Below are 58,218 nucleotides of genomic sequence, written 5' to 3'. Positions count from 1 at the left end.
CCAGGTGAATGACCTTACTCACTCTTACTCTTCAGTTCTCTTGCTCTCAAGTGACCTCATCTGAGTTTTCACCACGAACCTCATTCAAACCCTCCAACATACTTGACTAACTTGATCGTTGGAGTTTCCGCCCTTTGGATAACTCTTGGGGCCTTTGATGTGTGATCTCTTGCCTTAAGGATTGGACACATCAACCTCAGCTAAGGAAGTGAATTTACCTTTATGACCTTAGCCAATCATTGGCTGCAACAATTGGCGTTGTTTGTGTGAAGACGTTGCTGAGACTTTCCCAAAGTTAACACTTAATTCAAAACAACTAACCTTCCAACAATGGTTGATAAATAAGATAATAATTCGAATGCTCAAAACCTGGTCACCATGGACCAATTTAGAATGGTCCTTGATAGACTAGACAATATCACCCAGGGATTGGACGAGGTGGAGCGCCCAACAGGAGGCTGCCCACGAGGTAGCCGCCTTGTTGGGAGCCAGGGGCAGTACAACGGATGCTCTACTCACGCTCTACTGGTCCAATGCCTCCTTGACCATCGCAAAGATGACTTCTTAGCGTCCAACAGTAGTAGTCGACATGCTAGCAATCCGTCGAAGACATCTTGCCACCCCGGCCGATGAGGAGATGATCCAGCAGGGTCCCATGACAATCGTTGGGACCATGAACATTACCACCAAGCAAAGAGTCATCGAGATGAAGGCGGGCGCTTGGGTCACTACAACCCTCCTCTGAGGGCTGGAGGCCGACATCACGCATCTCCCTCGCTAGTGTCAGACCTCCACGATCTCCTCAATGATCATCGAGCTTGAAGAAACCGGGATGTACCAACATCCAAGATCTCCGGGAACCAGGCGGACCCGTTCCACATCCGAGAGGACCAAGACGAAGCCCAGGCCCCCATTGACAGACAAATTAGCAACCTGCAGGGGCAAATCGACGCAAAGAAAGATGAGTTACAACAAGTGAAGGAAGGTTGAGGTGATGCCTCCACCAGCCAGAACCCCTCGTCCACTAGGATGGACGCCTTCACTGACTCCATCACCTCAGAGCTACTCCCACCTCACTTTAAGTCTCCCACATTGGAGACGTATGATGGAACCACCGACCCAGATGACCATTTGGAGAGCTTCCGGGCGCTCATGCTTCTCTATGGGTACTCCAAAGACCTAATGTTCCGAGCTTTCCAAGCAACATTCAAGGGAGCGGCATGTAGATGTTTTTTCGCGCTCCCCCCTCAGTCCAATGGGAGCAGTTGGCCAATCTCATCCTCTTCCACTTCGTCAGTAACCGATAGTGCTAGAAGATCATCGTCCCCCTAATGTCAATCAAGCAGAAGCATGGGGAAAGCCTCTGATCTTACATTAACTGTTTCAAAAAGGAAGAACTTGAGGTCCAAGACCTCAACCCCTCGGTTTCCATGCACGCCGCCACCAAACGGCCTTCAACCTGGACCCCTCAAGTGGTTCGTTGTTAAGACACCACCTAAGAACAAGGTGGAATTTCTCAAGATGGCGCAAAAGTACATCACCATCGAGGGGCCTTGGAGAAGAAGAGAAAGGGTAGAGACAGCCACGACCACCACCACAACAACAAAGGCACTGACAAGAAGCCACCGACCCCATCCTTCAACAAGTACACGCCACTCAAATCCACATGAACACACATCCTTATGCAAGTAGGGAAGGAGGATTACATGAAGTGGCTGGCCAAGATGAAGAGGAATCCCAAGAGGTGGAACCCGAAGAAATACTACAAGTACCTTCACGATACCAACCATGACACCAAAGACTGGTACGAACTCAAGAATGAGATCGAGTCCCTCATCTGCCATGGTCACTTTAAGGAATACATGGAGGGCGATGTCGATACCTCGTTCTCACAGCAACAACATCATCACACCTTGGTTGGGGTCATTGATGTCATCGTAGGGGGCATGGCCTCGAGTGGAGTCGTGGCCTCAACTCGAAAGGACTACATCAAGCAGCTTAACATCCAAAGCTTGGAGCCCAAGAAGCTGAAGATGGACGATGCCATATCTTTTTGAGACGATGACCTGAAGGGGGTTTCAATGCCCCATGGTGATGCATTGGTGGTGTCGATGACCATCACCAATTATATGGTGAAGAGGATACTCGTAGATAGTGGATAATCAGTAGACATCCTCTTCTATGGAACCTTCGAAAAGATGAAGCTGACATCAAATCAGTTGCAGCCAGTCGACGTGCCACTAGTTGCCTTCTATGGAGCTGTTATTCAAGCCCGAATGAAGAACAACCCTACTAGTCATAGTGGGGACAGAACCTCAGCATGTGATAAAGATGACCGAGTTTTTGGTCATGAAGATAGGCTCCCCATATAACACCATCATTGGGAGGCCGACCCTTCATGCACTCAAGGTGGCCATCTCCTCCTACCACCTCGCCATGAAGTTCCTGATCGAGCACGGCATTGGAGTCGTTCGGGGGAATCAGCAAACCACCAAATAGTGCTATGTGGCAGCACTAAGAGGCAAGAATAAAGAAGCCCTGTCGTTAAAGGGGCCCAATCTCGGGGATGAAATAGCGAGACGAGGCCAGCCAGCCAGCCGAGGACCTTGTCTCGATTCCCCTAGACGAGGTCGAGCACAAGAAGATGATGCGCATTGGGTCCAGCCTTCCTTTAGACACCCTTTCCAAACCGACAAGCTTCCTCAAATCTAACGCCGACGTCTTTGCTTTGTCTGTCGCTGACATGCCCGGAATTGACCCCTCGGTCATTACTCACAGGCTAAGAGTTGACTCGAGCTGTAAGCCAGTTCTGCAAAAGAATATGAACTCTGCACCGGAGCGTTGGAAAGCCATCGAAGATGAGGTAGACAAGCTACTTGATGCTAGCTTCATCCGAGAGGAAAATTTCCCTAACTGGTTGTCCAATGTGGTCATGGTTAAGAAAACTAACGGGAATTGGTGAATCTATATTGACTTCACAAACCTCAACTGAGTCTGTCCCAAAGACAATTTTCCTCTACTAAGGATCGACCACCTCGTCGATGCCGCCACATTGTACAAGTTACTGAAATTCATGGATGCCTTCTCCGGATACAATCAGATCAAAATGCAAGCCGAGGACGAGGAGAAGACCTCGTTCATCACCAAGCATGGCACCTATTGCTACAAGGTTATGCCCTTTGGCCTGAAAAACGCTGGAGTGACCTACCAATGACTTGTGAACAAACTCTTCAAGGATTATATGGGAAGAAACGTTAAAGCTTATGTGGACGACATGGTGGTGAAGAGCCTAAAAGCCAAACAACACACCTCTGAGCCGCTCCCCTCTTACTTCAAAGCTCCCACTCTGGAGATCTACGATGGGAGCACAGATCTGGATGACCACTTGGAGAGCTTTAGGGCACTCATGCTCCTCTATGGGTACTCCGATACTTTGATGTGTCAAGCTTTCCCAGCCACTTTCAAGGGAATAGGATGCAAATGATTTCTATGCTCCCTCCTCGGTCCATCAACTATTGGGACTAATTTTCCGACCTCTTCCTCTCCCACTTCATCAGCAGCCCATGGTGCCAAAAGACTGTCGTATCTCTCATGTTGATCAAGTGAAGGCAGCCTCCGAGCATACATCGACCGATTCAAAAGGGAAGAGCTCGAAGTAAGAGACATCGACCCCTTAGTATCCATGTATCTAGTAAAAGCCTCCATGAACTAGAGGCCAACCTTAGCTGATGGGTCACTCATTGATAATAAGAGGAAGGAAAAGGAAGGTCGCGATCACAACCATACAAACAAAGACAAGTCAACAGCTCTTGGTAAAGATTCCGCATATAATGTTATCAGGATCCATGCATCAACAACCTTTTATGTTTTAAAATAATTTTGTCAAGAATGGGATTCGAACCCATGCCCTTTCGGACTAGTACCTGAAACTAGCGCCTTAGACCAACTCGGCCATCTTGACAACCACACTTTTGTGATTCCTCGTTACATTTCTTTTCTTTTGTAAAACTATCAATTATTAAAAAAATAATGCAAATCTTGCTTTAGTTATATTTTATGTTTTTTTATCATAAAAAATAAAAAATAGAACCATTCAAGCAAGAGGAAATCTTAGGTTCACATGGATCAATATCAAATATACTTCCATTTATAATTGGTTCTTTAATATTTGAATTTTAATCTTATTCGTCAGAATTAGAGAAAACTTGTATTGGAAACGAAAATGAATGCCATTAACAAGTTATACTAAATCTAATCAGAATATTTTATATTATTTTTAAAATGAACCCAAAAACTTAATATTAAACGTTATAAATAAAATTAATTGAAAATAACTTTTGAGACTTGAACTTTAAATTCTTTAATAAGTATACAACATAGAAAGTGGATTTACCGATAGATGGATGGATGGATGAAAAAAACAATTGTAAATGTTAAAATATTATTGGTGAGTTTAACAGCTTTTCAGTTAATATACAACATTCAAACTAACATAAGAAACAAAATTTAGAGTAGAGGAGTTAAGAATAGCTGTTTCGTTAAAGAAACGTTGGAAATACCATTTTGTCATTTTCTTTTTCAAACATAAGAGAACAAAATGATCAAATCCTGAACTGACTATGCACGGAAGAGTAATCATTGTTAACTGAATAATAGAAGAGAATCCCTCTTCCCTTTTCTTTAAAATACTGGTGGGGGTGCACGTGTATGTTTCAGTTGCCAAAATTAGAGTGTTCACGGTCCAGTTCAGTGCAATTTAGAGAAAATTTCAGACCAAATTGGTAAATTACGGTTTGAGAATTTTTTAAATCAAACCAAACTGTTTTGGTATGGAAACCAAACTAAACCGTTTTATTACAGTTTAGTGTGGTTTCTAATACGGTTTGAAGATTTTGGATTATTCTATGTTCTTTTGAGCTTAACCCAATTGGAAAGCCCAAATAGCTCCCCTAAAAAGTAAAGCTTAAAAACCTTTATTTATTATTTTATTATAAAATAAAGCATTCATTATATATTTATAATTTTATGTATTCCATTTAGATATATTATATATAATATTTATATATCATATATTCATATTATATTATATATATATATATATATATAATTTTGGTTTACAGTTTACGGTTTGGTTCAGTTTATAAAATTAAATAAACCAAACCAAAACTGTAAATCGTAATTTAAAAAATTCTCAAACTGAACCAAACCATTTATATGTATAAAGCAAACCAAACCACAAACTCAGTTTGGTTCGGTTCAGTTTTGCGATTTGAACTGTATAATGAACACCCCTAGCTAGTCAAATAACATATTTGAATTGAAGTGATTTAAAAAAAAGTGATTTTCAAGTACCAAAAAAATAATACACAAAAACAACCCGACAATGATAATAATGACTAAATTCACTATGAATTTATAATCCAACTTTAGCGTTACAATCATTATTTGAACAGTAATCAATCAAAGCAACTAAGCTAGCAAGTGAATAATATAACGAAAATGACTCAGCAGCACCACCTAACAATTGAGCATGAAAAAAAAAACACAAATGGAAACATAAGTTCAAATATTTTCGGTCATTCTCTAATTTAAACTCCTCTTCATTACAAAAAATAATTAAACTCCTCTTCTTGTTTTCTTGTTTGATCTATAAATTTAATAACTGCGTTTCTTCCATCCGAAAGCATTCCATAAAGAATGGCCCAAAACGACCATGTCAAAACAGAAATAGTAGTCCTTCCAAAGCTATTTAAAAGTGAAGAGTCGAACCACTATCTCAGTTGCAAGTTATAGGGTTGTATAATCACCTTTCTCTTCACATAAACCGCTATACACCCAAAACAAATTAACCAAAAAAATAAGCATAAAAGAGAAACCAAAAGATAGTGCAAGTTAAATCAAAATTTAGAATTTTAGACAAAATAAAAAAATAATAAACTAACTACTTTGTTGAGTGAACTCTTATTTTGGATTCTAAATTGATTGTGTATCCAAATAAAACGAAATAACATTCAAATCCTATAACATACTACACCCCTATTTAGGTTCAAATTTGGAGGATTTTTATAAATATTATCACATTTTTATTAAAAATGGGGAGATACATCCATTCAACTTATTAAGTTTATCAGATTCCATTTAATATCATGAAAACAATCCAGAGTCATGTGAGAGTTGTTCAGCCCAAGGTTTTTAAAACCGACTCGGACAACGGACCGGTCAAGGGTCTGGTTCCCAGGTCGAACGATCTGACCTTCGAAATGAACGAATGACCCATTCTGACAAAAATAATAAAGAAAATTTATGAAAATAAAAATTAGCCAAACCATTGAACGGTTCGAGCAATTCAACCGCCTGGGTTAGCAGCCAAATCTATGGTTTTGGGGGAAATAACGGTTCTAGGGTAAAACAGAGCCGGTCACTTGACTGATTCTTGGTTTTTTCGGTCCGGTAACCATGGTTCAGCCATATTTAATTGGTAAAAATTTAACCAACATTATGACTACCTTAATAAGGCAACCATTATGTGGAGAATTTGGATGTCCATGTATTCATCTTTTTAAGGCACTTGTTTCTCTTGTATATAAGGGTAAAATAGAAACCTTGAGTTTGCTAAATTGGTTGTCAACCCATTCAAAGTTGTATTATTAATAGGGGCAGATTTGTAAATACAAATCAGGGTATTCTACAAAAAAAATGATCATTTTCTTATTTTTAAAATTTTTAAATAATGGGGTATATGTTAGTTTAGCTATTTTGTATTATTAATAAGGGTAAATTTGAAAATAAAAATCAGGGTGTTCAACGAAGATCCATTGATCATTCTCATTTTTAATAATGAAATAATGAGATAATGAGATGAGATAATAAATTTGTATTATTAATATGGGTAAATTTGGAAATAAAAATAAGGGTATTCAACAATTAGCCATTAATCATTATCATTTTTAATAGTGGTAATAGAAAATACGCAGAAAACTAAGAGAGAAGCTAAAAATTAAACTATTAGAGTTAAATATCACTCCAATTGGACCCGTTTGACCTATTTAAACAAATGGACCAATGGTTCAACCACTTCTGAAGAATGAGTTTTAACCAATGTTTTAAAAAATGACCTAGAATCGGAACCGTTCTGGCCATTGGTTTCCGGGTTGACGGTTCAACCATTCGGTCTAAATGGACGGCCTGTTCTAACAAAATAAATTAAAAAACTAAAAATTTTAAAAATGATAAAAAACCGTTGAATGGGTCGACAGTTCAACTGCCTAGGTCAATGGTTCGTTGACCAATTCAACTTTTTTTGGCCAAGGACCGGGTTTGAGGTAAAATGGAACCTATTGCTTGAACGGTTGTTAGGCCGAATGGTCCAACTGTCTGGGTCAACAGTTGTTTGAAAACCATGTTGATGTCATGAACTTAATAGACACTGATTTATATGTTTCATATTTCCATCAAGGTAGAAAACTACCAAGTGTACAAGCCAATAAGCCCAAAACTAAAACTCTAGCAAAAACTTGTGTATTTAAGAAAAAAAACACAGGAATGCAACATAAACAACCAAAGGGTTATCACCAAGCATAGACTGAATCAATGTTTTAAAAACCAATCTATAGGCTAGACCAATGTTTTTGAACTGTCGTTGATCCAAACGGTCAGACCGTTCGGCTTAGAAACTGTCCGGACAATTGGTTCCGTTTCACCCTAACCTTTTATTGGGTCAAAACCCGTTGACTTCATCAGAAACCGCTGACCTGGGCGGTCAAACTGTTGACTTGTTCGACCCGGCCAACAGTTCACAATATAAAGTTGTAGAGAGAACTGAGATGATTCAAATTTGAGATCTAGTCTGAGACACGAACTTAGATTTGGGATCTTGCACAAAGAGAAGAAGAAGAAGAAGAAGAAGAAGAAGAAGAAGAAGAAGAAGAAGAAGAAGAAGAAGACTTTCTTCTATAGGTGTTTTAGAGAAATCAATCTCAGATCTGAGATCCAAGAACTCATATATCAGATCTATATTTGTTGTCGCCGCCGTCGCCACTATTGTCGCTGGTGAGCATCCAATCATCCTCATCTTCTTACTTCTTCTTCCCTCCTCTCCTTCCTTCTTCTTCTTTCTTTTTTTCTTTCTCAGAGAACAGTCTCCTTTCTCCTTCTGCTTTTTGGCTTTCTCAACCGACATCTCTTATGAGGTTTTCATATTAGGGCAAGCCTCATATAAACATTTGCCCTAATATGCAAACCGTCCGAACCGTTCGACCTGGAGGTTGAACCACTGACCTGGAAATCGGTAGCTTGAACGGTTTCGTTTCCTGGTTAGTTTTTAAAACCTTGGGCTAGACTATTTTTGTCTCTTGGTCACGGGTTACTGGTTCAATCATTGGGCTTGGACAAGCCAGACCATGTATATCTATAGTTTATATGTATGTGTGTGTATAAACATGGATTATATCAATTAAAAAATGTATAATCATATTCTACATGATATGAGTATATATCATTTTTTTTTTAATTTTATCTATACTACCTATAAAAGAGCGAATACCTCTTCTTTTTGGAATTTTTATTGGACGTTTTTTACCCCATTTGTCTAAGCATACAATGGGTACAAAGAGGGTATATACGTTTTTTACTCTCGTTTTAGAAATTGCTCACTTATAACCTTTTAGAAACTACCTCGGTGTTGGAACTAGATATGGTAAGTTGAATAGTTTTGTCTTAGAGAATTCTATCCATGAATTTTCAAAATACCTTAATTAATTTTTGGATAAATGAATTAAAAAAAGTGGCCATGAATTATACATAGTTTTGTCTTATAGATACTATAATGTGCAAATGCATGTACACTTTTATTAGTAAATAAAAAAGATGAAAATTAAAATTTGATGCCAAATTGAGAGGGGGGGGGGGTAAAAAATAGTGTGGCAAGATGTCTTTTGCATCACAAAATCTAATAATTGAGCACATAGTAATGACATCTAAAAGTTTCAATGCATTTTATTGTGTAACATATGATTGGGTTGAGCGGATTAATAGTTTATCCGCTTGAGTCTTGTGGGTCTATGACCAAATCAACATTTTTTTTTTTGGCAATTTTGCAGGTTTTAGGAAAACTATACTTACAAAGGGGGCAGGTGATGATTCAAATAGTTCGACCATTTAGAGCGTCTCAGTCAACAACAAGTTGTAAACGTTGCGCTAATGTTGCTAAATATAACTGCTTGATGTTAATCTAGACAACGAGAAAGTATGGCTTTCAACTGTTGGTATATTTCCAAAAGTAGGGTGTAAGTCAAGCAACCCAAGCCCAAACCAAACTAAAGGTGAAGCCCGATCTATCCAATCTAGGCCTAGCCCGCATTGAAATTTGATATACTTATGTTGAATTGAGATTCAAGGCAAGCTCGGATTGGTCAATAAATTTACACTAAATTTTGATATAAATGTATATTATTTACATGCATGTATGCATGTATACATAATTTACCAAAAAAACATATGCATGTGTATATGTATAGGGTTGGGCTTTGGCCTGATTCAAGTTAGGGATAATAGCATATAAGGGCAATTTTTGGGGTTTAATATCAATAAAACCAATATTTTAAAAAAATTCAAAATAGGTTAACTTTTTTAAAAATAATATCAATAAAGGGCAAAAACACTATTCATCATCTTCTTCTTGTCATTTGTTCACCAACGCTACCATCCGCCTCCGGTAACGTTGCCGGAGGTGGGTGGAGATAGAGGTGGCAGCGCGTTGCTGGGCAGAGGAATGATCACCAGCGTCGTTGCCGGAGGCGGAGGCGGCGGTGGGCGGCAGCGGACGACGGTGGTAGGCAGGTGAACAAATGGCAAGAAGAAGATGATGAACAGTGTATTATTTTTAAGAAGTTAACATATTTTTGAATTTTTTTTAAATATTACTTTGATTGATATTAAACCCCAAAAGTTGCCCAACCCAAACAACAAAAACCCAAAATTGTAGGCCCATGACTTATCAATGCATATAAATTTGTGGGCTACATCTACCCTGGCCCAAATTGAGCCCACCCAAGTTGCACCCCTGTCCAAAAGCAGATGCCATCCCTCTCAACGAGTCATATTTCTTTTTGTCAACTCTTTCAATGAACCATACTTTAGTTACTCATGACGTTAGAAGTTGTTGGGGGTGGTTCTAGAAATGAGATTTTGATTTTAGTTTCTCTTTTTCTTTTGAATTTGGATGATACGAAAAAAGGGAGCCAACCAAACACCTAGAGGAAAAAAGGCAAAATTACATTTTAGTACCCTGAACTTTGGGGGTAAAGTGAAGTTAGTACTTGAACTTTCAAATTTGTCATTGCAGTACTTAAACTTTCAAAAAGTGTTAAGTTGGTCCCTGCCGTTAATTGATCGTTAGTTATCCGTTGAAAATGTCAAAACTACCATTCAAAAAAAGACACTATTCATTACTTATACCTTGAGGCTGAACCGGTTATCTCAAAGAAAAAAGAGAAAAAACATCAAATATGATGAAGAGAAACAATAACTGAAAGCAAAGAAATAATTACACAAGAATGTATTTTAAATCTAAAGGTAGAAGACAATGATTAGCCTAGAATCTTAAATACTTCAACATGTTTAATTTCAATGTATAAGACAATGAACAATGTCTTCTTTTAAACGATAGTTTTGACATTTTCAATAAATAACTAATAATTGGTTAATATGCAGGGACCAACTTAACACTTTTTAAAAATTTAAATACTGTAGTGACACATCAGGTACTAACTTGACACTACCCCAAAGTTAAGGGTATTAAAGTGAATTTTTCCAATAAAATGCTGCAACATCGTCGCATGTGACCCGAATCATATGAGAACACATCAGCGTTTGAATTAAAAAAAAAAAAAAAAAAAATCAATTGATATGTATTGGGGTCGCATACGACCACGACCACAGCAGGATTTTCCTCTCGAGCCACAACCGAGTAGCTAGAGATAAAACCTAACTGCCGTAGCTTACTAAAATAACTATTGAAGTGTTCACGGTTCAACCCAAGACCAGTAGACCAGTAGACCACTGCTGTAGCTAGCTCATCCAATAAAAAACGCATTGTGGTCTTGGTTTCTCATTTGGGCCCGCACGATACTGAGTTAATGAGTTATAAAATAAACTCAGTTGGACAGTTGTGTGCTCTTTACAACACAGTGAGTTGATTTACAAGGAAAGAATTCTGTGTATCACATCTTGCAATTTCTATGATTCCAACTCTAACTCATGCACCCCAAATAATTGAACCCCCCAATCCACCCTGCCCTAAGCCCCTAACGAATATAGGCTGGCCCAATTTTCATATTTATTATAGACTTTGAGATTTGAAGGCAAAGGCTGATTGTAGGGGGTGTTCATGCTTCAATTAATCAGAATTTTTGGTTCCGTTTTTCGATTTTTTAGTTTTTGATAATCGGAGTTATCTTAGAAAAGTTTTGCCTTGATTTACATTATATATATATATATATATATATTTAATGAAAATAAGTTAAATTATATTGCCCAATGTCTTAACCCTAACCCAATTCGAAATTAAATCGGATTATTTCATATTTAACACCATTACACCAACCCATCCCAGCCCAAAATCGGACTAACCCAAAACAGCCAGGCCCACAAGGCGCAACCGCGTTGGTCGTTGACCATTTACACTGACAGTGATCGTTAACCAGTACTAAGACCCACATGGTTTCTTATACAATTATATATTATATGCATTCTTGCCAAGGTGCTATAACATCTCCATGCATGATTGCAAGTTAGGCATTTAAATATTTGTGAAAGACAAAATATAATTATATATAAAATACTTATTTAGATCAATTGAATACAAGCACACATGATAGAACACATCATACATATAAAAATACAAGCAAATAAGAAATTAAATCTGGCCGGCCGGGCATCCTAATCCTCTGAAATAAAATCTCTGCAATCCTCAATTAAAACACAAACATGGAGGTCCAAAGTAGAACCAAGCTAGTCATCCCGGTCCATGCCGTCTTGCTCACGCCATTGCCGTCGCTTCCCGGAACTCCTGTTTTATTCAAATTTTGGTTAGACAAGGAAGAGAATTTCTTAGAAGGGATGAAAAATTTGACTACGTAACTGATGAAATCTGAGCCAAGAGTCTAAATGAGATTTGACAATTAAATAATTGCAGTTAATTTTCAAAAGAGAAATACCAATCAACAAACCAACAAGTAGCAACTGTATATTGACAATTACGTAGATCGATACATTCTGGATCTAAAGTTGGTGACCAATCAAATATTTTAGAAACGAAGTAATTAAAAAAGGGAGTTGGTGAGCGGAAGTCATGAAAGTGAGATTTGTACCTGGAGGAGGTGGAGGTGTGAGAGATGCAGAAGGAGAAGGAGCTTGAGCTGCAAAAATGGAAAGCAAATACATTAGCTATAATTAATGGCGTTAATTGTATAAAAAACAAAACACATAATAAAACCCTGAAAACTGCATGGTTCAATTCCAAGAGCTCAGAAGCTCAGAGATCAAGCTCTTCACTTTTTTATCATGTTTTGAAGCAAACTGGTTTGGTTCCTAGCTAGTTTGAACAAAGAACTGGGGAATACCTTTGATGCAATCGCTGACTCTAACATTGACACCACAGTACTTGGGAAGCTCAAGAAGTTGGGTGACGTTGAGTCCGAGACTCTGAGGGAGGCTGCTGTTGAGGAGGTTGCAGAGGCAGGACAATTGGGTCTGTACCGTCTGCCGAATAGGTTGGCAGCACGTCTCAGGCGGTGTGGTCGAGTTTAGGAAATTAGCGCAAGGCAGCAATGGAGTCGCGCACGCCGTATCCTGCCCCTCTACCGCCTGCATTCCTCCGACCAACAGAATGGCAGCCACCGCCACCACCAACACACCCACATCACTCTTCCTGGAACAACTCATCTCTCTCTCTCTCTCTCTCTCTCTCTCTTATGATTCTATCTATCTCATCTACCTCTCTGCTTCCTTATTTATAACTCCAGAACGATTGATGTGTAACGAATTTGGAACCTTCTTCTCTAAGATTTTCACCTTCTGGCCCTGGAAAAGACGGCCATAGTCAATCTTGTTGGTTGTCAAGTTATATTTCAGGACTCTTTCAAAGTTCAAACGTGGAAAGCAGTCACGGCAGGATTTTTTTATCCACCAGACTCGACAAACAGTGTGAGCCCCACCGCGTTCATCATTTTTGACTTTGCGATTTTCATCCAATGAATGAAATGATAAACACGGCATACACGACACCGTTACTCAGTGTGGACTTTCACAACGAATCATCACCTTCAAATGTAGTTCTATTATACGATATATATACTGGGTTTTATAGAATCATATATAAAATTATAAGCAGGGCTGGGGCTACTGGCTTACTGCATGTACAGGGTGTAAGATTCTTGATTTTTTTTGATAACTAAAAAGATTAAATTATAAGAACTAGAAAGGTTCTGTGTAAGATTCTTGATTGATTTCTTTTCATTATGGTTGCGACTTCCGAGCTGAAAAGCCCGAAACTAATTAAGGAAAATTGAGCTATGGTCACCCTTATTATTATTAGTTTTTTAAATTATGCCTTCTAATTATTTCGAACTTGATTTATTGTGTGGTTCATTATTAGGAAAGGACTAATTTGTACATGGTGCTGAAATCTGTGCTTGTCCAGCCCAAAACCAACCGACCCTGTCCAACCTATGGTTTCAGTGGGGCCAATCCAGTTTCATTTTTAAAAGTTGTACTTAATTATTTTTCTTTGTTATGGATGGGGCGTAAACCACCCTGATTGAACCAGAAGATAACGTGGATGATACCTGGTCAAGCTGTTCAACATGACGCCAATGTGGAGGACGATATGACGCACGATCATTCACCGCGGAAGATAACCAAAGCAAACGCCGTGGATCTTGAACAAGGAGGGCACGTGACGACCTTTTGACATGCTACGTGTCATGCGATTCACGCCAAGTGATTGTACAATGACACTCCTCATCCAGTGTTTATTGATATTTTTTTTAAACGTTTTTTACTTTAAATGTTTTTTAATTTTATTATTTGGTTGAGTTTTACTTTAAATATTTTTTATTCTTTACCTCATATTAATACCCATTAAAGTGTGCTACATCAGCATTTGGTTTCAAGAAATGCTAGGGTATTAGGGGAAACAAGCATTTGATGTTTCCTCAAATATCCTATGTACAAAAATCAAACTGTTTCAGTTTTTCACCATTTATTTGATAAAAACTGAAACCCAACATTTGTTTTATTTTGCTTCTTATGTAATAAATGCCAACACCTATGCCTATGCGGTGCTGATGTGGCAGCGCATTTTTCAATAAACGCCCATAGAACCAAACACAACCTAAGACCAATTCATCCTTATTAATTCGGCCTAACCGATTGCTTGATTCTATTTAATTACTAACATGAGCATTGGAGTGGTGCTCCCCAAGAAACCACCTTGAGGTCGTCATCTAATTTTTGTCTTCATAGCGTCTGTTTGGAACCGTTGATGTTGCTCTAGAAAACGGCGCCACATCAGCACCATGTAGGAAAAAACGGTGCTCCAGGAAATAGCTTTCTATTTGGAATTGTTTTTTCATAGAAAACAGTGCTCCAAGCCACGCCTTGGAAATCGGGAAGGCATGGATAGGAGCAACGCCAAATTTGGCATTTCCTGGAACTGTAGCTTGTTGCTTCCAACAAGGCAGTGATGTGATAGTGGATAAAGGGTAGAAGTGCATAAAACGCTTCCTGGAGCATTAGTACCAAACAGAAAAAGTTATTGTTATTCTAGGAAACGCCCTACCTGGCAACAACGATTCCAAACAAAAAAAATGCATTGTTTTATGATAAAACAGTGCTCCAAGCCACACATTAGCAAATGCCAAACATATACATAGGTGGTCGGATCCACTTTAGCTCGTCTAATTTATCAGGACACTCGTATATTGCTCATCCCCCTTAACTCAAACAACATCACTTCTTCTTTTGTATTAAGTTGAATGTAGACTTTACAAGGATCGGACCCATCTATAGTAGTATCTCTAGGGGTGTCAATGGTATTCGAAAATCCAATTTTGAATTCGATATTCGACATAATCGAATCGAATTTGAATATCTAATTGGTCGAATTCGGATATTCTATTCTTACCAAATAGTTAATCGAATTCGAATTCGGATATGACCTGATTCGATTTGATAAATATCTGAATTCGACTGATTGTTTAATTCTTATATATAATATATATAATATTTTATATAATTTATATATAATAATTAACTTATATAAATAATTTATATATTTATATTCTTTATATCAATAAAATATTTATTTTATATATTTGTTAATTATCTAAAATAATTAATCGAATCAAATTGAATATTCAAATATTTAATCAGATTCAAATTTGAATATTACTTTTCAATATCCGTCGGATATTGAATCAGATTTGAATATCGGATTTTCTAATTGAATTTGAATTCAGATATTGACTGATCCTATTCGAATTTGATCTATTTACACCCCTAAGTATCTCAGCCAATTATAAAATCTCGGACCAAATCAGATTTAGTTTTAATCCACATCCATCTTACAATGATAAAAGTAAAAATATTAATTACTTTTAACTTATACATGTACAATAAATATATAAATGTTTGAAAAATCAATTTGGACGGTGTTTTTTGGAATGAAACCCACTTTGGTACTTGTACCCTATAGGTAACTTATACATATACAATAAATATATAGGATATCTTATTTCTTAGAAAACGGTGCCTTTATTTATTTGAAAACGATGTTGTTAGGTAGGACGTTTTCTAGAGCAACAATAGCACTTTTTGTTTGGTACCAATGCTTCATATCTGTTTTCAACATCGGTACTCATTATTAAGGGTGTCAATGGACCAGTTTTGGATTAAACCCCGTCCAGTCCAAAATCAATTTGGACGGACCGGATGGACCAACAAGACATATTAGATTGGATCAATCCGGTCCAAAATAATTATTAGATTGGATTGGGCCTGGTCCATCCGTATATATTGGATTGGGTTGGATTAAACCAATATCTGGTCCATTGATATAAGATAAGAATATATGTGTCAATGGACCGGGTTTGGGTTGAAACCAATCTAAATCAAATTGAATTTGAATAGATTGGATGGTCCAGACATTGAATTGGATCAGTCCAAATTGGTCCAAAACATTCATTGGATTAGATTGGACCTAGGGGTGATCATTTTAGCCCGGCCCGGCCCAGCCCGGAAACTCACAATGAGCAACATCAACCGGAGAACCGCGAACGGGACTCACCATGAACAGCAACTGCTAGAGAACCGCAAACTGACATAGGAGGAAACCAAAAGACTGCATTCGCCTGCGGACAACAAGCTTGAACGAGAACCTCGAACAGAATCAAACCACAAACAGAGAAAACAAAACCTTGAGAAAACTCAAAAGAAAAACCTCAAGAAAACTTGAGAGGGAGAGGGAAGCTCTCTCAAAACAGAAAGAGAGGGAGGCTCTCTCAAAACAGAGAGAGAGGGTAGAGGGAGAGAAACCAGAAGTTCGATTGTCACTGAACTTATCGAATTAATCTTTCATTTATGTATTTTTTAATTATCAAAATCCAATCCAAATCACCATGTAATTTTTTTGTGCATTTATTAAAAAAAGAATCCATTTTCAAAAAAAAAAAAAAGAATTCATCCGGTTTTTTTAACATTAATGATTAAATACGTAATAAATATAGTATTGGAAATGTCGAAGTTTCCTCATATTTGCTTTCCTTTTCCAATTAGTTTTAGCCCAGCAAGGTCCGCCGCAGGTCATAAAACCTTGGTCAAGTGGGGTTGTTACGATGAAAGGCCATATTTGGTTAAGAAAGTTGAGGGAAACTTCCTCTTTATTTCTCCTTAATTTGTTAAAGACCTAACAACCTTCCGTCATCTCAAACCAAATACATTGTAGGGGTGAAGTTAGACTCTAAGCCCATCCTTTCTTTTATTCTTATTCTAACTCTAGAAACGCAAAATAATTTGACTAAACAAAGTCTTGGCTTGACCTTGGCCCGTCTAATTTGTGAAACTATTTACACCTTGTAGTCTGTCTCTTGATATTGATGAAAGGGGTTCGTCAATATCGATCAGTATTAAGTGGGTTCATAGATTTCTTTTCCCCCTAAGTGGGTTGAAGTTGTTCAAAGAGAAATCTGACGATCAGTATTAATTGAAAATTTTATTGGGTTTTGAGTGTCAAGCGGCATCACATGAAGATCCTTAAAATAGTTCATCCCATTTACCAGTTTTGTTATATTCCAAGGTGTTTGAATCTTATAGAACAACATTATATTAATTCTTAAACCTAATATCAATCATCATTGTATATAGAAATAAGGCTCAGTATAAATACATATATGTACAATATAAAACCATAAATATATATAAAATAATACAACATATAAGGTTTTGTGCTCTACATATTTATATTTATACTCTTTCCAAATAGAGTCTAAGAAAAAAAAATCAACTGATGCTTGACATAGAGATCGAAGAGATGAAAAGGCATTTTGTTAGAGTGGTTTGTGATTCTTAAATCAGTAATTCTACTTTTTGAATATAAGGTATGTTTTGAGACACAATCATTGTTAATTTATATGATTTTTTTGAACTACGTGCAAATTGTCTATACAACATAATCTTTTAGGTTGAATAGTTGAAAAGGGGTGATTGAAAAAAGGTGTGCGTTCAAACCATACCACCCACGATACAATTGGAATTTTCCTGCTCACAACTCTTTAACCACACTCTACCGGCCTTGAATTGCAGCTACACATCCCCATCTTATATCGTAAGATGTGAGACTGCAGTGTAGTCCGGGTAGGTAGAAAAAGTGATAGAGTAGCGAATTTGGTCTAGTATTTGAAATGATCTGATTGAAATAATCATGCAAAATGCAAATGATAATTATATCTCAGAAGCCAGAACATACCTCATGATCAAGGATCAAAATACCAATACACACTGATATAAAAAATTGGGTGTTAATATGTATCAATACAATTCTAAAACCAGAAACCACTCCAAATTCCAAAAGAATGTCTTTTTCACCTGTTGTGTATTTAGAATCGGTTTAAAAACAAAGCATTACTAGATAATGTAAACCATAGTTTTCGAATTGCCGTAGTTGATTCGAATAGTCAGACTGTTCGGCCTGGGAATCGTCCAGGCAATCGGTCCTATTTTACCCCAAATCTGGTCCCTAGCAAAAAAAACCGTTGAATTAGTCAACAATCCATTGACCTGGAAGGTTGAATCGTCAACCCGTTGATCTGTTTAATGGTTTTGACCATTTTTTATTTTTTAATTTTTTTTGTCAGAACGGGCCATCCATTTGAACTAGACGGTCAAACCATCAACTCGGAAACCGGTGGCCAGAACGGTTCTATTTCTAGGTTGTTTTTAAAACCATGCCAAAAATAGTTACTTCCCGATGCTTATTTTTATGAAACAATTTATGTAGACGTATGCTCTTTAGGAGGTTTTGCACCCTACATATTGGTATTTGTACTCCTTACTTGAGATCTAGAGCTAGAACCATTACATTGGGCATTCTTTTTTTTTTTTTTTTTGGTATTTGGTGCTATGCCCCATTAATAACTTCCCCCTGACCCTTTTTTCCCAAAGTATTGGTTGTAGGATTTGATTCTGCATGTACACCGGAACAAACCAACTTAAACACTTGGTTGGTTACATTGGGCATTCTTTCCTTTGAAGATTCTATCAACTTTATATCTATACTACTTTAAAAAGTATGAATGGTCTTAAGAATACTTCTGGAATTTTCTAAGAACAAAATTTACCCCTCTATATTTAAATTTATTGATAAAAAATGAGGGCAAATAAGATAATCGGTTCTTGGTATTAAATGAGTTGAAAAGATATACTTTAAAGATATTCAATACATTCAATTATCTCTCATTAAATCCAACATTAAAGTGATTAACTTGCATTCATATTCATTGAATCATATATTTAAGTCATTTTTGTTTCTTCTCATCATTAAGTTCTATTAATTAAATCCATACTTAATAAATTTATAATTTCAATAATATAAAAGCTTATACTTTTAAAACCTACCTAGCAAAGATAGTGTTTTAATTTAGGTGGTGGTATGAAATTATATTATTTTTGGGTCAAATGGGTTAATATATGTTGCCACAATTAAATAATAGAATTAAAAAAATAGATAAAATGAAAAAAATAGAAATTAAAAAAATGAGAATATTTTTAACATATATATAATATATTAAACAATAATAAGTATGATAAATAAGAAATGTTTTTATTAATGATGGATATGGAATGTAAAATTTAAAACCAATTGGAAATAAAGATATTTTCATATTCTCTCACATTAAATTCTATATTTAAGGTATATTTTTTCATCATTAAATTCTTGTAATTAAATCCATAATATTAATTTTAATAGTATAAAAATAAATATTTTGAAAAGTAATTTGAAAACAAAACCATTTTCTTCCCTCCCGATGGTGGGTAAGCAATTCAACCATTTGGGGTCAAATGGATTAATAAAGAATACCATAATTAAATAATAAGAAAACTAAAATATAACTATGAAATGTAAGAAGTATTTTTATTACTGATGAAAATGGAATGTCAAATTCAAAATCTACCTAGCAATGAAATGATGTCATAGTCAAATAATAAATTTTTTAATAATAAAAAATACAAAGAATCACAAAAAAAAAGATAAGATAAGAGAAAATTTTGGGCACAAATCTAATGTTATATATTTATAAAAAATAAAATATTGGGTATATCTAACATATTGCGTTCATTTTAGTTTTATACATAAGAAATAATTTTATCAATTATAGAAATGTAATACAAAATTTAATGTCAACCTAGAAATCAAACAATTTTCATTTTTAAATGGTGGGTACATAAGTGGTTTGAGTCAAATGATACCATAGACAAACAAAAAATAAGTGTGATAAATAAAAAATATTTTATATAATATAAATGAAATATATAATTTAAAGGAAAAATTATAGTCAAAGTCGGTTGTACATCTAAAATTAGGTTGTAGATTGGTCCAAAAACCAACAAAACTGACAACCAGCTCTACGTTTCAAATTATAAAAAACCATGCCATGTCACCGGAGGCTTATGTGGTTGTTGCTAACATGGGGCTCTTAGTCCATGTTGGACACAACAAAAAACGTATACCGAAAATAGGTTTTCAGTTTCTCTTCCACTCCCTCTGTCTCTCGATGTCCCTCTGTCTCACTCTCATAGTCATCTCTCGATCTCCTTCTCCCTCTGTCTCTTCCACTTTCTCATCTTCAACTTGTAGCCAAATCAAAACCTCCCCCCCCCCCTCTCTCTCTATTGTTCTCCCTCAATCTTTCTCATTCTTCTCCCTCACTCTCTCTCTTGGTCAATATCTCCTTCTCCCTCAATCTCTATTGTTCTCCAGTTGGTATAAAATTCATAGCCAAGAGCTTCTTGTGATTTTTTATCAAATTGGAGTAATAATTTTTGAACCCTCATGTTCTTTTATACGATATGATTAATTCCATATAAGTGTGTAAGAAAATAAAAAAAAATGAGAAAGGGAACGAGAGAGAAACTAAGGGAGAATGAGAGATCAACCGAGAAAGAGAATGAGAGAGATTGAGGGTGGCCGATAGGTAGAGAGAGAATTAGAGAAATTGATATAGAGAGCATAAATACAGAAATCAAAAGACATTTTTATTTATTTTCAAATCACATAGTCGTTGAGCAGGTAAAGATGACTATGAATGAGAGAGTGTAAGGGGGGGGGGGGGGGGGGTGAGAGAGAGAGAGAGACTAAAAACCCTTTTTTTTTTTATTTTTCAATCACCCAACATTAAAGGGAAATTTCAATATAAGCTTTTTGTTGTGTCCAACATGGATTAAGAGTCCCATGTTGGCAACAACCACATAAGCCTCCACTGATATGGTGAGGGTTTTTATAATTTGGCCAACTTGCAACCTAATTTTAAATGTACAACCAGCTCTGACTATAATTTTTCCTAATTTAAAACTAATCCAAAAGCAAAGCTATTTTCTAATCTAGATGGTGGGTTAGTGATCCAACTTTTCAAAAAAAACTATAGTGTCATAATTGAATAATAAATATTTGAATTTAATTTTAATCATATTGTTACTTTTGTTAATTTTCAATTTCTATCTTAACTATGATATATCTAAAATTCAAATAGTTAATATGAAGAAAAATTTCTCACGTACAACGCATGTGCTTAATTACTAGTATTTTAAAAAGTCCCAAATGATTATTCTATCAACCTAAAGGAGGTATTAAATCAATTCCATTAGATGTGTGGACAATAGCACAATTGATCAATTGTGAAAAGTTAGAAATAATTTTTAGCAAGAACATCCACTTTAGGCACCAATGTACGATTAAGTTCCAATTGAAAATGATACCTTGAACGCCAAAATGGCTCACCGGAAAGCCTCAACTCTATTTATGGCAGGTAGGGAAATTTTACTTCAATCTATCCTGCAATCTGCCCCTATGCATTGTATGAGCCTGTGGGGATATCCCAGTTTCCTCGAAAGACTTTAGCGAGTGTAGAAAGGATTCAAAGGGATTTCTGGTGGGCCACTAAAGCTAGCTAGGGAAGGATCATATGGTGTTCTTGGGATGGGTTGTGTACCCCTAAACCACAAGGTGGGCTTGGGCTTAGGTTAATGAAAATAGGCAACAAGATTCTCTTGAAGAGGTTTCTTATCAAAAATCATAAATGGTGGGTAAAAATTTGGCGAGACCAGATCTGCTCCTCACATAGGGTGCCTTTCTTGCGCCTCACATGCACATCGTACCATGTATTGAAAACATTTCCCGTAGTTATAAATTATTATCAACGGGAGATGTTCTCAACGCACGGTGGATGTGCATGCGAGGCACCCCGTGTGAGGAGCAGATCCCGCTCTAAATTTGGCAAGCTAAATACCTGAAAATATGGGTATCTTTTTCCCTTTAGAATGAAAAGTACGATTTCCTAGCCTATTTTTGAAAATCTATGGAGTCCATCCCTAGGAATCTTTTTGAGGAGGTGGGGTTCTTAGTTTCTCCTGCCACGAGGTTTAATTTCCTCGTGCCCTTGGATTAGGGACAAAGATGGGTTTATAGGATTTTCCCAACCCTTGGTTAGGGAGATTCGATCCCTAAAATATCCGACCTGATGAGAGAGGATGGCTCATGGATCAGACCCCTTCTCCTCAACCTGTTCAAGATAGTAATTAGAATTTGTGAAACTCCCAATTGCCCAGTGGACCCTGATCCCCAGTGGGTCTGGACTAAGAGAAAAATGGGCATTTCTCTACCAAACAATCTTATCGGCTTGAGTGCAATAACTCTGGGAGGCCCTTTGAGCGTCCCACTATAGACTTGCTATAAATGGGTGCGGAAGTCAATGATTCTTAGGGCGCTTCAAGTTGGTTCTTTGGCGAGGTGTAGCTAATCTGTTTCTTGTTAAGGCTTAATTTGGAAGGAGTACAAATTCAAATATGTAGAGTGCAAAACTTTATATTTTGTTTTATTTTTTTTATGTATTTGTATTGTACATATTTGTATTTGTGCTCTTTTTAAATTGAGCCTGATTGTCCATTTGGTTGCCGCAACGAGGATGTGAAATGAAGAATATTCTCTTTAGATTCTTCTTTTTTCGCGTTAGATTTGGGAGAAACACAGACGTGATGAGAAATGGGTTCACAAAAATAGGGATGTGGGGTCTCACCTAATAGGTGCAACCCCACTGAAACAATGAGAACCAAGTGGGAATATTTTATCGAAGGCGCCAGTTCCTCACCTTCTCAACCAAGTTTTAGACACCCCAACGGTCACAACTCCATTGTCTCCATCATCATTTCCAGCAAAGATAAGCCATCTGAACACTTTTTTCTTCTCCTTTCACTTCTCTTTACGCCATTTTTTTTGTATTTTTTTCTTGTTTTGGACTCATTTTTGTTCTTCCCCATTCAAGATTCACACCTTCAATGGTCACAACTACGACCATCACCTTCTTCATCACTGGCGAAGGTAATACCATTTTATGCTGTCATTTTTTCCATCAGACGAATTTAGCGATGTAGATCTAATATGTTTGTGTTTTTCAGATCTCGTCGTAGTAGATGCAGATAAGAGAAAAATAGAAGGCATGGCCACTGGAGGCGGCACTCATCGTTTATTATTCTTCTTCTCTCTTCTTTTCCTCTCCTTCGCCATTATTGCCCAATTGTCTAATGACTGTGTATATAGTGTACGTTAGAACAGGATAGATCATGTTTTTCAGATCTGCAACCCCTTGTGCTAGATCTACTAAATTACATTGGTGTTTTTCGTTATTTAGACTCTTCAAAGCACTATCAGGTATTCCTTCCATCTTGCTTCTTATTTTTTAGATCTGATAAATCCCTATGCAAATTTATTGATCCCATTTGTTGAATTGGTTTTCAACAAATCTGTAATTTGTAATTAAACAGAAAAGTATAAATTTTTGTAATTTTTAATTTGTACTTTCTGTAATTTTTCTTTCAACCAAACACTGGGAAGCATATCTGATAGGATAACTGATCTCAGCAACCCAACATAGGGTGACAGGAAATGAGAAAAAAAATTTTATCTTCTCATCACATCCTTTCTTAGCAACCAAACGACCATAAGGAAAAACTGAGATTAAGTGGAGAGAAAAGAATTTGTGTCTTGCGTCAATCTCAGATAGAGTCGAGGAACCATCTCTCCGGTTACTATCCTTTAAGGCTATGTTTGGTTTGAAGGAAAAGGTATGGAAATGAAGGGAAAGGTAGGGAAAACTATACAAGTTTTGTAAAGGTTTCCTTACATTTCCCTACTTTTTCCTTCAAACCAAACACAGCCTAAGTGAAGCTATTTGGTTCGGGATCACCTTGGTCTCTTAACTTGCAGAACCTCCCAAGTGTTCCTTTTCAGATTGGATTTTCTAGCTAATTAGTTCCTTAACAAGCAACCAAACTCTCTGAAATTATCTTTTGGATAGCTATAACCATTTTCTTCATTCGATTTGTGAGGAATGAGTTAATTTTTAGTGATAAAGGATAGGTGTGCTATAGATCTTAAATAAAGTTGGTACAGCTTATCACAATTTGCTAATGCCTGGAGTGATATTAAAGCCCTAAACATTGACAATTCTGGGTTGGGGATATATACATATATTCCCTTGGATACTCAATCTATTATTTTATGTGATGGAGGATTAGCTAGGTCATCCATAGGCAAATTTGGCTTTGTTTGCACTGATAAATTTGGTTCATATGTAGGCTCAACTGGAGAGTCATTTAAAGCTCAAGGTATTGTGGAAGAAGCGGAGCTTATGGTGGCTATTCTTAAGGCTTAGTTTGGAATGAGTACAAATGCAAATATGTACAGTATAAATACATACAAAATATAAGGTTTTGCACTCTACATATTTGCATTTTTACTCTTACCAAACTAAGTCTAAGGTTCTAACAAAGGCAGTCTCAAAAGATTGGTCGAGCATGATGTGTTATTTGGAGTTTAAGACTCCCTTTCGGTGGTTAATAGCTTAAACTCTACATCTGAAATGATACCTTGGCAGGCTTACTACCTCCCTTTTGAAATCCAAGTTGTGAAAGTTAAATTTCAAGGTTTGCAGTTTATTTATATTAATAGACTTCTGAATGACCCTGCGCGTAGTTTGGCACAGTTTGCTAAACGAACTCAGGATGTATATTTTTGGTTTGATCACCAGCCTACTTGGCTAGTGGATGTTGTTGTGGAATGTGGAAATTCTAGGTGATGATAATGATAAGAATAATGTAATCAAATTTTTTTTATAAAATTTATGTATTTTTTATTAATTTTTTATATCATTTGTTTTGTAAATTGTAAAAATATGATTACTTAAACACCTCATATTGGGTTGTAAAGTTTTGGGTATCATTGATAGGCTTACTTATTTGGCTGGACTATTCTTTTTGTAATGTTTAATCTTCTTAGTGTATATTTTTTTTGTTCATTTATCAAAAAAGAATGTAAGATTTAAAGAGAGGGAATTGAATGGGGTGAAAATTGTAGTTCAAATAACATTTCAAACCTCACAATTAAATAGGATTAAATTAAAATATGAGTATTTTAGTCCCAAGAAAGTTTCATAATTTTATTCATGTTTTTAATTGTAATGTAAATATGGAGTTATAGATGTGTTCAATTTTTTCTATAATTTCTATGTGTGTAAAAATAATACAGTTATGTACACTTATTTTTTGTTTAATATGATAAATATATGATATTATACATGTGCCTAAATGGTTTTTGTAAAATTTATGTATTTTTGTGTTTTTTATATTTTATTAATTATTATTATTTAATTATGACATTAAAGGTTGATAGATTTGACGCAAAAGTTGAACTATTGATCTTCGCTAAACAAGAAAATAATTTCATATTTTGTTAGTTTTAGATTATAAATTTCATTTTCATCATCAATAAAAATAATTCTTGTTTATTACACTTGTTTTTTAATTTGATTAATAAAAAATATCATAAATGTGTCTATTGTTTTCTTCTTTTTTTGTAAATTTCTATATTTATTTCTCTTTAAAAATTTTATTATCTAAATATGATGACTTCATAGGTTAGCCAATTTGTTTCAGATATTTGAATTGCTTAGTCATCACTTGGATGAATAATGGTTTTGTTTTTGAGTGATTTTGAAAATATATGGGTTTATATTGTTAAAAGTATTAGACATAAATCTAATTAGTAGAATTTATTAGTGAAAAATAACTTAAATATGAGATTTAATAAATGACAAATTTCTTAAACTATCCTTATGATTTAGTTAATTGATTAACTCTACCCCTATTGTTTACATATTATCTTAAAGTACCCCTATTGTTTTTGACAATTGACATCATCATTAAGTGCTAATGGAAAAAAATAAAATGTCTAATTTGCTCTCCACTATTCCTCAAATTTTTAAAATAAAACCCAACTAATGAAAATTTTCAAATTGATTTGCTACTCCATCTCCGTCTTCATCTCTATCTCCATTTTCTGTCTCCATCTATGTTTTTATCTTCATCTCCGTCTCTATTTGTGTCCTTCTTGTCGTATCCCTCACCTAAGTCGAAACAACATACATTTGCGAGGTTAGACACGAAAGCCCTCCATCCTCTCTCTCTCTCTCAAGTCCGAACTGTTCATTCTAACATCTTTTTCTGCTCTTTTTTTTTTTTTACTTTGATTTACTTGAAGATGTTAAGAGATGGCTGTAGCATCTGCTACAAAATCGGTAAAGGAGGAGATTGATAGGTATGCCAAGACGGGGTCAAAATCTTACAGGACGTCGAAGAATGTGGTGCCACTCAAGAGGTATTTAACGAACCAGGATTTCTTTCTCTCTCTTCTCCGTCTACCTCCTCTTCCTCCGCCGTCTCTGTTCAATCTCCTCCTCTCGCCCATGTATCAGCAATCTCCGAAAACAAAAATACAAAACAAGAAAAAACAACATTGAAGTGGAAAAATAAAGGTTTTTAACGACCCAAATCCAAACAATTGATCCATTATAAGAATCAGCAAGCGCTTAGACTTATTTCCATCCATCAGCAGCGACAATGCTATTACTACCGCATCGGTTGTGAAGGAAGTTTTTTTGTTTTGGGGGGGTAAATTTCTTAAACTACGTGATTTAGCTAATTGATTAATTCTATTCTTATTGTTTGAAAATTGACTAAGTGTATCTTTAATCGTTAAATATGAACGGAAAAAATAAAATACCCGTTATACCCCTATGCAAAATTACATTTTTATCCTTATTTTTAACTTTACTCTCTCTCAGACAGGTTGCCATCTCTTTCGTCACCAACGGCGGGATCGCTCTGCACGAACCGATTAAAACCTTGTTGTCTTCGATTAACGAGAGGCTAAGTAGAGCACATGCGGCATTCTGCTTCGACACCTTTGTACCGGTTTTCAAAATGTAGACGAGAGGCTTTATGGCTCCGGCATTCATGATGGGGGACTTGTTCCCATCGTGGAGAGAGATGTTTAACAAAGCAATTATTGCGTGCTCTTGTGTCCAGGGATCGATACAACAAAGGAGAGGTATCAATGCTAGGATGGCGCCAGATTCACCGATCAGTGCTCAATTTTCGGATCTATTCTTTGCCAAGAGGCGCAATTTCGCTGGCTGAGCGTTTTACGACAACTGACGGCGATTGAAGACCATCCATGCAGATCTTCACCGCTGGTTCAAGATTTTTCGAAGAAATGTTCTCGAAGATCTCTGATGAGAGATTCTCCCGCTGCAGAAATCCTAACCATGGCTCAGGCTCCAGATCCGAGGATTCGCATTTGTGTTGATCTTTAGACGATGGAAGAGAAGCCAACCTTTGCGGCTCCCCTGAAATGTCGCTACTTCAGGCCGAGAGGGATTAAGTTAAAAACAGGGATAAAAATGTAATTTTGCATAGGGTATAATGAGCATTTTACCTTTTCTGTCCATATTTAACGGTTAAGATTACACTTAGTCAATTTTCAAATAGTAAAGATAGAATTAGTCAATTAACTAAACCATAAAGGTAGTTTAATAAATTTACCCCTTTTTTATAAATTAAAATGCCATTTTCTCTTCTCACGCCTTGATTGGATCTCCATGTACACTTTCGTATAGTTTTTGCTTCATGGTAGTAGTGATAAACTGGTAGTGATGGCTCATCCGCCATGGCGAACCATTGATCCATCCTCACACATATGGTTGTTGAAGCTGGAGAGGCACAGAAGAGATCTATTCCTTTCATCTCTATAAGTGTTCACTTATAACCATGGTTCAAAGTATCAATACGCCTATTGGCAGAGGCGTATGGGTACTTAGATAAACACGGAATTAACTTTTTTTTAGTTTTTTTTTTTAATTTTGGTTTTTAAGGAGTTAAAAAAGGGTTTTTTTTTTTTTACTATGGACAGGCCCATTGCAGAATTCTGCTTTCCTCTGCAGATCTACAACATTTCAAAAGGTCAATTACCCCCACCCTATACACCAATGCTCGCCCGTGAATTGGGATCAATTCCGAGCTAGCACCTACCCCAACTGTACTTTGTGCCTATGAATTCTGACCTTGGGCTGAACCGTCATTCTCCCTTTTTTTGTTAAAAAAGGTTGGTGTCCTAAAACACCTGTTTATAGGAGTTTTGGGACCCAAAAGATATGATACAGGGCGTATAATATCGATTTTTTGAACCTTGCTGATAACACAAAGCATGGAACTAATGGTTCAATGAATATGCATCCAAACCGGTACCTAGAAAAGGTTCAGATGTTGAAAACACCCTAGCTCCAAAAAAGGTTACGATAAATCAATACTGGTAACAAAAAGGGTATTATTGTTATTTTCTCAAAATATAACGATTAGGTGGTGTGGCATGTGAGTGGATTGTGACGGAATCCTAACAGCAGGGGAGTAATTAGTCAATTGTCAGAAAACTTGGGGGTACTTTAAGATAAAATAGAAATAGTAAGGGTAGATTTAGTCAATTAGCTAAACCATAAGGGATTAAATGAGGTGAAAAGCATTCATTAAAATTATATTCTCAACAGTTCAACCTTAATAGTTGAGATGGAATAAATAACAAATATGGCATTTTAGTAAAGAGAAGTTCCACACCCTATTTCTTACTTTTTATAGTACTAATAAACATATACGTGCATTTGCATGTGACAATATCTCTAAGACAAAGCTATTTACAATTCATGGACAATTTTTGAACAGTTATAAGTGCGCAATTTCTTAACTGTTATAAGTGGGCAGTTTTTAGAGTGAGAGTAAAGGATATATATGCCCTCTTTATGTTGCTTAGATAGGGGATAGAAAATGTCCAATGAAAATTCAAAAAACAGGGACATTTGCTCTTTTATAGGTAATATATATATTATATCAAAATAAGAATACTATTCTTTTCAATTTTGTATATTTTATTATTTTATTGTAACGTTATGGATTAACCCAGTTGCCTCATATGAAAGAAATGTTGAACTATTAACCCAATTAATAGATCATATGTTAGATATTGTTCCACTTTTTTTTCTCATTTTTGTGTGTTTTTATAATTTTTTTGTGCTTTTCTATAATTTTTATTTTTTATCTATTTATTATATTTTTGTTACTTAATTTTGACTTTATGGGTTAACCCATTTATCCATTAATTGGATTTAAAAAAACTAGTTTTCTTTGGATTGGTTTTAGACAAGACTTCTCTGACTTTTATGTTAGACAAGTGTTGGACAAGACTTCCCTTCTTTTCCCACTTTTGCACACCTTTTCACACGAAAATATTGTGATCCTAATTCCCCAAAAAATGAAAGCTACAACCCAATTTTTTTTTCTCCTTTGCAGCTCATAGCATATCACATACCAAATGTGAGAAGGAAAAAATATTTGAGAATATTCTTTTTTCCTTCCTCACAAACTGAATGCAACAGAAAGCATCAAAAGTGAAAGAGTGCTCTTGGATTGCGTTAGGAATCAACAATGTCCACTAACCACTTCTCTCCACTTTGGGACTTCCCCTGACTTTTACATACCTCCAAGGACACCCCCACCTTTAGATATATTCCTTCAAATGGGAAAGAAAAGCTGGCAAAATTACTACTGTAGTCAAGGGGTTAATAGGACGGTGCAAAGAAAGGAGTATATATGATGACTACAGTAGTAATTTTGCCTGCTTTTTGCTTTCCAACCAACCTTGAGGTCACACAAATATATTTTAATATACTCAAAATCAAGGTTTTTAAAATTGAATTGGACAATGAACCGGTCAGGGGTCAAAATGATCTGATTGTTCGAACTGAATGGATGGTCCGTTTTGACAAAAAAAATAAAAAATAAAAAATGGTCAAAATCGTTGAACGATTCGAACAGTATAACTACCCGAGTCAACGGTTTACTGACCAAATCAACGTTTTTTTGACAAAAATCCAGTTTTGAGGAAAAACAGAACCAGTCACCAGACTGGTTTTTGGTTTTTCCAGACCGACCACTTATGACTAATGGAATTTTGGAATACAAATGGACCACCAAATGTGCTTTCATTGCTTTCTTATTCTTTTAATACACGAGTATGATTTTAAATAAATTGATATGAATGGACAAGTGATATCAATTGTAGACTAGTAGTACTTCTTTCTTTAGGAGGGCTTTTAGTTTTGATTGAGCTATTTTCACTAAGCCCCTTTGGAGCACTCAAAGGATTTTCCTCTGATTGATCAAATATGCGCTGAGATCTACTATCCATACCTATGCACAAGACATTGCCGTTGCACATCAGGAATGTCTACCCATAAATGACAATATTCAAGGACTAGAGATATTCTTAATGCATGGTTTCAAATTGCAATTTTTTGTGGGTAAGCGTGGATAGCATTCTTGTGGTAGCAGATCCTGCGTCAATCAGTGTTTTAAAAACCAATCCATAACTATTGGGAGATCTATCTTTGTATAGGAATGTAAATATCCCAGCATGTATTTTTGGGAAGTGAATATCTTTACCCTCATCCTCTAGGATGTAATTAGTAGTTTCCTGCAGCTGTAATTAGTAGTTTCTCTAGGATGTAATTAGTAGTTTCATGCAGCGGTAATTAGTAGTTTCCTACAGCTAAGTTTTCTATATTTGGGCGTGAGATTTGTATATATATATTGTACCTTGCATAATGAAAAGACAGAGAGTTTTTCCACAGGTTTTATCATGGTATCAGAGCTACTATGGCTCATCGACCAGTAAAACATAAAGCACATCGACAGACTTTCCACCATGTCTGGTGGAGATGATGACAGCAGAAAAGGTGCAGGGAGTGGGAAGGACATGGCCATCTTCTCGCCATACTATTTGCACCCGTCTGACAATCCTGGAATGATTATCTCACCTGTACAATTGAAGGGTGAGAACTATGAGGAATGGACGAGATCTATGAGAAACGCCCTCAGAGCAAAGAGAAAGCTCAGATTTGTTGACGAAACGTTGGGTAAACCAACAGATGATTCGGCCGACATCGAAGATTGGTGGATGGTGAATTCAATGCTGGTCACGTGGATCTTTAATACTATCGAACCAACCTTGCGATCTACTATATCGTATACGGAGAACGTACAAGACTTGTGGAAGGATCTGCGACAGAGATTCTCTATCGGGAATGGACCTCGAGTCCATCAATTGAAGGCTGGTTTAGCTGCTTGTAAACAACAAGGACAAGCAGTGATGGCTTACTACGGTAAGCTGAAGGTGATGTGGGACAAATTGGTAGATTATGAGCCAATACCCACATGTCGTTGTGGTGGTTGCAAGTGCAATATTGCAGCGGTACTTGAAAAGAAGCGCAAAGAAGGGAAGGTACATCAGTTCTTGATGGGTCTTGATGATGCAAAGTATGGAACCATGCGCTCGAATATTTTGAGCATGGAGCCGCTGCCGAGTTTGAATCGTGATTATGCAATTATCATTCAAGAGGAAAGACATCAAAATATAGCCAGGAGCAAAGAAGAACGAAGTGATGCCGTGGGATTTGCGGTACATATGGGTGCTGGTGCGAGAGCAGCTGCTGCGCGTACGAAGGACAAAAGTGTAAGTTGTACACATTGTGGGAAATCTGGACATGAGGCAAAGGAATGCTTTCAGGTCATAGGGTATCCAGAATGGTGGGGAGATAAACCACGTTCGATCGGAAAAGGAGCAGGTCGTGGGCGAGGCAGTTCAAGCATGGGTGCCGGCGGACGTGGACGAGGGAACAATGCAAGAGCAAACACTGCCCAAGCAGCAGCGAGTGAATCTGGAGGAAAGAAGGCTGGAGCCATGAATGGTTATGATCGTAGCGGAATTCCTGGGCTGAGTGGAGATCAATGGACAACACTCCTTAATATTCTAAATTCTCATAAATCTGGTGGAATAGAAAGACTCTCTGGTAAGAAAAAATCTACTGATTGGATAATTGATTCTTGGGCGTCGCACCATATGACCGGAGAAATTAATTTATTGACTGATGTTTGGAATATTACACCGTGTCTGGTGGGACTTCCCAATGGGAAGCAAACCACTGCAGTGAAAGAGGGGACTTTGCATTTTGGTGGAAATATTCACTTACATCATGTGCTTTTTGTACCAAGAATGAACTGCACTCTTATTTCTGTAGCAAAATTGTTGCAAGAGATAAATTGTATGGTCACTTTCACTGAAAAGCTATGTGTGAAACAGGACCAAACCTCGAGGATCCTGATTGGAGCGGGTGAGCAGTGTGATGGGGTCTATCATTTTAGAGGAGCAGCATCGGTTCAGGCGAATAGAGCAAGTGGAATAAATGAATGGGAGTTATGGCATCGCAGATTAGGACATCCATCTAAACAGATATTATCTTTTCTTCCTAAAGTAGATAAACTAAGTAGGAGAACTGAAGGAGATAAACCATGTGATGTTTGTTACAGGGCAAAACAAACTCGGGAAATTTTTCCTGAAAGTAGAAATAAAGCTAATGATTGTTTTTCTCTAATCCATTGTGATACATAGGGTGCTTATAAAGTGCCTGCCTCTTGTGGTGTCATGTACTTTCTAACCATTGTTGATGATTATTCACGTGCTGTGTGGGTTTACCTGTTACTTGAAAAAAGTGAAGTGGCACATATTATTAAGAATTTTTGTGCCATGGCAGAGCGTCAATTTGGCAAACAAGTCAGAGCTGTTAGCTTTGATAATGGAACAGAATTTAAATGCTTAAAATCATACTTTGAGAATCATGGCATTCTGCATCAAACTTCGTGTGTTGGGACACCTCAACAAAATAGTCGGGTGGAGAGAAAACACTGGCATATCTTGAATGTTGCGAGAGCATTGAGATTTCAAGCAAGCTTGCCCATCTGTTTTTTGGGGGAGTGTATTTTAACTGCCGGATACTTAATAAATAGGATACCTTCTTCTGTACTTGGTAGGAAGACTCTTTATGAGGTATTGTTTGGGACGCCACCTCAATATGAGCAAATGAAAGTATTTGGTTGTCTTTGTTATGCTCATTGGAGTCCTCGAGACAAGGATAAGTTTGGAGAGAGGAGTAGGAAATGTGTCTTTGTAGGTTATCTCTACGGAAAGAAAGGATGGCGCGTATATGACGTTGAAAGAGGTGAATATTTTGTCTCCCGTGATGTAGTTTTCCATGAAAGTATATTCCCATATGCCACTAATATAGAAGTGACTTTGGAAAACAACTCTGGCTCAGCCATTGCACTAGTTGATGCCGTCACTGATGATGATGATTTTGGAATAAGAAAAGGTGTTCTTCACAACCACAGAGGAAATGAAGATAGGGGGAGTGACAAAGATGTTATTTGTGTGAATGAAAGGGGGAGCCTCGAAAATGAAAAGAATGGTGGTGAAAAGGAGGAGGAACAAGGAGATGGAGGGCGTGTGCAGGACGTGGAAAATGATGGTGGTGAGGCGGAATTGGTGTGGATCCAACACCACAAACAACACCAAAGGACCAACTTGGCAAGGGACATCGACATCGCACGCCGTCTGTTTTATTAAGGCCTTATGTGACCTATATTGCTCGTTGTTTGGAAGACCCCATTCACACTCAAGCCAACTCTGAATCAAGGTCCTCAGGTACAACTCCCTATCCCATAGAAAATTATGTGACATGTGCTAACTTCTCTGCTAGACATCGAGCTTTCTTAGCTGCAATTACTGTAGGAACCGAGCCCACCAGTTTTTCTGAGGCGGTAAAAAGTAAGAAATGGAGGGAAGCTATAAGGAAGGAAATCCAAGCGCTGGATGATAATGGTACGTGGACATTGGAGACTCTACCTGCCGGGAAAAAGGCAATAGGGTGTAAATGGGTGTATAAGACCAAATATAATTCAGATGGGACGGTTGAACGACATAAGGCGCGCCTAGTTATTCTCGGGAATAGACAGGTTGAGGGGTTAGATTACAATGAGACTTTTGCTCCTGTGGCCAAAATGACGACTGTCCAAACATTCTTAGTCGTGGCAACCGCAAGGAACTGGGAGTTGCATCAGATGGATGTACATAATGCATTTTTGCATGGGGATTTGAATGAGGAGGTATACATGCAGTTGCCTCCAGGCTTTATAGCTACGGATCGAACAAAAGTGTGCAAATTGAAGAAATCTCTCTATGGATTACGTCAAGCTCCTAGATGTTGGTTCTCGAAGTTAAGAGCGGCCTTGATACAATTCGGGTTTGTTCAATCGTATCCTGACTACTCCTTGTTCACCTATTTCAAACACAATGTTTGTTTGCACGTGCTGATATATGTTGATAACTTGATTATTGGGGGAAATGACACTGTGGCCATTATGAAATTCAAGGAGTATCTCAATCGATGCTTTCATATGAAAGATCTGGCTTCACTCAAATATTTCCTAGGTATTGAAGTAGCTCGTGGACCTGAGGGTATATTTTTCTCAACGAAAGTATGCCCTGGACATTATCTCGGAATGTGGACTATTGGGAGCCAAACCAACATCCGTTCCCATTGAACAGAATCCTCATCTTGCGCTGGTAGAGGGCGCTCTAATGGAAAATCCGAAACAATATAGACGATTAGTGGGACGGTTAATATACTTAACCATCACACGACCTGAACTGTGTTATTGTGTTCATATCTTGGCTCAATTCATGCAGGGTCCATGACAAGAACATTGGGAGGCAGCTTTGCGAGTGGTGCGATATGTGAAAGGGAATCTTGGACAAGGTGTATTTTTGCGTTCTGACAACAATTTGCATCTATATGCCTATTGCGATTCTGATTCGGCAAGTTGCCCGTTAACGCGACGCTCGTTGACTGGCTACTTTGTTCTGCTGGGGTAATCACCCGTTTCTTGGAAAACGAAAAAACAAGATATTGTGTCGCGCTCCTCTGCAGAAGCAGAATATCGTTCGATGGCTACGACAAGTTGTGAGTTGAAGTGGATGAAGAAACTTCTACTATCTTTGGGGTTGGCACATGATGAACTTGCGCGATTGTATTGTGATAATCAAGCAGCTCTACATATAGCCGCAAATCCAGTGTTTCACGAGAGAACAAAGCATATTGAGGTCGACTGCCATTTTGTTCGAGATGAGATACGACGTGGGAACATTGCTACTTGTCATGTTCGAACCACAGAACAGTTGGCTGACATCTTGATGAAGGCTCTTGGAAAACAGAAATTCGCACATTTTCTTGGCAAATTGGGCATTCGAAATCTTCATGCACCAATTTGAGGGGGAGTATTGGGAGATCTATCCTTGTATAGGAATGTAAATATTCCAGCATGTATTTTTGGGAAGTGAATATCTTTACCCTCATCCTCTAGGATGTAATTAGTAGTTTCCTGCAGCTGTAATTAGTAGTTTCCTACAGCTAAGTTTTCTATATTTGGGCATGAGATTTGTATATATATATATATATATATTGTACCTTGCATAATGAAAAGACAGAGAGTTTTTCCACAGGTTTTATCAATAACTGGAACCACTTTGGCCACTAGTTTCCAGTTCAGCAGTTTGATAATTTAGTCCGAACAAATCAGCTCAGTGTTTCAAAAAGCAAGGCCAAACCATTTTTTATTGTTGGTTACCAGTTAGACCTTCTTGGTCAATCTGGTCATATCACGTCACATCAGCATATACATATATACATATATTTTATCAATAAATATGTATAATTAGATTCTATACATAACATATGCATTATGCTATATTTAATTTATATTTTAATTCAGATTTTAATTTCTTATTTATAAAAATATTAAAAATTATTTGAGGCCAAAAAGAGTTTTTTTTTCAAAAATAGCTTGGTAAGGTGCATAAGATGCCTTGGGATGCATATATATCAAAACATTACCTAAAATAGAAAAAAAAACCCCAATCGGACATCTACGCACAAAGTTATGGCTTCTAAAAGTTTGCAATATATTAAGTGTGCAACCCGTGACTTGGTGACCGGGTCGAACAGGTCAATGATTCAACCAATTTGGTTTGAGGGTTTTTTGCCAAGTCAATTGGTTTTGATTAAAAACTAGGCCAACAATGTTTTGAAAACACTGAATCAGCTTATCACATTTAAAAAATAAAAATATAAAATAAAAGATTAACCCAAAAACCGTTGTCGAGATCAAACAAGTCACAAATTTGACCAATGTTTTCGAACCAACATTGACCTAGACAGTTGGACCGTTTGGCCCAAGAACCATCCAGACAACCAGTTCTATTTTACCCCAAACCTGATTCCTAGCCAAAAACCGTTGAATTGATCAATGACCTTTATGTTTTATTTTTAAACCTTTTGTCAGTACAAACTGTCCATTGGAATTAGACAGTCGAATCAACTCAAAAATCCGTGACTAGAACAGTTCTGATTCTGGATAGTTTTTCAAAACATCGGATTTGACAACCAAATAAGCGAACCACTGATGAATTCAACAATTTTCAGGAAAATAACCATTTGGAGCTGATAACCTAACCGGTTTCTAAGCCAAAGCGGTCCGACCGTCCGGGTCCACGACGATTTAAAAGCCTACGTATATCAGAAGACTTTGACTCTCTGTTATGTATTTCATTCATGCATAATCTAATAATCGTCCACACACGTTGGAAATGACTATCGACTAATCCTCATTCCCCGATGTCCGCGGAAAACGCAGAATTCGAAACCAAAGGGTATAAAATGCAGGTTCCGCGTTTCGCGGAGAGAATTTAGGAATTTAGAGAATGGAAATTCCAATTCTGTAGCTAATAATTGTGGTTTCAACTTTCAAGAGAGTTGGTAAGAATTCACATCTGCACCCCATACAGCGCGCTGGATCACAGCCAATCCTACGGGAGATGTTCCCAATGCACGCTGAGATGTGCTGTGGGGCGTTTTTGGGCCGCGCTGGGTGGGGCGCAGTTTTGCAGATGTGAACTCAGTTGGTACAGGCACCAATGGTTGGCCTCATGACCTTTCGCTATATACTTCCCCGTAATTGCGGGTGCGGGCTGGATATTTTATGGCTGTGTTTGGTTTTACAGGAAGTAAGAAGTAAGAGTGATCCAAAACCAAATTTAGGCTACATTTTGGCTAGAAATGCACCAATAAATACTTATTTGGGCTTTGGAAATAAGCCCGCAAAAAGTGTTTGAGAATAAAAACTTATTTGAGATGCCCAAAATTTGAATATATTTTTAAAGTTATGTTTGATTTGAAGGAAAAAATAATATTTATTTCCTTTCCTTACTTCCTTCAAAGTCAAAGTTCAAACTAAACACAGCCTAGTACTTATTTCCTTTCTGGCTTATCTTAGGCTCTTAGCCCTCCATATCATTTTGAAAATACCTATACTACCCTGTTTAAAATAAGTATTTTTCACTGAAAGGAAAAAATAAGTATTTTTCACTTATATTCTTCAAATAAGCACTCCTAAACTTAACCTTAGCGTAAAGGAAAGGGAAATTAAAGTAATCAATCAACTCATCTCTATTAGACTATTACAAAGGCCACCACCAACCAATTGGTCTTCCTAAATGTTCAAAGTTTTTCGCCCACAGAAAGGATATAATCCTCCCTAGAACACATTCATAGAAAACCAAACCATAAGAAGACTAGCAATTCCGGTCGATGCCAGCCTGCCCACGCCACTGCCTTCTCCCCCTGCGACACACCAGTGATGTAAATTCAACCCAGGGAAGTTCGTCAGCAAAGCACGAAGAAATATCCAAGTTTGACAATGGGTATGATTTGACCTCTTGGGCTTATTCTATTTCTTTATGTTGTTTGTTTTACCATAAATGAAATCCTTGAGTCGAACTCAGAAAGAGACACTCTTAAATGAAAAATGCAGAATGATTCGTTATGCTCAAATGCTTTCAGGGCAAAATGAATAAAAAACCAAAAAAAAAAGCGCTTTCAGGGCATAATGAATCAAAAAGTGCTTTGAGCATTTGGTGCTCAGAAAGAAACACTCCTTAAAAGTGTTTCCTTTTACCAAAGGCCCAAAGTACTTTTTGGCTCATTTTTATAGCTAGAAGAACACTATCAATTCCGATCTGCTCAAGTTTCATCCCTTTGATCCATACAAACATTATAAGTCTGAAGACATAGCTACTAATCTAAACCATCCCAGCAGTTTACCGAAAAGGTACAAAAAATTCAACAATTCACAGACCATTTGACAAAGTGAAAGGAGGTAGCCAAAAATCTGATTGGTTGAGGTAAGTGCATGCAGAAACATTTCAGAAACAGGGGTCGGTATTTGCTAGATGGGTTATCTATAATTTATACCTTTTTAACATCTGAATGTTCAGAGAAACAAAAAATAACAAAAATCAAAGAAGCAGATTCTCAATCTAAGTGGGTCACTAACAAATATCTTCTCTAAATCTAAAATGGGTTTAAACAAAGATTCATACCTGGAGGTGATGGCACAGAAGTAGAAGTAGAAGTTGGAGCTTGCGCTGCAAAAAATAAAAAACATATACATCGTTACTAAAACACTCATCAGATCAGAAACCCTCAAGGCAGATTCCAATTCCAAGCCCAATAGACTCATCACTCAATTCACTCCATCAAAATCTCCTTTTTCAAACCCCTAGTGGGTTTACTAGGTTTTCCCAATATCCAAGCAAAAAACCACATTCATCTGCAACTCCACGACTTGGGTAACAAAAGCAGAATATAGAATTATAGATACACAAAACACAAACCTTTGTTGCAAGCGCTGATGGTGCCGTTGATGCCACAGTACTTAGGAAGCTCAAGGGCTTGAGTGACGTTGCTGACAAAAGCTTTCAAAGAGGGGCTCTTATAGAGATTGCAGAGGCATTCGAGTTGGGTGCTTACGGCGTTCCGAAGAGGTGTGCAGCAGGAATCCGGCGGCTTCGTTGAATTCAAGTACGGTGCGCATGCCACCAGATTCGACGCGCACGACGGTGTATCCTCCCCCTCTACCTCCCTCGCTCCTCCGATCAACAGGATCGCCACCATCACCACCGCCCACATACCCACATCACTCCTCTTACCCTCTGAATCACCCATCTCTCTCTCTCTCTCTCTCTCTCTCTGGTTCACGGGCACCCTCTTCTCTTTTCTATAGTTACTCATTGAACTCAGGCATTTACTTCTCAGTTATCTTCTACACCGGAGAATTTAGGTAGATGCAGAAAGGTGGGTTGAGCCGTAAACAATGAAATTGAGTGTCTGATCATCTGGCTTATTGTCTGGATTTAAATAACCGTTGGATGTCAAAGTGGTGTTTGGCTGCAGATCCAAATTATTCAATTATAAAAAAGATCCGAATTATTCGTTCGCATGCATCAGAAAAAGAAAAAGAAGCGAAACCTAACTGCAAAAGAAAGGAAGGGGATTTTGGTAATTGTCGTTTTCTCAACTCTCAAGGACCATGTCCGGGAAAACCGCCAAAGGTTTTTTCTTGGGGAGTGGGATCCACGTCCACGAGGAGGAATTTTAACTGGGCCTACAACGACATGAGTTGATCCACGTGGTCCGACTGGGCCCAATCCACTTCACACATGGCAGATTAACAAGTTAGGAGCCAGGACGCACAAAGAGGAACGATAGAGTGGGTGGCCCCACTAGGGCCCACTAATACGTCATAAAAATATCGAACTGGTTTATTAATCGCTGATTTTCTATTTTGGTTAACTAAAATCAAATTGGTATTTTTGTTTTTTTTTTAAATATTGAATTAAAATCGAACCGTTTGATTTAGTTAACCAAATTTTTGGTTCGGTTTTGATCAGTTTTTTTCTCACCCTTATTCAACCCGAGGTCTCTCTCTGATTGCCACAGCTTCAGCATAGATAGCAGAAACAATTTTACAAAAACCACATTTACCAAGCGCCTCAACTGAGAAAATTCAACATCTTGATCTGCTCAGATTCCCAATTAGCGGTTCATGCTCTTTAGAACAGAACTTCTTTACATTGGTCGATCTTAAAACTGTTAATGCAAAAGAAAAATCTGTTTCTTTTTTTTCAGTTTATTCAATTTTTAGTTATTAATATGAGGTATAATGTTCCTGTCCATCAAATTGCCAATTGGATTAAACATATTACGCAAGATCGTTTTTTTTGTTAACTCATTACCCTCCATCTATATCAAATGTACAAAACTATTACTTACAGCTAATCCACTGACTTAACCTTAATCACCCTAGAAACTATCCTTATTAGCCTCGGATGGAGATTTGGACTAAAATAAGCTTCAGATTTTGCAAGATTCACCTTCTGACCAGACACCTCTCCATACTGCTCCAGAACCTTCATTATTCTTCCTCCTGCTACACTGGCCTTTGAGAAATATAAGTCATATGCAAAAAAGAGATGAGGTGATAGCAGGACACAATTTGTTCTTTTTAATTCCAGATATCATACCCAGACACTTAATAGTAAGAGATCAAATCTTATAGCACAATAAGAACAGGTAAGTAATGGATCTCTTTGCCTAAGGCCTCTAGAAGGTATATAAACAACTCACTTGGACTACCATTCACAAGAATTTGATATGAGACAGATGAAGTGCCTGCCGTCATAGTTTTTAAAACTGACCTGGTGATCGAATCGATTAGGGATCCAGTTATCGGGTCGAACAGGCCAAACGTTCGATTTTGACAAAAAAAAATAAAAAAAAAATCAAAAATGGTTAAAACTGTTCAAATGTTTTAACTACCCGGTTTAATTGTTCGCTGACCAAAATTAATGGTTTTTGGAGAAAATAGACCTGATCGGTTCCCAATTTTTCTGGTCAGACCGTCCAGTTCGGTCCAATTTTGAAAATCATGCATGCCATGACCCAATCTATGAACTTCCTATCAAACCCCAAACAAAATTAAAAAAAAAAAAATCAGGTTTCCAAATTGTACTATCATGCTGAAAAAATATGATACCAAAAAAATTTACAACCAATCAACGGACATTATAAATTTAATAACCAATCAAACGGGTTTTTATAAAATTCAGAGGCGTTGTGATTGGTTAAAGCCTTCTAGGTATCATATTTTTCCGACATAGTAAATTTTTCCTTACAAAATTGATCTTTCACATCGACCTCGCAACACTTGAGCTGGGAAATCTTCCCATAAATGATGGCATTAATTCTTCAACTGCATGTCAATTAACCGAGTTACATAAAAAATCAACTACCTGCCTGGGAACCAACACTCAATTCCCGAAATATATGTAAATTTTGGCATGTGGGTTAAAGTGTAATTAATTGACAAAATAAATAAAATTCATAAAATAATATCAAAAACTTTTTTTTCATTTTTTAGGAGAGGGTAATTGTGTCTAAAAATTTGAGATTTTCCTCACTAAACCATTACGTTTGGAACGTAATTGATTTTGTAAATTTAAGAAATTTCATTATACATCTTATCAGAATTCCAAAAAAGATGTCTATTCTTTCTTTTCACAATAGATAAATCACTACAGATCAGAGGAGAACTACCCCCAAAATTTAGACTGAGAAATCAGTCATTGGCTTCTCTTTAGTTTTTAGATTTTTATTGGGCTTAACGGAAGAATTAAAATAGTGTACAAGACCTCTGAGAAAAATTGAAATGTAAAAGTTGAATTTCTTGTCTTTTTTTTTATAGATGGGGCGAATTTGTTGTTGGGACCAGAAAATATCCTCCAAGTGAATTTGTCAAAGCTTTCACACGGCAAATGTGGTAAGGAACAGATCAGCCCACAAAAATTGAACTTCAGAACCAGAAGATTAGTAAAAGGGGGAGAATAGATAGTGGGCACGTGACCTCTGTGGGGCTTAACAACTTGTCATCTACCCTCCATCACAATCAATTCATCATGTCTTATAATCAATAGTTCTCATTATGTGGATTACAAAGATACCAGCTTCAGCTTGACTTCCTGTACAAATTGCATAGAGCATGTAATTTCTGATAGAGCTCTGTTCTTTGTGGACGATTTAAAGATGGATTTCAAATGGCCTTGTATGGCTACTATTTTTTTATTACGGCTATTAAATTCAAGGAAAATAGCTTTTCTTGGAAGTTTTTGATGTTGTTCGATTGAGATGTTCCGGGTTTGAGGATACAGTTAGATAATCCTGTTAATTGAATGAAGTCGAGGTGGAAAAATGAAGTCACACACTAGGATCTGCAACCATAGGAGAAGGTCAAAAGTTCGAGGAATTATCTCCAGGTAAGTACTCCAACGCTCAAATCAGTTGAATAAAGAAGAGTGATCGGGCTAAGCGTAGTAGAACAATGATGATCCAAGCAGAAAAGGTAATGCAGAAGTATTCTCATAGTGCATGCTTCCAAAAGTCCTTTTACCTTGAGCAGAGATTACCTACTTATAGTTGGACGCCCGTGTTCTATGCGGATGAGGCTTCCAGGGTTTTAGGAATGAGGTTGCCCGCCAAGGTTTTCAGAATGTCTCATCTTTCACAACGGAGTTAACTTCCTCATCCATGCAGGATACTCCTTGGTCATGATTACCTGTCATGCATGGTGTCGACGTGGCTAGAGAGAGAGGATGGCCGCAGAGGCTGCCAGTGGCATCTTTGGCCAGTTCAACCATAACCCAAACAGTTTTTTGTGTATGATACATCGTTCTATTCATTTTCTTGTTTGCCTTTTTTTAAAAACATCAATCCGTACTAAGGCTGTCAATGGACTCAGAAATTCCAATATCTAATTATGAGAAGTTAACCCCATCCAATTTGATTAAAATCTGAATCTAAGAAAAAAATTATTTATAATTATATAAAATTTATAATTGATAAATTTAATATTTTACATTTATTATACATCTAAATTAAAAATAATTAAGTTATGTTAACTTTTTATTTTTTGTCATTTGAAACACAACAAGATGGTTACATATTAAATTTGAATCAGATCCAAAATCTAACATAATTGGTTGTTGATGCGAATTTAAAGGTTTCATAATTGCATGTGGATGCAGATGCAACTAGATCTTATCCAAATTCAATCTGTTTACAGTCTTACCCCAAACTAAGTATGGGTCAGTATTCTAATGTTTTTATTCATGTATCCTGATAAATCTTGTTTGACCCATTTTTTATGTCGTAAATTTAGGTTATTATTATTTTATTTGATATTTTTTTATATATTTGTTATTTAATTTGAGATTAAATCAAGTTTTATTTCTAAATAATAATTCACTTTATGAATCCTACATTATTTGAAATGAGTTTTGTTTTATTTTTCTTTTTAGTAACCATTAACCTTTTTGAGAGCAATGGTAACTACATTTGAAGCTCATACTTTTTTTTTGGGTAACACACGTCTAATAGAGCTTTGCTCTTTATAGATGATTTAAAGATGGATTTTAGGTAGCCTTAAGGCTACTAATGGCCCATTTGGTTCATGGGAATAGGGGTCTAGAATCGGAATCAGAATGACCCATTCTGATTACAATTGTTTGGTTGGACAGAATTGAAATCCCGTTCCTATTCTAATTTCAGATTATTCTAATTTTATTCTAATTCCTATCTGAACCAAATAGACTATGGGGCTAGATCATTCTAATTCTGGTTCCTGAGCGATTAAAATTCCAATTCCAATTCAGACTATGAATAAAACAGATCCTTACTTCCTATTAAAGCAAACACATCATTTTTTCATATGACTACTAAATTAAGAAAACTTTAGGGTTATTTTGGTTCATAGTCAGAATTGGGATAGAAACCTCTCAGAATTCGAATCAGAGCGGTCCATTTGGTTCATATAAAAATCAGAAAGAAAATTGAAATTAGTTAAAATGGAATTTCATTCACGAGAGAGGGGGAGAGAATGACCAATTGACCACTATCTGAAATGGGAATGTTATTCGGCCAAACATGACTTGTTTGGCGAATCAAACACGATTCGCACAGTTAGAATGGAAATAGTCATTTCCAATTCTGATTCCAGTTAGAATGGAAATAGTCCACTCCAATTCTGATTCCAGTATTCACGCGAATCAAACATGACTTGTTTGAAAACAATAGCTTAAGTTGGAAATTTTGTGCGCGCGCATGATACATCATCTCATTCAATTTGTTGTTTGTAATTTTTTTTTCCTTCTCAAACAACTTGCTTGGCAAAAAGGATGTGCATCGCTTCCGGCACTGTACGTGACTACGTGACCTGAAAACAAGAAAATCTGATGATTGGGCGTTGGCAAAAACAATAGATCGGAAGTTGAACGACATTAGATTTTACCGTTGGGCGTTGGTTATAAACTTATAATTTTGATTTACTTTTTATTTCACTGTTTTACCTGTGTATGAGAAGTAAAATGATGTCATTCCTGCCTCTATAAAAGAGAATGAATGTTGGAAGAAGCTTATCTGTCAACTTGTCTGGGAATGAAACAAGATGGCGTGGTTTCCAATTTATATGAAAGAATTCATTTAAGATTATTACAAAATTTGAATGACCAATGAGTGCAAAGGAAACAAAAAAAGTATACAATTTATTATGGAAGAATATAAATTACTTATAAAAAGTATGAATAAGGGTATAAAATTTTTCTTGACTAAAATGTTCATATTTGTTATTTAGTATATCTCTAATTATATGAAGGTTAAAAACATAATTTCAATTAATGTTTTTCACCTCATTTAATTCTTGTATTTAAGGTATTAATTCTCATTCTCTCTTATTAAATCCCATATTTAAGTTAGTTTAACTAATAAATACTACTAATTAAATTTATGTCTAATGCTTTTAACAATATAAATCCATATATTTTAAAATTAATAAAAAACAAAATCATTCTTTATCCAATTGATGACTAAGCAATTCAACTATTCGAATCAAATTAGCCTATTCATGAAGTCATAGTTAGATAATAAAATTTTTAAATATAAATAAATATAGAAAAATATAAAAATAGGCACACTTATGATTTTTTTATTAATCAAATTAGAAAAAGGAAGTGTAATAAACAAGATTTTTTTAATTGATGATTAAAATGTATATAATCTAAATTGACCAAAAATTAAATTAGTTTCCAATTTAGCAGAAATCAATAGTTCAACTTTTGGGTCAAACCTATTAACCTTTAATGTCATAATTAAATAATAAAAATTAATAAAATATAAAAAGCACAAAAATAAAAAACATTTGGGCACATGTATAATATCATATATTTATAATATTAAAAAAATTGTGTAAAAATAACAATATTATTTTTACATGCATAGAAATAAAAAAAAATATAAAAAAATTGAACACATGTATAACTCCATATTTATATTGCTACTAAAAATATGAATAAGATCGTGGAACTTTCTTTTGCCTAAAATACCAATTTTTTGAATTTAATCCTATTTAATTATGAGGTTTAAAATGTAACTTGAACTACAATTTTCACATCATTCAATTCCCTCTTCAAATATATATATATATATATATATATATATATATATATATATATATAATAAGAAGAAGATAAAACACTACAAAAAGAATTTATCCAAGTAGGTAGGCCTGTCAATGGTACCTAAAACTTTGTTGCCCAATATGAGGTGCTTATGTAATTAGATTCAAATTTTGCAATATGCATCCAATTAATAGTGAAAAACAAAAATATAAAAAATAAAAATTACATGAACTTTATAGAAATTTTGGATAGATTATTTCTATCATTATCATCATCTAGAATTGGCACATGCAAAGCACATACACACTTACTAGTAATTAGAAATAAATAGATGCAAAATTCAAACAATTATAAAAATTGTATATAGATTCTAATTCAGATTTGCGTCAATTGCAAACAAGCTTGAATGGGAAACCATCACATTATGGCATAGGATCGCAGGGGAGTCTTCATCTAGTCCACAGTCTGATTTGATTGGACTCTCGATCCATAGGAGATGGGAAGAGTTGTTATACGTTGTTCATCATCGAAACATGAATCGCTAATACGAAGAGTTAATGGGTGTTTGGCATCGATGTTGTTTTCTAAGAAAACAGCGCCATGTAGGCGGCACATCAGAAAAAACGGTGCTTCAAAAAATGGCATCTTACTTGGTATTGTTTTTCCATAAAAAGCGTTGCTTCAAACCATGCTTTGGAAATCAAGAAAGTGAAGTCTGAAGCAACGCCAAATTTGATGTTTTCTCAAAAAATAGTTCGTTGTTACCAGCGGTGCAATGATGTGGCATCATCTTGGATGTTGAATAATATGACCAAAGCTGAAAACAGTTCTATAGCACTGGTACCAACAAAACCAGTGTTGTTTTTCAGAAAACAACCTATGTGACAACACCGCTTCCAAACAAAAAATAAGCACAGTTTTATCAGAAAACGATGCTTACAACTCACACATGCCCAGCACCGTTTTTATGAGAAAACGGTGTGGTGTTCCCAGTACCTTTGCCAAACACCTATATATTTAATGAATCAAATCTGCATTTAGACATTAATCGAAACTATTACCAAGCTCTGACATGGGCGGAGGAAAAAGAAAAAGAAATTAAAGAATTGAATATCCGGAGTTTGCACTATTAAGGCTCAGTTTGGAAAGAGTACAAATGCAAATATGTACAGTGCAAATACATACAAAATAATACAAAACATGAGGTTTTATACTCTACATATTTGCATTTGTACTCCTTCCAAACTAAGCCTAAGGAGAAGTGGAACTTTCATGGGAGCAAACGGTCAGTGAAGAAAACCAACCACTAGGATTATTTAATTAATTATTAAAAATTATTTGAATTTCAACTCTCAAGGGCAAAATCATGGCTAATAATGTTTTGCTTTGAAATCATCGCCCAATGGACCCAACCTGGGTGAAAGGAAGAAAGCAATTCCAAGCAATGTTTTTAAAACCGAACCGGAAAACTGGGAAGTAGTTGCTATTTTACCCCAAAACCGCTATTTGGCCAAAAACCATTGATTTGGTCAGTAAATTGCTGACCTGGGTGGTCCAATCCAATATTGGACCCATTACGGATGGACTAGGTCCAATCTAATCCAATATTAAGGCCAAGCCTGATCCAATTCAATGTCTTATTGATCCATCCAACGATCCAACACAACACGTCCATTAACAACACCCCTACACCTAACCCGTTCTTAGCATCCAAAATCGTTGATAATGACTGAGACATTGCAGACCACAGCTGTTTGCCTGTCTTTGCACCAAGTGAAGAAGGTTGGAATAATAAGAGGACGATAACCAAAGAAACATTTCTTAGTAAGGAAAGATAATTTTGGTGTATGAATTGGTGGGGTGCGCCAGGCCTGAGCAATAGTGCAACGCCTGGGCGACGCCTGAAGAACCCAGTAGCAAGCTACTTAGATAGATCTTCCCCCTAAAAAAATAAATTTAATATCATGTGGACCGATGGCCCACGTATCAGATATTAAACTGATAAGAACAGATACTACACTTGATCTTAGCCAAAAGGCCGAGAAAGGTATGATCTTCTCTGTTTCTTTTATCACTTTTTATAGTTCATCCTACCTCTTCGACTCCTTTCACCAGCCGATGTGGTACTAAAGCCGAGACAATTATCACCCAATACCTTTGACCTTCCTCGTCTCCCTCCGATCCAACCCTTACTCATTTATGAAACAGCCACCCTGATCGACCACCCTCTTGCCTGTCTTTTTTTCTGAGTATTTTTCTCTCTCAAGATGAACCATAATTATCAATGTTCAAATGCGTACTTGAGAAATTAAGTCCACTGAATCTGTGAAGCCTTTTAACTTGTTCACAACACATGTTCAAACCATCAATTTTCATGGAATAGGAGATCCACAGAATGGACCATTGTCTGTATTTCTGAAACAAACATCAAATGCGGGATTAGAGAAACGAGACAGGTCTGCTTTCTGTCTATGTATAAAAACAGGAAAAATCAAGAGGAGTATGCATTAAACCTGGCTTTGTCTCAAAAACTAACCCATATGATTGAATTTAATAATATATGCAGAAGCAGAAGCAGAAGCAGCAGCAGTAGCAACTATAATTTTCAATGGATTTGGTAAACATCATACATGCAGCAAGGCATCAATGCAGGGCTTCAGCAGCTACAGAAGAATGGTGGTCACTGATCGTGGTTTTAGGAATGTGAAGACTATTCTCATCTTTTTTTATACTCAATCTATTGTGAATATTGTAAATACTAATAGTTAAGGAGATAGTGTATAGCTGGATGGATGGAGAAACCTCTCTCTGAGACACCAGCTATTTATCTTATTTAGCTTTTAGGTAAATGTTAAAATAGAGTATGACAATTGTAAAGACAGAGATCATAATGTGGCCCATTTTGCATGTAAAAAAGAGAATGGACGTACAGACCTTATGAATGTAATGAAGCTTCATTTTGTGAAAGAAACAGAACATAAATAAAGAACGCGTACCCCCCTGCTGCCAAGATAGAAAGTGAAATTTTCAAACCCGGGAATTGGGTAGGGGCCGCGCGAACGCGTACCCCCCTGCTGCCACAAATTATGACGTACACTCTCCCACTTGGGGAGATGTTAGGCGGGCACCCCTCCTCAGTGCAATGGAGGTCACCAACCTAAGTCATGGGCCTTCTTGATCACCCATCGACCCCGTCCAGGTAAGTATGTTTCACCCACCCTCTTTCACTTTATTTATATCCCTTTACTTTCCCCTTTTGTCATTATTTAGGCGATGTGGGAATCTAGCAACTCTGAGGCTAGATATCCGAATGCTTGAAGCTTAATAGCTAATTGTAAAACGAAGATGCACAGCGAACGCATATGAAAACAGGGGAGATCCGGATACATCCTTACTAAGGCTCCACACAAACTCCGTTACCATTCTCCACAGAAACACCATATCCAGCAAATTAATTAATGTAAGCACCATTGGTATAATTGAATGATCTTTAACAAAGCCTGATTCACTGCTTGTGCTAAGATTGAGTTTGACGTTAGAGCATATGATTGGTTAGACCAGGTAAGTATGTTTCATCCTCACCTCATCTGTTTGGTTATCCATCTGGGACATTGGAAGAGAACTGAAAGCAAGAGAGATCTGTTTGGGATTATAATCACTCAATGGGTTTTTTTACCTCAAAACTATCTTCTTTATTTGGGTAAGTACATTTACTCATGTTCTTTAATTTCACAGGTAAATAACATAATGACTGTTTTAGCCCAAAAATCTATTATTAAAAGGGGCAACCTCATCTCATCCAAGTATTGACAACTTTTTCCATGTAAGAAAGATATTTATCCACCTGGGAGATGGACATTACTTAGTTAGATAAGTGACACCCAAAGAAAATAAATTTTCAATGGACCCCACATAAAGAATGCCCCTTTAATAAGATTTTTGAGAACAGGGAACAAAGTTTTAATACATTAATTGTTTCCATTCTTTATAAATTTCTTTCAAATGTCTTAAGTCCACACAAGATACAAGGAATTGGTGCTGGTTTTATTCCTGGTGATTTGGAGGTTGATCTCATTGATGAAGTTATTCACTGAAACATCAGTGAATATACAAAAGGCATTCATAAAAGTAAATAAATTGTCCACATCTACAGCTGTAAGGCAGTCCGGGTTAGGTCAGGTTGGGGTCAACCCAATAACTTTGGGTTGGGTATTCACCTCTTTTTTGCTAAAATGTTCTTGATTTCTTAGCTTTTTAGACTTGAGATTAGTGGATTAAGGTTAACTTACCAACATTATTATATGTAAAAGGGTGTTTTAGGAGTACTACATTTATGCTAAAAGGGCAGCTTGTGCATGAGGCTCCCACCAATGTCAGGTCTGAGGAGGGACAGATGTATACAGCCTTACCCCTGCAGATGCACTGAGGGTTTGTTTCCAAGATTTAAACCCTTAGAAAATTATGTTACAAAGAGGCTTTAGGAGTACTAATTTATGTTACAGTAAAATTCATGCACGCAATAGATCTGTGAACCTATAGACTACAGGTTTCAATGTTGACAAGGTTAAGTGCCCATCGTAACTTGTACTTTCGTAGAATTCTTGCACACTATACTTTGATTGGGTCCTTTGGCTGCAATATAGGCTTAGTTTGGAAAGAGTACAAATACAAATATGTGCAGTACAAATACATACAAAATACAATGTTTTGCACTCTACATATTTGTATTTGTACTCCTTCCAAACTGAGTCATAGGTCCATGAACCTATAGACAACAGTTTATGTCATCCACTAGTTTGGGTCTTTGCTCTTTGGAATTTTAAGGTTTATCCACCAATTACTTTAGTTCCATGTCCAACATCTGTTGCATCAATTAGATGTCTAGTTGGGTCGTTAATTAGGTGCATATTACAGGCTCATTTGATTTTTGATTTATTAAATTTGTTATGTCTGTAATTTCTAGATATCAAGTGATTAAGCTATTGAAACTGCAAAGCTTCTTGCACTGAAGGAAGGTTTATTGGTAAGTTCTCTACCCTTTGATGATAAAAGACCTTCATTTTTCTCTGTTATCTGGAATAAGCAAATCAAATTTCAAAATCTGTATCTGTATGTAGATTTCTCTGGTTCGTGGATTATTTTCCTTTTTAGTTTTCTGATATTAGAGATCATTGATTACAGGTTGGGATATCATCAGGTGCTGCAACTGCTGCTGCACTTAAAATTGCAGAGAGATTTGAAGTTTGTTTTGTAGTTAGCTGCAAAAACAAGATGTATAAGGTTAGCACTTTTCTGCAGCTGTTGGGATTCTATTTGACAACATTTTGGGAGTTGAATGAACTCCATATCTCATATTATTAGAATCTTCAATCATGTTGAATTTTTGTCACAAAAGATCTGCCAAACAGGACTACTCGAGGCAGTCTTGGGAGATCTTTCAGGCCAAACTTTTACTTGTTTGGATGATTGTTGCATTGTTATGAATATCAGTTTTTGAAACCCACAAACACATACAAGTAAGAGAAGAACGAGAAAAAGAAAGGCAGAAATGACAAGAATGAAGAGATCAAGTTTTGTGAATGGAATAATCTGGTCATGCTAATTTAACTAGTTACAATGCCACTTGGAATGACAGGATGTTTCAGATGTGTAGTGTCAGATGATTTGTAAAGCGTCCAAGAAAAAACTATTTGTTTTGGGCATGTTTGAGAGTGCTTAAGTTAAAAAAAAAAAAAAGAGTGTTTATTTGAATAAGCATTTATTTAAATTTGACATCAACTTTTTCAAGTGCTTATTTTAAAAAATAAGCACTTATTCATATTGGGCGTTTGGTAGACTTTCTCTAATAAGCACTTAGATAAGCATTTGTGACTATTTTGTCTTTTATTTTCTTTCAAATTTTCAAATTATATCCTTATGAAAGTACTTTTATTAAGTTACTTTTATGAAAACACTTTTTATAAAGTACTTTTACAAAAGCACTTTTATAAAAATACTTTTATAAAATTCAACTAAGGATAATTTTATATGTGGTATTTTAAAATTCAACTAGGGATAATTTTGAAAGAAAAAAAATAAAAAATAAAAAGTGATAAGCACTTAAAAAAAAAAAAACTGGAAATTTGGGCTTAAAAAATAAGCACTTGTTTCGGGCTTGTTTCCCAATAAGTGCTTAATGGCCCAAATAAATACTTATTTTTATGCACTCACAAACATGGCCTTAATAATCTTGTTTTGAAAGGTTAAGGTATGCAATTGGTTAAAAAGTGACATCACTGAAATAAAACCTTTGAATTAGTATTCCTACTTGTCTAAATTTTAGACATTTCTCGCGAAGCTTATTAACTTCCTATATAGGAAAGAAAAACGTAAGTAGTACTAATTCCCATCAAGAAAATTTAAGTACTACTAATAAATCTCTGATGCATTTTCCCAAAGAAAAATAAAACCTCATTCACATATAGCAAACGGGAGGGGAATTTAGCTTGGTATACAAAATTCACCCCATACCTTACATTTCTGCTGATTCTACATTCCTGTACTATTTTAGTTTCATTTGAAATTTAGATCATCAAACTGTTTCATTTCATTCTTGTTTTCTTCAACCTTATGTTGTCAGAAATGACTCGTTTTGCCGTTATGCAGGTGATTTTCCCCAGATTTGGTGAGCGCTACCTGTCATCTGTGCTGTTCGATTCCATGAGAAAGGAGGCAGAAAGCATGGTTTTTGAGTCATAAGATGTCTCTGAAGTTCAGGAGTTTTATCTGTTTTTTTTCTTGGTTTCCTTGTTGTTATTTGTCTCTTTCGTTATTTGTCCTAATAATTTGAAAGCTTTTTAATGTCGTACAACAGAAGGCAGCTTAGATGGACCTCGAATTGAAAACTTTCTAATGTTTGATAGTTCAGCAAAAAGTTTGATCTATTGAAGTTTATAAAGGCTGCAAGACTTTTGTATTCATGCATTTCGTGTTGCAGTCTGCAGATCAGCAAAAAGTTTGATCTGTGAACAAAAGGGACCCTACATGTCCACTAATCACAAGTCACGAGATGAATTTAAGGCTGCATTGCAGTCTGCAGATGGCGAAGTTGTGTTAGAGCTTCTCAACTGGTTATTTGATCCCATGAGTCATGATCTTAGCTAGTTTTTGTTTTAGCTTTTCTTTTTCAGTAAAAGATGAAGAAACATACATTACATATAACACACACGGGTAACCGCTTCACAACCTCAGAACAAGCTCGATTCTGCAACAAAGTGTGATTTTAAACTTGAGTAGCTATGATACTCTAATATCATCAAAACAAGAAAGCAGATATCGTGTAGAGTTGCAGCATTCCCCTTCTAACCGCTCACAACACTGATTAGAACAGTGAAAGATTTCAACAATGAATTGGTGGGGTGCGCCAGGCCCGTGCAGTAGTGCAACGCATGGGAGACGCACGAGAACCCAGTAGCAAGCTACAGTGGCGGGTCTTCCCCCTAGAAAAATAAATTTAATACCATGTGGACCGATGGCCCACGTATCAGATATTAAACTGATAAGAACAGATACTACACTTGATCTTAGCCAAAAGGCCGAGAAAGGTATGATTTCCTCATTGTCTTCCATCTCTTTTTATAGTCGGCGCTGCCTCTTCAATTCTTTTCAACAGACGATGTGGGATTAAAGTCCTCCTTTCCTTCCCCGCCATTCATTGGTTCATGATCACGCTGGCGTAGTCATTTATGAATCAACTGCCCAACGCCCAGAGATCGTTTGCTCCGACCCACCACTCTCTTGCCTGCTCAAAAAGCTTTCTCCTGAGCTTTTTCAAGGGTCCGACTGTGTTCATCAAAGAATTATCTGGGTTGGCCAGTTCTTCCATAGTTATGCTTAAACAGCCATGTTTGTATATGGTTTTCCAACAGTTTGGACTGTTCAGCCCAGAACTATTCAAGCAACCGGTTCTATTTTCATCTTTGAGTCACTCCTTTGTCAAAAAGAAAAAAAAACCATCGTCCAGATCAAACAGGTCAAGGGTTCCTGGACCAACGGATCATTGATCAAGTCAACTATTTTTTGTCAAAAAATTGTCGTTTAGGTCAAAAACACTGATATATATTGTTCTGATCCAATGAATTGAAATTGCATTTCCGTTTTCCTTTGAATTTTTGCTGGTAGAAAACTCAGAAAGGATCACAACGTGTTGAGATGTAGTCGGCAAAATAGTTAAGATTTTCCTTACATTACCAAAGATGGGATAACACGTGAGACCAAAACTGGGAAAATGGGACTAAGATGTAGCCTCATTAACAAAACAGGGAGTAAAACTTGAAATTAGGAATTGGATAGGGGCCGCGCGAACGCGTACCCCACTGCCACAAATTATGACGCACACTCTCCCACTTGGGGAGATGTTAGGCGGGCACCCCTCCTTTGTGCAATGGAGGTCGCCAACCTAAGCCATGAAACTTCTTGATGACCCATCGACCCCGTCCAGGTAAGTATGTCTTGACTTCCGTTTTTCATTTTATTTATACTCCTCTATTTTCTTCTCTTTTTCTTATTTAGGCGATGTGGGACTCCGTGGCCACTCAAAGTTTAACTCTCAATAGTTTTTAAAGCATCCCGCACGCAACCAGTGGTAAAGTCCGTTTTGCAGTCTGCAAATGGCTAAGTTGTGTGATCCCTTGCGTCATGATCTTAGTTCCTCTTTTAGCCTTTTCTTTTTCCTTTTGGTAAAGATAAATCTAATTTGTAGATAAAAAGGAAAAAAAAAAATAGAGTTGAACAAAGCAGCAGACAGGAAGGCGGGGAGAAAAACCACTCTCCAACCTTCGATTAAGCTCCCACTCACAAATAAAGTGAGCAGTACTACTCCAATGTCTACTAACAAAATGTCCCAGACTATTTGAGGAGACCAAAAAAAGAAGACTTTGAGCAGCTCTGCTCTAATATCATCAAACAACATTTTTATCAGCCACCAGAACCGAGTCCCCTTAAGGCCTTGACAAAAACAGAACCGAGTCCGTTTCCATGCATATATCAACAAATGCTTGAAGCTTTAAGCTTTAAGCTTTAACAGCCAGCTGCAACCCAAGATCGACACCGACCGCCTCTGGAAACAGGGGAGATCATTTTGAATCGTTATCGACATCTGACGTCTGAGAATACATTAGTACAAAGAGAGGTTCTCCACTCCCCACAACGGTTTATCTTTAATCAAAATTCCCACTTCTCAAAATTGATTAACAGTACCTAACTTGACCACACATTATAATTATTCTTGCAGATCAACCCAGAAAATAATCCAAATGATAAAAGATATTAACACTTCCAGAATCAGAAAACACACTTTTTTATGATGAATTGGTGGGATGCGCCGGGCCCTTGCAGTAGTGCAACGCATGGGCGACGCGCGAGGACCCTAGTAGCAAGCTACTGCGGTGGGTCTTCCCCTAGAAAAATAAACTTAATATCATGTGGACCGATGGCCCACGTATCAGATATTAAACTGATAATAACAGATACTACACTTGATCTTAGCCAAAAGGCCGAGAAAGGTATGAATTGTTTAGAGTTTTCCATCACTTTTTATAGTCGGCGCTGCCTCTTCAATTCTTTTCACCAGCTGATGTGGGATTTATTACCTAACTTTTTTAAGTGTTTATTTTTTAAAATAAGCATTTATTTTATATTCAGCATTTGGTAGTATTTTTCTCTAATAATTACTTAAATAAGGATTTGTAACTATTTTGTGCTTCATTTTCTTTTAAATTTTCAAAATATACCTTTTGAAAGCACTTTTAAAATATTAGTTTTTTAAAAACACTTTTATGAAAGTACTTTTACAAAAGCATTTTTATAAAAGTACTTTTTTAAAGTATTTTTATGAAAGTACTTTTATAAAAACACTTATGAGAGTACTTTTATGAAAACACTTTTATAAAAGTGCTTTTACAAAAGCACTTTTATAAAAGCGTTTATGTAAAAGTTCTTTCGTAAAAGTGCTTTTGTAAGGATACTTTCCTAAAAGTGTTTTTGTAAAAGTACTTTCACAAAAGTGTTTTTGTAAAAATACTTTTTATAAAAGTGCTTTTATAAAATTCAACTAGGTATAATTTTATAAGTGGTATTTTAAAATTCAACTAAGGATATTTTTGGAAGAAAAAATTGAATGAGTATTTATTGTATAAGCACTTAAAAAAGGCTGAAAATTTGGGTTTAAAAAATAAGCACTTATTTCGGGCTTATTTCCAAAATACCAATAAGTGCTTAATGGCCCAGATAAGCACTCCCAAACATGGCCTTAGATAATCAATTGAGCAAAACACCAACTTATACTCCTAAGGTATAAACTCTTTAGATGTTAATTTGTCAATGGGTTGGATTAGGTCCGGAAAATGGTAGACCTGACTACAACTTATAAGAAAGTATATCAATCTAGTCCCAACCTAGACCCAAAACCATGTAAATTATTAATCAAGCCTTTTGGCTCTACTTCATTATAATTGGCATCTCAAATTTTACTTGGTAAATTGTAATTTGACAATAAATTTATGTAATAAAACCTAATATGAGAATGAACCTTGTTTTGTTTTTAAATAAAAATAACAATTTTTACCAGGGCAGCAACTTGGCAGGTCTAACTTGAGCTTTTGCATAGATTGGGTCCAAAGTTTAAATATTAGGGATGCATGGGCCTAGGCTGACCCTCAACTTGACCAAAGAATACTCTTACACAATTGAAATATATGCATAAAAAAGGAGGTGAACAACTACAATTGGGGGCCAACCAAGGGGTGGTTAGTTGGAGTGTTAGTTGGTTCACTCTAGCATTGACGTGGAATTGGTTCTTACAACCATCGATTTGGGGAAAGGGGGTTATTAGTGGTGAAAGGAACCAAATATACCAAAAAAAAACACCTAAAATCAAAGAACTAACATGGTAACAAAGGTAAATACAATAGTATCCTATTTATGTAGAGTATAAAAGATATTTTGAACTAATAAGGCCTATTTTTTATACAATTCATCCTCAAATAATAAAAAAAAAGGGAAATAAAACATCTTTTGAGCCACCCATTTGAATCCCCATCTCTACCTATTTATGTTGGTTGCAAAGTTCAAAGTTTTTTTTTTTTTTTTTTCAGGTAAATTGCTAAAATCTCCCCTAAATTTTCTAACTGCAAGGTTCAAAGTCATGGTTAGGTAATAAAATTTTTAAAATATAAATAAATAGAAAATTACAAAAAATTAGACACATTTACGATATTTTATATTAATAAAATTAAAAAAATAAGTGTAACAAACAAGAATTATTTTTATTGGTAATGAAAATGGAATACATAATTTAGAACTGACAAAAAATGAAATTATTTTATTGTTTGGAAAATATCAATAGTTCAAAATTTGGGTCAAACATGTTAACCTTTAATGTCATAAACAAATAATAAAAGTTAATAAAATATAAAATACATAAATTTTTCAAAAAAAAACATTAAGCACATGTATAATATCACATATTTATCATATTAAACAAAATGTAAGTGTGATATATTAGAATTATTTTTACACAAAAAATACAAAAAAAAATTATAGAAAAAATTGAACACATCTATAATTACATATTTACACTATTATTAAAAATATGAATTTGTGGAACTTTCTTTTGACTAAAATACTCATTTTTTAATTTAGTCCCTACTCAACTATGAGTTTTAAATTGTAAATTGAACTACTATTTTTCACCTTCACCCCATTCAATTCCCTCTATTTAAATCTTTCATTTTTTTATAAATGAACAAAATACAGATACACAAAAAAGATTAAATATTACAAAAAGAAAAATCTAGCCAAGCAAATAGATATATCAAAGGTATTTGAAACATTACAACTCAATCCGATTATCACATATATGGATGAGGTGTTTATATAATCAAATTTGGATTTTCAATCCACATCTGATTAATAATAAAACAAAAAAATATAAATGCAAAAAATAAAAAATACATAAAGTTTATAGGAAATTTTGTATTACTATCATTATTATCGTCTAAAATTTCCATGTGCAAATCACGTGCACACCTACTAGTATTATAATATATAAATAGAGTGTTAGCCAGTCAAGGAAAAATAAGCCCCAAAAAATGAGTATGAAAAAAGTGCATATGTTAAGATGGTTGAGTGGAAAAACTATAAAGGATATGGTTATGAAGATATGAAGTCATTCAAATGAGCCTAGAAATACCACTAAAAGGTGATAAAATGAGGCAATGTAGACCAAGATGGTCTGCTTACTTGCATAGAAGACCACACTCCCTTTCTCTGGACCTGTAGTCACTCTTTCTGTCTATCTCTCTATGTCCTCCATTTTCCTATTTCATTGTGAAACTTTGAAAGAGAATAATGGGTAAAATATTCTTTTTCATTATTCCATTAACAGTGTTAATGGCAATGAAGTTTTAGACAATTGTTTGAAAACTTAGGGGTACTCTAAGACAATAGTTAAACAGTAAGGGTACAATTTGTCAATTAGTTAAAAAGTGTGGGTAGTTAAAGAAATTTGCCCTTAATTATTTATCCAACGCAATAATGCATTTATAGAGACATAACGCTTTTAAATTCACATTTACAAAATTCAAATGCGCTATTAACCAACGTGTGAAAGGGATTTCTAAAGACATGGGCCCGTTTGGTGCATCTTTTTGGGAAGATCTTCTGGTAGCTCTCACAGT

General features: G+C 36.1%; 2 protein-coding genes, 1 long non-coding RNA gene and 6 other non-coding genes across 10 annotated transcripts; all 9 read right to left on the bottom strand.

The window, feature by feature from the left end:
* Nucleotides 1-3,880: 3,880 nt before the first annotated feature.
* Nucleotides 3,881-3,961, bottom strand: TRNAL-CAG (transfer RNA leucine (anticodon CAG)). The gene has a single exon. It is a non-coding gene; the product is annotated as a tRNA-Leu (tRNA).
* Nucleotides 3,962-11,822: 7,861 nt separating this feature from the next.
* Nucleotides 11,823-12,997, bottom strand: LOC104611608 (non-specific lipid transfer protein GPI-anchored 7-like). Its single transcript, XM_010278747.3, has 3 exons — nt 12,621-12,997; nt 12,369-12,416; nt 11,823-12,067 (listed from the first exon to the last, which is right to left on the bottom strand). Exons 1-3 carry the CDS (start codon nt 12,940-12,942, stop codon nt 11,973-11,975), a joined length of 465 nt encoding a protein of 154 aa, XP_010277049.1. The 5' UTR covers nt 12,943-12,997; the 3' UTR covers nt 11,823-11,972.
* A 24,583-nt stretch (nt 12,998-37,580) lies between these two features.
* On the bottom strand, nt 37,581-39,335 carry LOC104611618 (non-specific lipid transfer protein GPI-anchored 7-like). The gene is made up of 3 exons (XM_010278757.3): nt 38,831-39,335; nt 38,537-38,581; nt 37,581-37,778 (listed from the first exon to the last, which is right to left on the bottom strand). The coding sequence occupies exons 1-3, from the start codon at nt 39,225-39,227 to the stop codon at nt 37,693-37,695; spliced, it is 528 nt and encodes a 175-aa protein (XP_010277059.1). The 5' UTR covers nt 39,228-39,335; the 3' UTR covers nt 37,581-37,692.
* Nucleotides 39,336-45,590: 6,255 nt separating this feature from the next.
* LOC109113955 (uncharacterized) lies at nt 45,591-48,691 on the bottom strand. Of its 2 annotated transcripts, none has more exons than XR_016085997.1 (2): nt 48,039-48,691; nt 45,591-47,917 (listed from the first exon to the last, which is right to left on the bottom strand). It is a non-coding gene; the product is annotated as an uncharacterized LOC109113955 (long non-coding RNA). The 2 variants fall into 2 exon arrangements; XR_002022083.2 differs by having other exon boundaries at nt 48,437-48,691.
* LOC148800844 (U2 spliceosomal RNA) lies at nt 47,358-47,553 on the bottom strand. The gene has a single exon (XR_016070988.1). It is a non-coding gene; the product is annotated as a U2 spliceosomal RNA (small nuclear RNA).
* LOC148800843 (U1 spliceosomal RNA) lies at nt 48,547-48,709 on the bottom strand. The gene has a single exon (XR_016069315.1). It is a non-coding gene; the product is annotated as a U1 spliceosomal RNA (small nuclear RNA).
* A 4,185-nt stretch (nt 48,710-52,894) lies between these two features.
* On the bottom strand, nt 52,895-53,089 carry LOC148800842 (U2 spliceosomal RNA). Its single transcript, XR_016070990.1, has one exon. It is a non-coding gene; the product is annotated as a U2 spliceosomal RNA (small nuclear RNA).
* A 740-nt stretch (nt 53,090-53,829) lies between these two features.
* LOC148800841 (U1 spliceosomal RNA) lies at nt 53,830-53,989 on the bottom strand. Its single transcript, XR_016071257.1, has one exon. It is a non-coding gene; the product is annotated as a U1 spliceosomal RNA (small nuclear RNA).
* Nucleotides 53,990-54,853: 864 nt separating this feature from the next.
* Nucleotides 54,854-55,048, bottom strand: LOC148800840 (U2 spliceosomal RNA). Its single transcript, XR_016070994.1, has one exon. It is a non-coding gene; the product is annotated as a U2 spliceosomal RNA (small nuclear RNA).
* Between the last annotated feature and the right edge of the window lie 3,170 nt (nt 55,049-58,218).

The sequence above is a fragment of the Nelumbo nucifera genome, chromosome 4, assembly GCF_055504915.1.
Source record: "Nelumbo nucifera cultivar China Antique chromosome 4, China Antique-T2T, whole genome shotgun sequence".
In the NCBI taxonomy this organism is placed as follows: domain Eukaryota; kingdom Viridiplantae; phylum Streptophyta; class Magnoliopsida; order Proteales; family Nelumbonaceae; genus Nelumbo; species Nelumbo nucifera.
The sequence above is the reverse complement of the archived record's forward strand: the minus strand, read 5'-3'. Positions and strand labels throughout refer to the sequence as shown.

Bases quoted from the DNA above. Each gene is read 5' to 3' on its own strand.
- LOC104611618 (XM_010278757.3), bottom strand. From the start codon at position 39,227: ATGAGTAACTATAGAAAAGAGAAGAGGGTGCCCGTGAACCAGAGAGAG. The intron at 38,582-38,830 runs GTTTGTGTTTTG...TATTTTTTGCAG, and splicing joins CATCAGCGCTTGCAACAAAG to CGCAAGCTCCAACTTCTACT. The intron at 37,779-38,536 runs GTATGAATCTTT...GGTGTGTCGCAG, and splicing joins TTCTGTGCCATCACCTCCAG to GGGGAGAAGGCAGTGGCGTG.
- LOC104611608 (XM_010278747.3), bottom strand. From the start codon at position 12,942: ATGAGTTGTTCCAGGAAGAGTGATGTGGGTGTGTTGGTGGTGGCGGTG. The intron at 12,417-12,620 runs GTATTCCCCAGT...CCATTTTTGCAG, and splicing joins AGTCAGCGATTGCATCAAAG to CTCAAGCTCCTTCTCCTTCT. The intron at 12,068-12,368 runs GTACAAATCTCA...TGAATAAAACAG, and splicing joins CACACCTCCACCTCCTCCAG to GAGTTCCGGGAAGCGACGGC.